Raw genomic sequence first — 71,763 nt, 5'->3', positions numbered from 1 at the left:
CTAACAGCACCTTGTTATGGTTCCCTCCGAAATCGAAACCGATACGCGATCGATCGAACATGATCCTCGCGGAGAGGTCACGGCAAATCGATCGCTCTTGGTGATGTTTCAATTTAAAAACATCAACCCTTGCCTTCTGGAGTTCCTTGCGTTCCTTTTCCTCAAAGCCAAAGCCGAAGGGTACGCTGCGTGGTGATTTGTAAAAACTTATCGACAGCATCGTTCATTATAATCAATTTCGATCATGCGGTGGTCGATCGACTTCTCTTTGGTCGTCTGGCAGCAGTTTTGGGTTCCTGAAAAGTTTGTGCCTCGTGCTGAGGAGCTGAGTGGTTGCCAGAATGGGGCCGGTAACAAATTATCGGTTGCCGCCGGAGAAAGGTCATCAATCATCGAGGGCGCAGTTCGTTGCATCGGGGGCATTGTTGACCGAACGTCGTTTGTCAGAAGTCGTGTTCATGGTCTTACACCACTATAGTACACAGTAGGAAGGGCTAGTATCTTGTCCATAACCCGATCCTTTTGTACGATCGATCTCCGCAAATTATAGGTATTTTCAATGACCGGTCCTAGACATGAAACACTCGTAGGATAACTCAAAAATAGTCTACAGTAAACATTATCTAACTAAGTGAAAGTTTCAATTCTCGTGCGCAAAATGTTTAACATAAAATTAGTGTAAGTAAAATTTCCCCTTACAAACAAAAATTCCTGTATAAACTTCATGAATCAAATCATTGCAGAACATCTCATCTCCACCACTCGAACATAAAGCCAAAGGATTGATTCGCATGGCTGGGAAGTTATTACATATAATAACACGGACGATGGCGGGCAACCACAAGGGCAACGTTGGGGGATTGACTCCGGCCATCCAACATCAATTTTCGCTACCCGCCCACCACCGGAATGACCCGCATTCACCCCGTTACCTCTCGTCGCAGCTGCAGTGCATCAGGGTGTTGACGCGCCAGTTGAACAGGCTGTACTTCGTCTCGAAGCCAAGTATCCAGAACGGGCAGGAGAGATCGTGCTGACGGCAGCACCGGTCCGCCTTCGAGTAGCCGCCCATCTCGACGTAGTTGCGAGCGCTCCAGCCTTTGCCGCACCATTTCGTACCGGGAACGCGCAGCATGTCGGACAGGTCGCGCCGTTGCCTGTTCGATGATGAGGTTTTGTATTCCGGGTTGGAAAGCGGGGAGGAAATAATTTAATTATCGATCGAAGTGTGCGACGGTATTTGGGCCATCCGAGTTCGAACAGTTTATCACGTGTTGATTGCGTCAAAGGGAGGAAGGGATAATGGGACCACTGGATAAGGAAATATGTCATTTATCGTTCGCCTCAGAGGCGCCGGAGAGGAAAGAAAAAGATGTTGGAATACCAGGAAGGATCAAATATATAAGAAAACAGGATCAGATCATCGTCGGGACTTAGATATCCTGCGGCCAACAGATGCACTGTTTGTCACTCCTTACGTTTCGGGAACAGAAAAGTGCTACAGTACAACTTTGTTTATCATCACGGTCACCACCACGACCATCACCACGGGGGCTTACCTGCGTCACTGAAGAGGATGAACCATATCTTTTTGAGGCGTACTCAGCACGGCGGAGATCCTCTAAACTGAAGTCGGCAGTCGGTATAAAATTATACCCTTCCTAAACTATTGGCAATTTTCACCACCCCTCAAATATCTCTCTTTATAGCTCCCTCGCTCTCGTTTGTTTGCCTCCTCCGGTGAAAGCTCACCTCCAGCAAGTGAAGCAGCAATCACCGGACGGCGATAGGAGGAAGGCCAGTGGCGCATCCAAACTTGCCTACCGGAACGCATCGCGTTGCCGTTGCAAAAAGGGGGAAACTCAAGACTAACCTCATATCGCAGCTACAGTGGCTGATCGTGAAGGGACGGAAATTGAACAGATTCCACTGAGTGGCCATGGGCGGTATCATGATCTTGCAGTGGTCGTGCTTCCGGCAGCACATGTCCGCGCGGGATGCGCCTCCTAGCTGGTGGTAGTGGGCGGCCGAATGTCCCTTGCCGCACCATTTCGTGTTCGGCGACAGGAACCAGTCGGCGATCGCACGCTTGTGCCTGTGGGCGGCCAACGCGGGTTCGCGAGAGTTGATTTACGGAGATAGTTGGGTAGTGGTTAGGTTTGGTCGCGAATGCGCACGCGGATAAGCGATTCAACGAGAGGCAAATCATTTAAGAAACATATGGAAAGAAACGAAAATAAAAATTCGAAAGTTAATAAACTGACCAAACGTTCGTAAGGGGGTTAACTTATCTAATGATTGATAAAAAAACTGAACAATTTTTATAAAATTAGGAAGCTATGTCGAAAGCTAACTAAGATAATAACCAAACAAACTTAGGGCATTCATGTTATTTCGTGGTAAAATTGGATACAGTTAGTACTAATTAGTAATGTGCAAGTAAACTATAGTATTTGAAATATTTGAATATTTCATCGATTACTAATTATAAGCATGCCGAAAACTAGGGCAGTTTAAATATTATTAGTGCTTTTCTGTTTAGTTTTCAATTAGATTTGTGTATGTAAATACAAGTTTATAAGTTAATCCAATAATAACTTTTCCTAAAGTAATATTAACCGTAACCATATTAATTCTAAAACTTTTTTCCAATTTCCAAATTCCAGAAATAATCTCCAGATCTAACTGTAGAAACAACAAACGATTGCCAACGAATGTTAGTCCGGAAGGAAAACAACCCATTCCGTTTGCCGATAAGGAAGCGTCCATCATAAGTCGACATGTTTTCACGATCACGGTGATTAATCGAACTTGGTGAGTCCAGTGGTGAGTTTATCTTCAAAAAGAAAAAAAAACCAAAATCCCAATCCACCTGACGATTCTCCGACATCTTTCATCACCTTAGTCTTCAGGGTTAACGAATTCCATACAATCGAAGGCAATCGAAGGTGGTTGCGGTGCGGAAAGAGAAAGGCTATATTCAAACCGCACCTCATCGGTCCCGAGACCGGTTTCCAGCCCTGTTTTTGGCGTGATTTATGGGAATGATGGCACTGACAACAGCGCACGCAATGTTCGTAGCGACGTCATATCCTGCTCGTCATCGACACATTCCGATGCCAAGATGAGGCCCCATGACGTAGCGCTAGGAGAGCGCAACAGCGGAGAGGGTGCAAAACAACAAAAGCGGGGAGTATCGCGCGATACGGTTCGCGGAATCAGTCGCACCCCCTCCCGCAAACTGTGTTGCAAACGGTGAGGGAGAAATGTAACAGTTGCCTGTTGGATCGTGTTGTAACATACATTTCCTTTTTACTCGGCTAGGCTTCGTCCCCCCTACCATGATTGGAGCGACCTTCCGTTCGCTAATGGTTTGTGCTCTGTCCATTCTCCGGTTGACCGGGAGCGACATAAACGACTGTTGCAACGATCCATCCGTCTCATTCCGGCAACCGGTGTGTGTTCCTTTCGCCGCCCGACTTCCGGTTAGTAAGGGGTTACGCGAGGTTAGAGTTCGTGCGCCAAAACGGGTGACTTGCGTGCGTGGTAAAGAAACGAACCGTTCGTGTTGGATTGTGAACTAGCTTTGAACGGGTGGGAATGCAAATTTTTCGCCTTCACAATGGTCACTATGGCATTGACCAAGCGCTGCCGAAAATGGTTTTGCTCGAAACCAGTCGGGTGAAGGTAAACAAGGCAAATTTTGGAAGTTCCCGAACACTAGCGTTTGTTTACGTTTTGCCAAAGATTGTTTTTGCTCGGTGATGGCGGTGGTGGTGATGATGACTGGGTCCGAAAAAAAAACGAGGTGTGCATGCTCGTAGGAAAGGAAGCCATGTGCTAACGTGGTCCGTTTGATGATACTGAAGTCCCGTGTACGGAGCATAAGGGAAGTGCAGGATGGAAATTGGTGGTTCTCTTGTTAGTTTGTGGGGTGCGGGGGTTGGTGATAAGGATGGTGATCTCTTCGAACTGGGCCGCTAAACATCACTCCAACCGTGGATAATTACCTCTGCAGCTTCTCGTTCGCTATCCGCTTGTGCTCGGGATCGGAACTGCGCAGTCCGGTTGCGATCTCCTTCAGCTGCATATGCCGCACGTCGCACCGTTGCTTGAGCTCGTGAAAATTCAGCTGCCCCTGCAGCTCCACCGGTATGTCTGCCCGGTCGTGCAGTGGAATGTAGGTGAGATTTCGCATGCCGAACACATCGTTACTGGCGGGCGACGCGACGCCGGCCGGGAACTCGTACACGTTGTACTGCAGCTCGTCCATTTCGGGCGTGACGACACCGTGCTCCATGTACTCCTGGAAGTCGTGATCGGACACGAGCGAGTGACGACCGGCGCCAGCGGGAAAGTTGTACGGCGAGGTAAAGTTTCGGGCCCGCCCCTGGGCGAACTCGGCGGTGAAGCGCGAACGGAACTGCAGGACCAGAGGTCGCTGCCGGACGTACTCGCAGTCCATCATATCGCCGTCGCTGTTGTAGATGATTTGCATCAGGTACTTGGGTGTTGCCATTTGCCAAAGACTCAGCGTTTTATTCGAACTGGGGGGAAGAGATAAGAGAAGTAAACAAAAGGCGTTTCGTTAGTCCAAAGTTGAGCTATCAGGTTCATTTTTATTGCGACATGGTTTCAAGCAATTGCATAAGCCGTGTTTCATGCTGATAACCCTAGCTTTATCTCATCACTTCGCGAAGGAACTAGAATAATCTGACTCAAACTGGAAATTCGCTAATCTGTCCAAACTCATGCGATGTGGATTCAGGAAAGTTCTTGCCAGAAATGCTACAAAGTTCATGCGTATTTCTTGATAAGGACCAAAATCACGGTCTCTTGCTTGTGACCTAATTTTACGTAGTAGTCTGAGATCATTTCAGCATTTCAGAAAATGAAAATATTATTCATTCTACAACAACCACAACATCCTCCGCCGATGGCTGTTGGTGGGTTTTGTATGCGCGTGTCCATCAAAGGGCGGTCGGGGGAAGAAAGATGCTTTCCAATTCATTCTCGAATGTCCAGCATAAATTCTGTCCGATCGGACCACGCACGCCCCGCTGGAGTGCCAACCTCATTAGGGCATCGTTTATGTCACTCGGTGATTTTTTCTTCCCGCCGCAAAGCGCGCATAGTGATCGGAATCCAATTAAAAACCCACGAATTCCTTCGTTAAAGAGCAAGCTCGGGTGAGCGTGAGCGTTGAGTGGCTTGGGCCAGGTAGGAAACATTTACAGCCATTCTCGGGAAGGGCTTCCCGTGTGCCGGGCTTTACGCTGATGAGCAGCCTAGGTCTTGCGTGTTTTATGGTGACCGCCCTCCAGCGCGCGGCTCTGATCGTGAAGGTAGTTCCTAGTTTCCCATTTTTTCCATAGCTTCTTTTCCGCCGGTGTCCTACACTCGACGTCTTGCTCAAGCGAAAACCCCAAAGAAGAGCGCACCAACGGGGACATTCACAATTTACAATCATCCGAGCATGTTGATGGCCAGCGAAAAAACATCACACAACACTCTATGGTTGTTTGCTGGCGGTTACAAAATCTCGTAAATCGAGTTGACCCAATCGTGCACAATTTTACAACTCTGTTTCGCTGCGGGAACAGAAACTACGAAAGCTGTTGGAAAACACACACACACACACACCAAACGTGACCATTGGTCGGTCCCCTTGGCTTCCTTCGAGTGGCGCAATCGATGAGGGTTAGAGATTTTCGTCAAGCAGTTTCTCGGTTGGTCACATTTTTTTTTGTTTTACCTTTTGATGTGCGTCGAGACGAGGAAAAATCAATTGGTTCATAACCTTTTTCGCACGATTTATTTGCTGACTCCCAAATTTCGTTGTAAGGAGTACTTGCTTTCACCATAATGCGTTTATGTTGACGAAGATTATTTTCCGGGAAGTATTTGATTCAATGTTTTCTTTTCATCTTTGGCATCAACGTTGTGACTGAATTTAACATATTTCGAAACTCCTGTTTTACTTTAAATAATAAAATCTTTGCTCACACATGTTTCTAGAACTCTGGGCCCATATTTATCTGTCACTTGTTACCTAATGTAGAAAAAAAGCTTTTATCGTCGACACCTTCGGAATGGGTACGGGGGACACAAATTTAAGGGTAGAATATTTTATATCCCTTCCTCAGAGGAGCGGTCACATGCCAGTTCCTAACGAGGATGCTAAAGTGACGAAATGTTTATTTGAATTCCAAAAAACCGCACTCAGAACTAGTGTGAATGGGTGTGTGCGTTCCCTTTCGGGTCGAATGCCCGGCTGGCTGGACCGATCCCGACTGAGCAAAGCGTCGGGGAACTTAAAGTAAAGCCGATTAGGTTGTCCCTTTTTACATTTTAGATGCTTAGACTCGCAGCGTTACCACCATGGTCGATCCTAGGACCGATGCCGAAGCTGCCGGGAGCTGGAGCCCAATATGGGACAGATTGAATCGGAGCCGAAATTCGCAAACCACCATCACCCTTCCAAGAGAGCGGCCAATGTCTTGCGGTTGGCGCGAACTCTTCCTTTTCGGATGATGAACTCGAAACCGAATTCCCAACAAAAAAAAGGATGTGACGCACTCGATTGCGGTCATGCAATCGCATTAAATTACCTTGAACTCGTTGAACCACGGGCGTCGTAGACGGTGGAGGAAATAGTACGGAAAGGAAAACGGTGTGTTTGGCAAAAAGGAATAAATATTGCAATCTATAGCAAAAAGTTATGCCAGTGGACGAAAAACAAAACCTTGTCGCTCCGATCGCATGTCTACACGCCGCGAGCACGTTCGTATATCGTTTTTTTTCTTGGATATCAAAAATGCAACAGGGTAATAGGGTCTTGAGCGATAGGGTTTTTTTTATCCTTCATTCAGTTAAATTATGCTTGCTCTACTAAAAATAGTTTCAAAGCATTTTTCCTCACTTCGTTAAACTTTGATCGCTAGTTATTTCCTCTTATTTTCCTACCTTTCTCATATTTAATTAAGGTTGAAATGGCTCATGTTACTGGAGCGCTTCTCATTCTTTCGAAAAAAAAATTCGGTATTAATCCATCTAAAAACCGCAAATGTTTTTGTCACTACATTCTAGTTTCGGAGAACTAGAAAAGCAACCCATTCGAAAAGGTTGGCTGAATTTTTGATTGATCATACCGACATTGCCATGTGAAAGAATTGAAAACTCAGTACATTAATGAATTTACGATGGTCTAGTTTCAAATTTCACGGAGCTCACGGTGGTTCATGCACATATGAACCGAGGTTGTATCGCAACCTTTAAATAAATGTACCGTTCCAAGAGAACGCATATATTTATGGGGCTTAAGAATCAATTTGTCGTCATTTTAATACATTTCAATGTAATCCCATTAGATCTAAGCTTAAGCCGATTTAAAGGTTTTACTTCCTATGTTATCGTTCCGATTTTATTGCGTTCTTATGATCTATAGAATTATACCATTCGGTTCTGATTCTCCAAATTCTCCATGAACCTACTCTATCTAGACATGCAATAGAATGCATTAGATCAAACTTACATAAAAAAGTATATCCAGAATTATTGAATGACTCGATAGTATTATTTTTAAGTATCGATGTCGTAAACAATCATTAATCCCCGGGAACAAGCTCCATTTAGATGCAGGCGCATCCATCGCAGCCAAGATGCACGCACCGTTTATTAGCATTTACGATCGAAAAAGATCTGAAGATCATTTGAAGTAGTTCCATCGGGTTCCCTCTGTTGAGTGGAGGAGACATCAAAGGCAGCGAAGCGAATGGAACCCGAACGCCGGGCCCCTGCTTGCTTCCGCCAATAATCATCAATAATAATCGTTCTAGAAAAACTGGCCCAACTGCTGCTAGCCCTTTTCCAGTGCCAAGGGAAATCAAAATAAACAGTCCAGTTGCCGTTTGCGCGCATTGAAGAACTTAAGGAGCCGGAGGATTGCATCTCTTCCAACGAAAGCGAATCTTAGCTCTGTTCTTGGTAGGGTATTTATTTGTCTACTGCACTACCGTGTCGGTTATTATTAGTGCGTACGCAGTTTCCCAAGAAGATATTAACCCTTTTCTGTTTAGGAATGTAACTGATCGATTTTAAACAATCACTTGTTGAATCCCTGTCGATTCCATCGCCATCATCACAATGTACCGTGTTTTAGGTGTCAAGTGTGTCCAAGCGAAGTAGAGCTCAGATTAATACTGGCTTTACTTATTTCTTCTGTAAACCCCCTCTGAAGAAAAACGTGTACAAAATCCCAACAAATCTGTACATAATTCACGAGCCGTGCGGTGGCGAGCAACCTGGGCCAAGACCCTAACGGAAGGCGATCCGTCCACCGTCGCGTGACTATTAATTAAAAGTGAAATGATACCACCGCCTGCTGCCCACAGATCTTTTGTCGGTTTTAAAGACCCCGTGTCTCAGCTTTGTTTGTCTTCTGGTTTAGCTCTTCAGTCATCCCTAACGATTCGCTCTTCGGTGAAAAGCGAGATTCAGTTTCAGCCAACTACCGTGGGCACAAATGGTTCCTCTATCGAATGGGCACAAATGGTTCCTAACCTCATTGACTGGGGACTGTTTGAATTCTTTTTTTTTTATTTTATTTTGTTCCTGTTTTATCTCAGAATGTTGTTTGAAGACAGACACAACTTTACGGCATGCCGCGGCCGGTTCGATCTTGAAATCGTTGCTTCTATCGGAACGGAATTTACAAACAACAGAAGCAGCCGGCGATGTGACTGCAGCAGACGGGACAATCTTTTCGGAGATGTGATGCTCTATCCACCGATCGCGATAGGTATCTGGACCGTTCGACAAACCCCCGAAGACGCGAGGTGAGAAGAAAGGTTCACCAGCGGGGCGAAGAAGTAAGCACAAGAAGATCGTCAATGTCGTCCAACCTGCTAGAGGAAAACGGTACGGCCATGAGGACGTATCTGACGTGAATTAAGTAATCGTCTCAACGGCACCGTTCCTACAAAGCACGTGGTGGAAAATTCATAAAAATTTACTGATCAAATTTATTGGATCATCCTCGCGGATAATTGTTTGTTCGGGTGGCAGGGGATACGGTCCGACTTAATGACTCCGACCAATCCGTAAGGCGGATTACGAAAGCCGAGAAGCCTGGAGGAAATGTCCGTCGGCAGCCGATCACTTTCTTATACCTTCATTTCTTTTTGTGCTCCATGTGTTCCATGCTTTTCTTGAATGTTCACCAATTCAACACGTAAGACGATACAGAGTCCAGTAGAATGGCTCGAGGAGGATCGTGTAGAACGACAATATAACGTCTTCAGACGATCGTTGCGACACCTTAAGAAAGTATATTTTAAACTACGACAAGTTTTCGTCATGTTTTCGAGTTTATCGACAAACGGTACCATTAGTTCTGTGGATCGTTATGCACAGCCGGTGTCAGGATATGATTGGAGTGTGTTCGAAATCCAAAAGGCCCGAACAGGTCAGTGTTGTCTCCTGCTCTACTTCTGAGCTCAGATGATTTAAAGTATGCCCAGTTAAATATTAAACGTCATTTAACCCCATTCCATGAGCTCATAAACTACATGAGGGAAGCAAAAGATGAGGTGTTTTCGCCGTTTCTTTGTAACATTTTTTTGGAAACTGGAATACCTTCATGGTACCTTATTTAACACTGTAACATCTCTTCCACGGGGTTGGGGTTTCCGCGACGGCGACGAAAAGTAATCGACTGCTATAAATTTGAACACCCACGCGCACGTGACATTGTCAAGCCGTTTAAGCGCTTGTCAAAACATCTGATCAACTGATCGTGTTCTGTTTTCTTTTGCTTTTTTTCTTTCTTTCTAGTCGCTGTTATGCATCGTTCTTCACGCGTCACGTGCTGATTCCCTTCCGTGGAAAAGGAGACACAACATAACCACCACCATCGCCGCCAGCGGTGAGCATAAATAAATTTTCCAACTGCTCGCTCGGCTGTCTGCACCAGGAGTTGCATATTTCGTCGATTCCGGTTTTATTTGACTGCCACTCCGCGCGCGCGCTGCCACATCTGCAACGACACATGTCGTGGAGATCGTGTTGCGCCGGTGACGTCCTCCGTTTCGGGCGAGGGAGCCTCGCGCTCGAAGAGGTGAAGAGGTTTTCCATGGTGTTGCTTTTTTTCTTTTTCAACATATTTTACCTTTCGACTTCATACTCAGCCGAACGGGGAACTGTAAAATTGGCGTGGGAATGCATCCATTTTCCTCGCCTTTGCGCCACCATGGGACCAGACCATCCAGGCTTCTTGACATCCTTAAAACCCCACGTGGCGGGAGCACACTCTTCCCCGGTTAAGAAGAAACATAAATGTTTGAACTCGTCCGTCGATGCGTAACCGGACTGCAGCCATGCAGGCCGCGTCGGACTTTCCTTTAGTTGGGACTCACCTTAGCGCCATACGCCTTTTCTCCGATCTCATCGGTAGGCAGAGACCGCCACCAAAAAAAATCGCTTTCCGCCCAAGCGTACTTTTTTTTTATTTCGACGGATTGCCAAAAACTCGACCCCTCGACGTGCCGGGGTCTATAATTAGGTATTCGAAAATGGTTGATGCCCCGAAACCGCCACGTTTTCATTCATTCCCCCCCACGGTCGCTTACCCAGGCAGCTTCTATTTACATTCCAACGCGCTGCCACGACGGTGGATGAGGTGGTCTTGATGCTTCGGGCGGGAGGGGAATACCGTGTAAGCGTTTTTTCATGGCTTGTTTGCATGGCAAATGGCAAAGAAATAAAAAGAACTCATCGTACATCGTACGATGTTTCGTGACGTCATGGAACCGCGTGGTCCGACATGCGCGCCGCTCTACCCAGGTGTCAGTTTCTTCTCGGCGTTTCCTGTGCGACGAAGACGGCAACCATCGGTAGCCAGCGAAGTGTCAGGGAAATACCTTCCCATGGTGGAAGGTGGCCTTTCGTAAGGGTTTTCCATAAGCTTAAGGAAACGGACGTCTGTGACGTTTCCTTTTGCTGGCTCGGATGAGTACCACGCGAAAAATGTTTACTTCTTCCGGCTATCGGTTCCCTTAGTTTCGCGTGGATTCATTTAAAGGAACTCTAGCTCTAAATCTATCTCTACAAACTTTACTTCAATTGAAATTAAAGTCCCTCTTATGATGCATTTGTAACCACTACCTTCAAAGAACTTCCCAATTATTTTCGGCAACACCAATCGTCTCCCAAAAGGCACAGGACGCTCCCGCATATAGCCAAAACTCACCGTAAGCCATACGCGCGTATAACACAAAACAACAGACTGTCCTCCCGCATCACAGAGGACAGCATGCTCCCTCCCTTCCTTTTATGCTCGAAAGCCGATGGTAGCAATTCCCAAGCGACAACTATCATTGCGAATTAGAATAAGTGTAAATCCGACTAATCTGTGTCCCATTTCAGGCCAGGGGTCGGGCGGAGTTCCCAGCCCTATCCGGGATAGAAAGTACCCTTCGCTTAACCGTCCCATCCCACACTATTCGAAACAACTTAACAAGTGATACACACGCTGTACGAAGGGAAACGGAAAGGAGAAGCACTTCGTATCAAATTGCAAACACACGGATACCTTCGCCGTCGTTTCGTTTTGGAAAAACTGTGAGGGTGGGCCGACTTCCGATCCGGTCGGGCCCTGCATAAACAAACGCTGCATGTTGCGCCTCGACCCGCCGTGTACGAAGATACTTACCATGATATTCGCATACAAAGTGCACCGTTGGCGAAAAAGGCAAAACCTTGACACACACCCGCGCGTGCTGCTCATTTCGCTAAAAGTCGCTCCGCGAACGGCGAGGGAGAAAAGTGTGTGAATATTGTTTCATTTTCCACTAGGGAGGAGTTGCCGCACTCTGGCAGAGTACTCGCGCGGAAGGTAATGAGGGTTCTCCTGCCAGTAGCAGGATCAAGACAGCATCCATTGCACCCGTTTGGACCAAATTGCTTTTAATGTTTTCATTATGCCTCTACTCTCTGGTGCCGCCATCCACGGCGCAGAAGGACTCCTGCTTGGTGGCCGGGACAGGAAAATCTGGTTCCTCGTACAACACAATAACCAACAGCAAGACCATCACCGTCATTATCTTTATCGCGTGATGTTCATTGCTGTTCACGTTAGTGAGCCATCACATTTCTCCCCGCCAACCGGTATCCCAAGGCCTGAAGGGTGAGACCGAGTGGGCCCCCTGGAGGAAACGGGCGACTGATGACAACAATGTGCATGTCGACTCCGTTTGTTAGACTGTGTTGTTGTTTTGACGGTCCTTCTTCCCTCTCTTCAACCCAAGGATCGCCCGAGTGTGAACGCGCCAAAGAGTAAAGATTTACTTAACTCTTGAACTCACTTGAAAGCGGTTGGAACTTCAGTGGGGCAAACAAAACCAACCCCTGCTTCAGGCGGCATTACTCGGTCGACTGCAAACCGGACTTTTCTGCTACCTGACCTGAAGAATGAGGAATCATCGGCTAACTTGCAGAAGATTTGACACGGACCTGACATTGGACCGGGTCAAGTATGTTGTTCTCGTACACTTACTTCCTTCGCGATTGTTGACTAGGGTAATAATGATGGTCAATCCTGGAGATGCTCATTGATATGCTAATATCTTCCTATTCCAGTCATTACAGGTATATTATTCTTTAGTTATTCTTCTTACTGATTTTTTATGATGGCTCTCATTTCCAGTTTCCCTACTTTTCCGGATTAATTGAGCCATCACATGCGAATAAGGTGCTCCATATGGGACACCGTGATTGCCGGGGCCAATCGAACGGGTCAATTAGTGTGGAACATCACCGCACCACCGTCTTAATAAATGATTCCCTGGGAACGTCCAGATCACGCTCGCTGAAGAATTCCCCGCCGATATCAGGTTCGCGTTTCAAGGTCTGGGAAGGACTAATCATAACGGCGGCGGGAGAGTCAAAGTTTCCCAAGATTGGCTCACGCATAAACCGTTTAGTGTTGCCAATCGTTCAACGACACCATGGAGGTATCCGCCCAAGGCACAAATGGCGCGAATAAAGCTCGATTGCCGTCAATAAAAGGGGGTCAAATGAAGTGACTCCCATTCGACCGACAGATTGTCTGTAACGCATAAATGCTGGCAAATCGATCGGACCCGAATTGTCCGAAGCGATTCTTTGGTTCACCAAATTCGCAAGAAACAGTTTTGGAAAATTGAATTAATAGATATTTCGTTGATTCCCCCAATTGGACGCTCTAAACTGCGACTAGACTTAGTTCCCACAAACCGCTTCCGTCTGTCAACGCAAATGATTTGCATCCGATTCTCGGTGGGAAAGCCTGTCAATCAACGCTATGGCCGATGCCTTGGAGTTGGTTTGGTCCTTTTGCTTCCCATTTCTCTAAAATCTTCTGCACAAGACGCAACGCATATCACGCCACTTTACCGAATCGACAACGCGCGCGTCTTCAACATTGACATTTAAAGTTGTCGCGAAACGCCAACCCGGTGTTAATTTTAGCATTTGGCCGGGACTAAAGAGTCTTTTTGGCTTGATATGCCGAGAAAGCTAACCAATTGGTTTTACGCGGCATAAGCGCCGGGACAGCCCGACAACCCCGACTTCTGTTGTAGCTGCACTACCGTGCACTTGGGACACGCTCGTGTGTAAACAAACAAATATTCTTTTTTCTGTGCGCAACACAAACATGCAGAATCCACTCACGCACGTCTCTCAAACCGTTGCTTCCGGGGGAGTGCTTCAGGGTGGGTGGAAGAATGTATTGCGGCACAACAAACTTGCAAAATTTTTGCCCGACAGCGCCCGAACATTTTGTAATAATTTTGCCACACCGCGCTCGTGTTTCCGTAGCCATCACCGTACCCCCATTATGCAATTGTCGTCTGTCGCCTGAAAGACTAACCGAGAACCGCGTGTTTCGACCTGCTCTGGCTGAGTGTGTTACTACTAGTACTTACTACCACACCCATCATTCGGTCGTGGGAAAGATCGTATGATCTATTTCTATCGTCACCCCCGATGGTTGGGTTTAAAAATAGGCAACAGATTCGCATTCGCGCACCGGTACCGGCCGAAATCGGATGTGGATACCGATTCCCATCCGATTCAAATATCTTCCGATCCCGTTGTAATGACGGTGTGACTAGGACTCGACTGGTAGATTGATAGATCGTATCAGTAGATGGCGCCACCGTATACGTTTGGACTTTTTAGGATCGTGCAAGTCCTCAATCCTTCGGTGGTAGTTGTTTTCATTACAGTGTATAAAACATCGTTCTACAACAATCTTTGGATTCGATGGGTGTACTCGTGCCCGAACACGTCTGTTACTTAATTGCGACAAAATGTCTGGCCACACTTGGCACGCGCTGATCTTAGACCGAATTTGTGAGGTTCTGTCATTCGATCTCTTGAGATGGTTACTTTGTTGATTACCCTTGAAATAAATACAATGATTGATCTTGCACTAGGACATAGCAGATCCATTTCTTCTGCGCACTACCTACGCTGAACTAGAATTCATTAGGTTGATCGTCTAGCTCCATGAATACGTCCCCAATCCGGAGGTCAAGGTGAGCAACGTTGCTACGACCATTGATCGGATGATACTCGCGAAGAACAGCTCGTGCCAGCGACTCGGGAGCCAATCAGAACCCAACCGCAAAACGGTATGCCAACCGGCTTGTTCCTAATCAGGTGATACTTATCAAGCCAAACCAGTTTCTGCGAAATTGTTTGTATTAAAACCCGAAATCGAACGACAAACCCTCACGCCACCGCGGATCGAATTCCGAAGCGCATCCAATTTCCAGCACGCTTCTTCGAGTCTTCTACCAGCGTGTTTCCCCTTTCCTAGGGTTCCCTTCGGCAAAGGTGAGCTTAACGCGCGCAACAAGCGACGTCATGATTACCCTTTCAAATATATGCCGATATCCACGATCCGATTTCGTTCTGTCGTTCTCCACATCCGCTCCAGTCTTCTTCTTTTGGCTTTCTTCCAGGCCTCGGTGGACACTTTTTTGGTTTACCAAAGGTATCTTCATAGAAGTGGAAAAATGTAATAAAAAAATATCACCATCTAGTACCTCTTATTTGACTGGTAAAGGCATAGTCTTTGCCAGGAAGAAGAAAAACTGCGCCTCGACCAAACTTAGCACTCATGTTCGGGAAACAAATTTGCACCTCCGGTCGCCGTTCACCCTCATACATATAATTGTTGCATGAACGCCACCTTATCATATGCCGGTCGGTCAATTAGACAAGATTTGCTAATTTCCTAAAAAGTCTCAAACAACTATGCAACCACACACACTCAGCTCCGTTAACTCGTGAGTGAAATCCGAAGGACATTCCATTTCTCAAGTGCGCTAACGACCGGAAAATGTGGCCAACGATTACGCTCGATTGAGAGAGACAGAAAGAGAGACTGGCAGCAGGATAAGGCCAAAAAACTCTATAACTTTAGAGTTAGCGGAAGTCACTCTGAGTGGCCCACCTGGGTGGAACCGACCATGGAACTGACCGTCCCACTATGCCGGAATGTGAAATATGGGGGAAATGTTTTGTCCTGTGATGACAACAATTAAGTACTTTAGCTGCTGCATTACCCTCCGCTAGAGGTGGAGACGACAGTTGTCCACTGAGTCAACCCACTTGAGAATGTCCACCTACTATGGACAGTTGAGGAGGAGTGCGGAGTATCTAAGTTTTTGCTCGGAAGGCCCAGGTGAACGACGTTGGTCTTAGCCCAACTCTTTATAATTCTCTACCCAATTTGGGACGAACGATTATCGACAACTGCCGATGCATCAAAAGTGTCCTCCGGATGCATCACACGGCAGGGATGGCCTTCAGTGGCACACCAAGACGAATAGGGCACTTTTTCGGCGGATCGATATTGGAAACTTACCTAGTGTCGGCGATGCTTGTCTCCTTGCCGATGATACCATTATAATGGAGGCGACGTTCCCGTTCACCATCGTTCAGGTAATCGATGAGCAGAAAATTTTCCATTTTTTCCCCCGCCGGTAGACCACCAATACCGCCACCGCCGCCACCATCGTCGCCTTCGTCGTCCCCACCAGCAACAATATCCCGATGCTGGTGATGTCGTTGCGGATGTTTGCGATGGTGATGTGGATGATGGGAACCACCGGAAGACGGATGCGTTAGCCACTCAATGCCTTCCGGTGCGCCGTTACCCTCCTGTAGCTGCTGTCCCCGGACGGCCAGCGTCACTGTCAGTGACAGCATCAACAGGACGGTCACAATACTAGACCCTAGTAGGGTCCATTCTTGCCGGCACCCCTTGCGGTGGACTTTCACTTTTGACATATTACTGGATGGTTGCCGCTGCTGCTGCTGCTTCAGATCCTGCTGTTGACCCTGCGCTGGTGCCATTCTGAAGGATAGCCTTATTTTGTTACCTGGCCGCACGCACATATACTACAGACTTTGCGTCGCACAAGGACACCGTCGCACACTGACGCGAACACCGGGATATCTGGAGAAGAAACACGAAACACATGGTTTAGTATTGGCTTTGGGATTGGGATTTTTCACTCTTATTTGCATTTTACAATTCTTTTTAATTCGATCCATTTTTTCATTCATTTTAGGTCTCAACTAGCAGCTTCGTTGGTTACAACAACAAAAATGGCCTTCAACACCGCTTGTACAACCAAGCATTGATATGCTGTATATTTTCTCCCGTACGAATCGCACATCGGCCACAAACCACACCAGCATCACGCTAATTGGGCGTAAAATTAGCCTCCCCCCATTGAAACCGTTGAGCAGAACTACTCTTCCCCACTGATCGCAGTGCATGTTTTCACCGTGTTCACGAATCCCAAAACGCCCAACAGCCAACGGTCTTTTCAGTTCTAGACGTTTCACACACGTTTTTCGCTGTGTCTGCTTTTTCGCACCACAATACAGCGATTATACAGCCCTGTAACTTACGTTGCGCTTGGATGGTGGAAGCTCTATCCTTCCAGAAGAAATGCTCAATCGGAACAAGCAGTGTTTGAATGACTGAACGCCGTCGCGCCTCGCCAAAGTGGTCAAAAAAGCGAACAACCGATTCCGAATAGCCTCGATCTCGAACCGATATCAGACCACCGGTAATAGATACGGTGGTGGATCGCACACCAGTTTGGTAACCTGCTGATGGTTGCTTCAGCCCGTTTTCGGTTTCTCCTATATTGGCGCTTGTGGCGTGCGCAGAAACGAGCGGCAGTATCACGAATAACAGGCCACTGGTCCGAAGGCAACAGTTTTATATGAGCGGGTATTTTCTGCCAACGGTCTTTCCGTTGAGCTACGCGCACCGCCATCACACCAACACAGCGCAGCGCAGGATCGGCGTGGCGTAGCGTGGCGCGAAACACAACCGCACCGCCACTGGCGACAAGGAGAGGGGTGGCCATCCCCACGACGATCGCCAAATGTGCCAAACAAGCAAATAGTCGGAGAGGGCGGCTACCGCGAAAGCAGCCCAGTCACCCGGTTCGAGACGAGCGGGAGAGAAAATACAAGCCTTGCGCGTAAAGACGATACGATGATGACGTTGCGTCGCTTCGCTTACAGGGTGGCGTCAAGTGGCCAATGGAGCGAATTCAACTCTTTGCTTGAGAGTTCGGAGGAAATCTTCAAAGTGTTGCGCTATCCGGGAAGCCGGTAAGTGATATCGTTTTGTGCGAAGACGTTCAGCAGGATTCGGTAGCACGTCGTACGTAATGTTTCGTCTAAGGACAAGTCGTATCGGAGTTCATTTTGACGTAGGGTTCCGTGTTGCAAAATCAACCGATCTGTTTACAGTTGTTTTGTCTAACGTTTTGTACAGAAGTAGTAAGAAACAAATTGCCTACTAGATCACATTACATGATAATGTTGACGTCCGTTTAATTATCATCATCCAACCTATCGACGTCAGTTTATCACAAATTCCGCTGAACAATCATTCACGCTTTAAAATGTGTCGCAAAAAAATGAATCATTAGACGATCTGCCGGTTAGTTGAACTTAATTACCATCGAACGCACAGTCATGCTATATTATTAATATGTTTTTTTTCCTTGTAGGTATAAACTTTGACAACATCGTAGCCACCCTGTAAAAGAGAGACTTAAGTCAGAAACCTTTTCGAACGCAAGTGTGCAAGAGATGCAGTGAAGAGTGGCGGACGGGAAGGGGGTATCGTCCGACATTCCGCCTTCCTTTTCGTTTTCAGTGCGCATGTAGCAGAACCCAGAAAAATCATACGATGCCCAACATTCAGTTCAATCCTGCGGTAGCGATGCCTAAGGTATAGCCCGAAAGGTGGATTGGCTGATTATTCGACACGCTAAAGTTACGTTATATAGCCTCGTAATGGATCTATGCCCGACAGTACGAAAGCGATTATTCGTCAAAAATTAGGAAACCACTGCATATTGCTAATCACGCGGGAGTGATAAGTCTGATTTTTGTATGCGCAATACGTGGTATCTTTTTTGCGCTAAAATATCTGTGTGTATACTACGTTACATTCTCAGAAGCATGTACCTAGTCCCGCTATCCCCGTTCCCATCATAGATGGTTTCCGAACCCTTCTACTTAAGTCTTATCAGGCTGAAAACTGTGAAAGGCTTGTCGGAACGATGCTATCAGTCACCTACATCATACGATCACATACTACATTCCTCCGAATTTTTTTCCACAATCGTATGGAACAAGCGGATATTAGCCGGTCCCATTGAGAAAATCGTCAGATAGCGAGCCTCCATTGCGCATGGTGCAACCCCTGCGCAACGTTTCGTGTGTAATAAGTATCCACCAGTGCTTATCACCGTCAACCGAAGGGTACATTGCACAGTACACACCTGTATCGTATCTTGATTATAAACGGTTGTGTTTACTTTTGCCCCCGATGGGGAGACCTCCACGTCCGGAGCTGACACGTTGCCCATTATAGTACTCGTTTCTGCTGCTTCAGAGCCATTGCGGACGCTGAAACTCGATCGCGTGATGATGATGACGACGGTAGAGTGCGCGGTGGGCCTGTGTGCGGACCATCGCCAATCGTACGATGTATGACGTCACGATTCGGTCTTACCTTCTCCGGCCATTCGCTATTCGTTCGTACTTGACCTACCGTGGCGCTCACGCGGTGGTATCTTTATAGCCAACTCACAACAACCTGTCGATGACGTGGTCTTTCGTCAGCCTACTGCGGGCTTGCGTGGAAGTAAGGTTGTTTTTTTCTCCTAGCGATGTATCCATTTTCCGTTCCATTCATACCTTGCCCGACGATCTGCAGTCAGCGACTAAACCCGGAGCGTGATCTCACGGAAGCGTTGCCATGAGCAACCCAAACAAACTTTCAAATCTGATGCCGGACGTATCTGTATGCTCTTTCAATCGTTATCCACATTTTATTTGAATTGGTAGTTAAAAACGATCATGCGATCGTGTGATCAAAACATTACCGCCGGCACAAACACCATCATGGATGGGCTTACAACGAATCGTACCTGTAGTTGACGTAACGGGAAATTACGAATCAATGTCCGATATCTCAAACGTACACATCGACGGAAAATAATGTTCGATCGTATCATCTGATCCTTCCGCGAATTCGATAAATCATCTTTACTCTGGCGAACAAAACTGTGGGTTGTAAAAATATCCAAACATCATACGATTTAGGATGGTGGGTGAATCATGACAGTTTGGTTGAATCAACGCGATGATGGGTGTTTTGTCAGCGTTATGACGAATCTTTTACCAGTGTATACCGTATCTTCCCACGAAAAGGATGGAGCAGGCAATTTGCCATAGTGGCCAGCTGAGTGTATTTATAACTAACCAACACTAACAGCTTCGTACCGAGGAAGGTGGCGTGATTCTGACGTGTATCGTGTTTTCCCCTTTCTCATGCCACAACACAATCAATCCCGCGAAGTCTCGTGCGACCTTGGCGGGGGTGTCTCGTGGTGCAGCCACGAGTTCCACAACCCGCGCACCCGCGATCGTGCTGCAGATGATTATTGTTTACAATTACACAGTCGTAATGGCCAACCGGTTTTGTGGCGCCTATCTATTACACCGGAGGTGATAGCGGGTGCGCGGTTTTTTTCTGCTACCTTATTGCGTATGTAGGATAAGTTGAATTGAGAATTTCAATGCGCAATGGAAAGCGTTTTGTTTCTTTTTTTTAACGCCAAAATGGTGCAGAAATTAAACAATCAATCAATTTAGATACTTTCTTAGCGATCTCAATTTAAATTCTATTCCTGTTTTGTAAGCTAAGTACTGTTGTAGAATTTGCTAGCGATGATTCATTTATAGCCACGTTGTTTTGAAACCATGAATCTACAACGAAAATAAACAACTTCGGGTTTTATGTCGTTGGGGGAGTTCCTGACACACGTGCTTGGTAGTGAACACGTCGTCTAAAAATTTAGAGTATAGATTATTTTGAGAATGATAAATGCATGCTATTGGAAAAATTGAGAACTTACTGAAATATCTAACGGCCACATGCTAATGTAAGTGTAAAATGCTAACCCCAAGGGACATACAGTTTGAAACTAATTTGGTCAAATTGTAAAGTAAACAGAAGATTCTGTTAACGTTCCACTCCTTGAATGAGTTGCAAAAAAATACTCCTCTTCTATGACAACGTCGCGAAAAACCTCACATGATCTAGATGAGATCAGGCCCCAGTCGCCATCGAATAGGAGTAGGGGAGGTGACGCCGCGCTTGATTGTATGATTGGCGTAATCATAGCACTGCACTGACCGCAAGGCTTCGGGGGGGTGTGTCTATCAAATAAGATGGCTGTATATGGTTGTACGGTAGCTACGCTAACGAACAGCATCATTCAATCGCGACGTGGATCTACCGTGATACACGCGCGTTCCATGATCGCCATTCGCCGATGGCGAAAATAAGCGGCATGTCATACTTTGACCCAATAGTAGCGTTGGGGAGGTGCTCAAATAACTCGACAGGCGTGCAGACTCTCTCGGGCGCCATTAATCGTCTGTGCCAATTATGACTCTATTAATTTTGCGCATTGAGCAAGATGTTTTTGAAGGTTGGACGGTTGAGCTTTGATGGCATGCACCGGCGTCGTAGGTGTTGCGTACTTAATTGCCCGCTCCCCGCGGTTCACATTTCCTACCCACAAACTATGGTCAGCTAAACGAACGCTTTCATACTTTCACGATCGCTGAAGCGGCCACCCGATGGTTGAGTGGGATCGATTGATAGGCACAATTAATGCAAATCCTTGGCCCACGTTCTGTCCGCCGCTTGCCTATATCAAAATGATTACTTCAAGCGGCTATTCAAATGGACTGTGACGGCAATTTTCATGCGTTTTCTTCCACTAGCCCTAAGAGCATAACTTTGCTGAAAAAAAAATCACAGCAGGCGCCATCGTCGGCATCTCTTCATTGCTATGACGCGTGAGCTCAAATGGACGGAAAATCAACAAATGAGTCTGGCGGTAAGATAATGTCACAGGGAAATATGATTTGCGTTTTTTAGTTGAATGTAAAAGAGTCGGAATATTTTCCTGCAAGCACACCGGGGCGCCGATGGCGAGGAATACCTCTTAAAAGAGTGTAGATACCTCCATTAGGATTGTTCACTAGACAAAACGATGTTCATTACATCTCTGATGCTAATAAACCCTTTAGTCAAACGCCGCTGTATGTTACCTTAACAAATTGCTATAATTATAATTGGCGACAAACGAATGGCGTCGGGGTTTTTGCGTAATCCCTTTGTAAATCCAATTGAAAAATTAAATTAATCAGTCGTAAGCTTTTTAAAGATTGTGTAATATTTCTTTACAATATTTACGCTCTCCAAAATAGGAAATTTACGCAGAAAACAGTTTATCTCACAAACGGTTTTTAATTGCCTACTCAATAAACCCTTTTAATATGTTATAATTAAATTAATTTTATAAATTATAAATAAAACAATTTTCAAACACATAGCTGATTTTTACGATAGTTTTTTTTTCCTTAAACTCAATTTTATTATACCACCTGTATTTCTCCGACACGAAATGTTTCAAGTTCACATTATCGTTCTTTAAAAATAGATATGTAATGTATGTTCTTTTAAAATGTTAATGTGTTTGGCCCTTTTAATCTCAATTCCATATCAGTTGGTTTTCCCAGTTTTTAAGCTCGTATTATTTCCCTTAGAAAAACAAGTATGAGTTTTATGCTGTTTGATTGCTTTTCAAACTGCTCAGCTACAATTTTGTATTTTCAGCTTGTTTAGTTGAAACATTAAAGAAGAGAAATAGCTCTTTTTTTATTATACGTTTTTTCCCTAATTTATATTATCAATTAGGTTTCTAAATCACCAATTTTTTCTTACATGTGAATATAAACCACTTGTTTCTAATCCATTTGCTCCCGATACAAATTTATAACAAAAACGATATATTTCACAAGTTTTTGACCTAAGAAAAATGCCTGCCCATTCACAAACCTATAAAAAAACATCTCGAACATTCTGTAACTTCGCAAGTGTGTTACAAATGCTTAACTCACTAACCTTTCTCAAGCACCTTGCAGTAACTTGATCCACTAAAGAGTCACAAGATCACGCACAATTATACACAACCCAAGTTTCTTCACACTTGGCACGCAATAGTGCACTGTTGTAAATTGCAACTTTAAACCACCGACCGACAGATAAGCATTTGTTTGGCACTAACAGAAAAAAAAACACTTTTCCTCGAGTGGAATTTTATCGGTTTCTTAGCAAATGAAAAATATCATCCAGCAAATATGCCACGGAAACACGTGCACTACGGGTTGCAATCAATAACACGTTAAAGAAGATTTGTTGTCACTGTTTCTTAAAATTGCGAAAGTTGTTCTAAAGCACAAACTACTTTCTGTTGAATCTATGCATTTAATGTTTGGTATTCACAATTTATGGTTTAAGTCATACATTTTAGAATTGTCGATGACGAATTTTACAGCGTAATGTTCATAAACTCGATCCTCGTGCAATATATTTACGAAGAGTGTTCATTCGATTAGATACGACTTCAATCTTTTTAATCCTTCCTCTGTTTATCATTTATTATACGGTTTCTTCGTAACTCAGCTGCGCTGAAAGTTTACTTTGCACCTCGTTAAGTTTATTTTCTTCAATTTCACACTAAATTATCGTTCTCTCCCTAATCGGATCCCGTGCAGCAGGGAATGCAGCGCACGGAATGGATTGAACTGTTGAGGAAACGGTTGTGGCGATCACCTCTTTCTGTGTGCAGAAATCACCAGCGCAAACCTGCTACCGCGACTAACGAATCGCAAAATCGATGAGCTACCTCTGCACCAGCCAGATTGAATTTATTATCTTTTCAATTAAATCAATCGCTTGATTGCATTATTTGCTTCGCACCACGAACTCAGCGGGGGATACACGTTTACGCGGAATTTTCGTCTTCAATTTCGTGCAATGACAACTTGCATTTTCTGCGGCATGCAATAAATTAAGTTTTTTCCGCTATCGTGGAATTCCGCTGTTAATCCTCTTAATTTCCCTCGGTGGGAAAGTTATGTCCCGAGACCGCTTAAACCGCACCGACCGATCACGCACCGAACCGAGTACGAAAGTCTTTTTCGTGCAAACAAATTATGGAAAACAATCACTTTTTCCAACTGCTATTTCAACTGGGTTTAGCCACAAAATTCGAATAGCACAAAGCGTTTGGGGGAAGCACGCACGCAACGATCCGAACCCAACGGTGGTCGAGGACAATCTGAACCGTTGTGCTGTGCTTCGCGCTTTGAGCCCTCCAGACGTCGCAACGGCGCATGGTCAGCGTATCTCCAGAACCGACCGCAGCGCGGGATTCGCTCGCTGCAACAACCCATTCGACTAGGCTCAGAGTCTAGAACAGGTTTGTTGACAGTTTTTGAAATCTCGAATTTTAAAATATTTTATGCAACGTATTTATTAATTTCGGGACACTTATTCCAACGAGTGAAAAAAAACTTGAAAAAAGGGAAGGGAATTATAATATTTCGTTAGCATTTTGTTAGCAAAACTGACAAAGATCATCAGTTTTAGTAAATATTGCATTTTTATGTGACGTGTAAATATGCCTGTGTTGAAAAATAAATTTTTAAATTACAAAAAATCACATGTCTTTGTAGAAACAATTTTTAAAACCGACAAAATACATTTTGCATTTCCACATTATTGATTTTTAACATTTACTGCTTGATTTTATATGATAAATTGCTGGTTGATTGATTTTTTAAATATTTCAATTGCACCAGAAACAAGCATGGTGTAATGACTCCCATTAATATTTCCCATAATCGAAAATAACTTGCAATGAAATTGGTAATGCTCCCAATTTAGGTATTTGTGACGCCAATTATAAATCCTATTTATTTTGATTCATATCCAACCAAATAATTCGCAATGTCCAGCAACATGTTGCGCAGGATAACAGAGAAAAGTTTTGGGGGTAAAACATTGCAAACATTTCACTACCAAAGAAAGTAACGTACCGATTTGCTCTAGAAACAAAAGCCACCGTTTACAACGCGTACACCTTCCTAGATCATCCCGATGAAGATCGATGGGCAGCATGCACTTTACCTGAGCGTAACGTTTCGATTATGATTTGATTGCTTCATAAACCTGCACCGACGATCGTCGCACTAGGACAGCGGCGCCTTGGGTTGCGATCGGACGTAAGCACGCCCGGAGAAGAAGTTATCGACCGTTCAAGTTATGCTCGACCGTAAAATAGTTAATTGGTTGTTAAAAGAATGTTGTGGCTCTCGGAGCACACGTAGAACGTTTGGGGCCGGGGTTGGCGGTGGGGTAGGTGATCTGGAATCGGCGGGAAGAGCCCTCGGAAACTGATGATCACTTCGGGATTAGTTTAGCGAGCAGTGACCATGTTCGCTCCGCTGTCAGCTAGATGTTGAGCATATTTATGGGAACCATCTTCATCCGATGGAACAGGGTACGCAAGACGGAAAGATTGGGTAATAAAAGCTTGTCGCCGCTCTCGATGTTATGTGCAACATTTAAAAACACCTCCGAGAGACGAAAACTATCCTACATCGAATGGAAGAGGAGATCAAAAAAAAACAGCACAACCTCAAACCGAATCGCTGCATTCTAAAAGGCAACGTAAGGGAAATTTTAAATTATTGACCAGACGTAGCGGCCAGCAACTAAAGTGTAGATGATTTTACTATTTTATAGCTGTTTTGGAAAACTGGAACATGGATTAGGGTGTATAAATATGTACCAAGTTGCTGGATATTGGACACGGCCGAGTTGAACAGCGGCCGGATTATAAAACAAACGAAACCGGGAACCTTCCTTGTCGAAGCGTTGAGATCGTTAAGAGAGTGTTGTGCAAAAGCTGACTTTATAGACGGAGACAATAAACATGCCAAGAGGAGGAGTAGGAACCAAGCAGATACTTTCCCTAAATCATCAATACATTCAAGAGTTGATTAGCTTTCTGTTACTACATTGTGTGACTGTTGGAAAACAGAGAGAAATTCATTAAGTTTATCTGCACTAATTCGCACAAATGTTAAGATAAGAGTAGAATAAGCACATGCTTTCTGATGAGTGTTAAGAATACAATTTACATTCAAACGTAAGTCGTATAGTTCGCCACACTACCTGAAGTTCTACCTTTTTCAGCTATTGAAAAATTGAATTAATAAGATATTATTATCAATAATAAATTAGGGGGGGTCCGCGACAGCCGAGCGGTCGCACCGGTTAGAAAATCGACCCATGAGCGCCAGGGCTCACCACCTCGTGGGTTCGAATCCCAACCTAGACCGGACCCTCCCCTGTACGAGAGGACTGACTATCCACGTACAACAGGGAAACAAGTATCGTAAGCCCTTAACGGGCAAGCATGACCAAGAGGTCGTTACGCCAAAAAGAAGAAAAAGAATAAATTAACAGAGAAATTTCAAAGTTTAGCAACCAAGAAAAATAACAGTGAAAATTTCAATAAGTCCCCGGCACGTAATAAGCATATTTACATAGAACAAATTTCTATCCTCCTTAAAATCGTTAATGAAATAGTTTCAGAAGCTATGCTAGCCAAATATAAAGCCAGGCTTTTTTATTTCATCTCATACTCCCATACCAATTCGTTTACAGTCTTCTTAATCGTTTTTATTTCAACTTGATCGTAACAAAAACATACTGTATGCAAACAGAGGTGCATAAGACAGTTTGTAAAAAACAAGTAAAGTCCAAACAAACCCCAGAGGAAGCAGCATAAAACAAAACACCTCGCTATGCAAACAAACCGCCAATTGGAAGACAGTTGACTCTTGGCTGGGTGGACAGGGCTGTTGAAATCTCAATTAGCCATGGAAAAGGAAAGTGAAGTGGACAACATGCGCGCGCATACACACACACGCGCGAACCATGGAGTTAGGGCGGGCCGCTTCGTTCCAGCTGTCCACGGGAAGCTGTAAAGTCGTCAAAGTAATTTAAGATGATTGTCCTCTCTTTAGCTCAAAAACGTTGACAGTGAGCTGTCGGGTGAGCAGGTTGTGACAGACCTGGACAGCAGCACCACGCGGTTTACACGGTAGCTAATTGATATGCATGCGAGCCCTTTTTTTCACGCACCTTCAGTCGCATTTATCAATTTGTCAGGTGCTTACGTTCCGCTGCACATGGTATGTCGATGCGTTCGGCAAACCCGCCGGTCGGGACAGTCTGTCACTCGTAATCAGACTCATTTGCGGGCAGGAAAAATCCTACGCGCGCATCCAATGGTCCTTGGTTAGTTATTAAGTCGGTTGTTTTCGCGCCTGTTTGTGTTTTTCAAATTTGAAAAAAAAACACGTGTCAGGTCCGTTTGTTGACTAATTGACATACTTCAATGCGCAATAAGGTAGACTGTTGGACTAGCGGGAGGAGTGTGGTATTTAACCTGCTTCGAGTGTGACTCGATGTGAATGCAGTACTTAAGCGCCAGCTCTACAGAGTGAAGTGCACAGAAATGGTTGGAAAAATATTCACCAACGAGATAAACCCACAGGGCAAGTGTAATCTGGAACAAAGTACAAATGTAGCGGACCATGCAACATTGCATCTTAAATTGATATGTAGCAGTGATCCTAGAAACGTGGTGCAACATCTACCGTAGTTCAAAGATTGCAGCGTGCACTTTCCATCCAGAATATTTATTTTTAATTAAGGATGCCTGAAATTAAGGAAATTAGGGGAAAACTAATATTAAGGGGGTACAGTTATGCTAACTACAACCAAATATTAGCATCTAAATATGATTATATTGGATTAAATGGATTTCACATATATTGAACAAACATTGAATAAAAGGTGTTTTTGGGTAATAAGATTAATACATCCAGACAACGGAAATAATTTTGTATTCATCAATATTGGGGTGGGTGTGGGTAATGATAATCTTCTACTTCTTCTAATTGGCGTAACGACCGTCTTCGGTCATGCCAACCCCATGAAGGGCTTACAAGACTTTTCCCTTTGAGTACGTGGATAGTCAAGTCCTCTCGTACAGGGAAGAAGGTTGGGTCGCTGTTGAGATTCGAACCCACGCCGTCTAGGTGGTGATCCCCGGCGTTCATGGGCCGATTCTAGTTCCGGCGCAACCGCTCGGCTGTCGCGGACTCTCGGATCGGGTAATGATAATAAATCTCGTTAAAGCGAGTTCTACAGTACTATGGTAAATTTCGTATAGGGTCAACCATTTTTCTCAACGGTTAGCTAGGGAAATCGCGGGTGCGCACTACAATCCGTGTGGTACGGTGTTTTTGTTTAAATGGAGTGCAAAATGCGCGGTTCTCCTGACGGATCTTTTAACAACCTCTCGTCCTTCCCATCAACAGATTCATAAACCGTTCTATAAAATGCTTTTTTATGACACAGCTCATAAAACGCCACAAAACTAAGGCTCGATTGTATTCGATTATGCACTATGCGTCCTTCGACGAAACGATCATTTCGCGAAAGACTACCAACTTGATAACTTCATTAAGTTTTCTTCAGACAAAAGGCAATAAAAGTCGCACGTAAACCGGTGTTCTCTGTTGATAAAAGAAAACTTTGAGAAGGTGATTTTACACACCACTTTGGCGGCGTAGATGTTGCTTTTATTATTATTCTTGGTATTCCTTCTTTTTTATATCGACCGCGATGTAAAGATTACTAAGTAGCTGCTGCCACGAATGGAGATGAACACAGTTCCAACAACCTCCATCTGCGTTGTTTTGCGTCGCTCAATTCGGAGGCAAAATAGTTGCATGCGTCACAGACATGTGATTTTGTCATTAAGTATAATTCCTGTTGTTACTACTGGCTCTCTTTTTTCGTATCCTCTTCAAACGGAACAGTCGATCAACATTGTCTCAATCACAGGTATTCCTCGAGATTACCGCTGGTGGTTGCTTACTTCGTTCGCCCCCCTCCAGCCGCGCCTTTAATCACGAACCGACGGTACCGCCTGCATGACGATCGATTCCTTGATCGGATCCGGATCGTCGCCCACCAGGTATGTTAGGATGCACGTTAGGTCGACCGGTTCGCCGGAAGGGTTAGCGAGCAGCAGCACCTGCGTTATTCCGTCGGCCGGTGGTCGGAAAGGTTTCGTGCCCGGAAGACTTGTGGCCGACGGGGGCAGCAGGCGTAGCTTGCACGGTTTTCGTACACTCGCATCAAACTGAAAGCTCGGAATCTCCGTGCGTCCCTGATTGATGGTCGAAATCACAATCACCGTCACGTCGGGCCGCGGATGGTCGGCGGCAAAGTTGAGCGTTATCTGCAACCCATCCTTATCGTCCAGCACGGTTCGGGACGGTTCTCTGCTCGGTAGAATGCTATCCAAATCGATCACAATATCGGCGAGCGCTTTGAATTCCTGTTTTACGACACTGCTTTCTCCCGCTTTCATCACTGGCGCAGTGGGAACGTTTTGCTCCTTTTCATCCACGGGTTGCACTTTGACCGGGGGTGCCGCAAGGATAGGATCGTCCTCCTCCGAGCCGATACCAGAAGAAGGTTCCAATCGGTCCGTTGAAACTGAAGATGTCTCTTCCGCTGTTACCGTTGGCCCAGAGAGAAGTGTCGCTTTCATACCGCTGATGATGGTATCTAGCTCTGGAATGGTTTTCTTGGATGTGCCACTAGCGCCAGTGTTTGTAGAACCGTTACGGATCGTAGCAGGAGGGGCTTTCTTTACATCATCTACTTGTACGGGCACTAAGTTTCGGTCAGGGATCTTCGAAGCTGTCCTTGCATTGCCGATGCTGCTCAGCAGGGAATGTATGTCCATCAAATTATCCTTAGCTACACTACCACTTTGACTCCCAATCGCATTATTCCCTGTCGCCGCAAACGGTAGTGATTGCGGCTGGAGAATACTTTGACTAGCCGGTCCTAGCACTCCTCCGGAGGCAATTCCGTTGCTGCCAGTAGATGCAAATATATCGCTGAGATCGTCATAGTTTGATCGCTCCGTTGTGCCTTCCATACTGGCACCACCGGCACGTTCCGTGGGGTCCGTACCCGAAACGTCGAACAGGGTATCTAGCGGATCCGGACCGACAATGTTCGGGCTGTACCTCATCGCCGTGGTGGATTCTGTACCACTGCCTCCTCTGACGGGTGGTGGTTGGTTCAGGACTTTCTCGCGGTATTTATCCAGCACAACCGTCAGTGCATCGTTGACTTCGAATATTTTCTCTGAAACAAACATAAAAAACAGCATACTTTGTTACATTCTGTCAGTGTATGTAATTATGAAGAAAACAATCAAGAAACGTAAATCGCAATCTTAAAATGTTTGCTTAAAAACCAGCTGTTATAGCTAAGAAAGGAAAACTTAAAATAGTTGCAAACAAAGGATGAAGTCAAATAATGTGTTCACATAAAACTACCTAATCAGCGTTATTCGATAAAAATATAAAATAGAAAGAGAGAATTAGAGAGAAACCGTGGTGGCACTACTAACCAAATTCACTAGCTAAACTCCAGAATTTGCCTACATTTTTGCATCCGTTCTCAAGTGACTGAACTGTGTGAGGAAGGAAGGAAGTTTGCGCGGGGATAAATGGGTGAAGTTGTGATGACGATGATGACCGCGACGGAGTTTGCGTTGTTTGTGGGGGGAATTAAGAATAGAGAAAACAGAGAGAACAACGATGTGTGTTAGCAAGACTCGAGCAAGAACAAAAACACAAGAACAGTCCGATTAGTTATAACAAATTGGTCGTGAAACTTTTTGTGTGGCTTCTTGTGTCAAAAAGGGGTAAGCCTGCCACCCCAACGACCGACCGCCCGACCTTTTCGAAAGACTTACCGAGCATCTCTTCACTGTGCTGCGTTTCTTCCGCCAGCCGCACGATGGTCGGATGGGCACTTTCGCACGACTCGTAGATCTCACTCAGTACGGCCAACCCATCGTCGGACGTTTCGCCCACCCGGTACTGGTCCAACATTTCGTCCAGCAGTTTCGTGTTTTCTGCCACCTTCTGCAGCTCGCCGAGTCGCCGGCTCTTCATCTGCGTACGGCGCTCCTCGTCCCGGTAGATGTTCTGTATGAGCAGATTTGCCTTCTCGAAATTCTCCGGCTTCCCGCTGCTGATCAGCTGGCGCAACTTTTGCTGCTCCTTGTCCAGCGCGGGTCCAGCACGATCGTCGAGTGTTCGGTGCGGCACGGTACTGCGCACGATCACGTTCTGCTGCGATCGGTGCTGGATGCCTTGCGTGGCCAGCAGATTATAGGCTTCCTGTATTTTATCGCAATCACACGGTTCGTACTTGTTGGTCCACGTGAAGAGAATATTTAGAATCTGTAAAGTTTGGGGTAAACATCGAATGTTCTATTACAACCAATAACCACTCTCGGAAGCGACAGAGCTATTAGATAACACTCACCCGGTCTGACACTTCGCGTGGTGTATGATCGCCGTTATATTTTTTTGACACCATCTTTATCAGCTCATTAAGAAACCGGAATTTATTGATTTCCGACCGAAACTCCCGTCCGAGCGATTCCATACATTCTTCGAGGGCCTAGCGGTATAAAGAACATTAGCGAAACCAAAAAAAAAATGCTGTAATCATCTACACAGATTGCATATTGCGGTTCGATAAGCAAATGCAACATTTACCTCCAGCGCCAGCAAAGATTCCTTCGTGTTGGTAGATTGAATACGGCTCACCAGTAGCTCTCGGGCGATGGACATCTTCGAAGGATCCTTCTTCAGCGCCATACAGAACAGATCGATAGCCGACACGTCCAAGTCGTGGTTGCTCGGGTTGACGGCTTTGCCTGGCAATAAATTGACAACACACAGATTGCAGTTTAGCCTTTTACCGTACGCACATATTGTGTCCATCATGCGAATGCTGCTCCAAACAATGTACTCACGCAAATACCCATCCAAAAGCGTTCGTGTGTCCATTACGAACGGTAGTGGCTCGTTACCAGCTGTGCGAAAGATGCTGCCGTCGAGGAAAAAAAAAGGCGTCTTATCGCCAACACTGTTATTTGAAGGAGGAGTTTTCCTTTTTGCTCCGCGAATTACTCCGTTCTGCTGTATTGTGATTTGCGACTGATTGATTGCGGTATCATTCCGTTTAGATACGGCATACGTGCGGTCGGAGCGTGTTGACGTACGTCTTTTCCTAGTACTTTTGCACATCAAGTCCCTTTTGTGCTGTACTCCGCTCATGGCACTAGTGACATACGGGCATTCCGTTTGAAGTGAACACAACCTAGTATAGACGCCTAGGTTACTGCGGAACTGTCAAAACCGGAAAATAGAAAACAAACAACCAAAGCAACCAATTTTACCAAGGGGCACGATTAGTAGGGTACTACCCTGCGACCGTTATTTTTTAAAATAATTTTTAAAACATGAATATATTTTTAAAGTTATCAAACAAAAACCCTACACTCGTCGTGCACACAAAATGCAATAAAGTATCAATTTGCCTGGAGATAAACCCAAAATACGTTATTTGTGTGAAACAAAAAGATTAAGGCATACGAAACGTGGTAAGGAGAATATTTCAGCACAAGAAGACAGATAACAAAACACAACTAAATAATCAATTTCTAAAGCTCTGCGAAGGAGGCGAGTCAGTTCTAAACATAATATTGGTTTATTTATGGACGAACCAATGTAGAAGTAATCAGTTTTATGCCTACCTTTTTCATTTTTAAACCTCATCGTACGGCTGCAGGCCATTTCCTTCCAGACCGACAAAAGGGATATGAAAATCAAAAAGCACTTAATTTTGCACCGCTATCGTATCGCATTGAAAAATCTTGTAATACATGCGCATCCCAGTCCGCTCAATTCCTCGAGTTCTGATCGGAGGACGTGCGCCTAGTACGCTTGACACATATGGGACCGTTAAAGTTTTGGCAAAGAATCGTTCAACAAACGTTTCGGAAGAGTCTTCTCAGTCCCGCCAGGGTTGGCCGCATTGTGTACGGATGGACATAAATTAGCTGCCGATTAGCATGATTATGACAAATTGACATTAAAAAGGACCCTTTGGGATGGCCACATTCTTTCCACTTTAGCCAAAGAAGAATTTTTGCCCTCGAGCCTGATGATGGCGACGATAAAGAAAAAAACCAAATGTATGCCCGGTTCGCAATGTGAGAAGTATTTTTTTAAATCAATTTCGACGAAAGCAGATGTCGGAGGGCTCTTCCTGGAATGGCATACAGACATGATAGGATCCCCTATGGGCAATAGATGAGGTAAAAGGTTGTAAAAATGTTGCTGACTTTTGAATTCATCGTTTGGGTTTAATTTTCGATCTAAGCCAAAGTTGAAGAAATTCAATGAAAAATCATTTCAAACTTTACTCAATTTTTAATGTTTTATGTTTTCCCTAAAAAGGTATCCAAAAATTATAACAAACAAAGGCCAATGAACGCTTATTGAAATTGTAATAAATTTCCAACCATAAGCAAAGCGGAACATGCAAAGCTTTTCTGCAATATTGCATTTGTCCTTTCTTTATCTTCTCCTTTCTTCCATCTGAAGATGATATACTGCTAAAGAAAGGCACAAAAATGCACTCCACGGGAGGTCGCGGATCGTTTCGTTTCAGCTTGGCATGCCCGGCACACCACAAGCCTGAGTGATGTTTTGCAAAATTAAAGAAACAAATAGCGAGAAACGATTTGTCAATTGTCCTGGTAAACAACGGCAATTATATACACCTGCACTTCGATCTGCGCGACACGGTGTACGATGTGTCGAGACGGAAGGAGTTCCCCGTCCATCGAGGACCATCGTGTGGTCAGTGACCACGCGCTGATAATTGACTCTAATTAAACGGTCAACAATTAAGCCACCCAAAAGGGACCACGATCGTGACCATTTGCGCACCCGGCGAAGGGTTTGAAGGTACTATTGAGTAGAAAACAGACAGGAGGTCTCACAAATGAAACTCTTTATTTTCTTAGAGCCTGTGAAAGGTGACCACCGTTTTTATCTGTAGGTTGTTGGTTTTGTTTGCCCCAACCAAAGTCTGCCAAAAGAGGAGAAACGGATTGCTACCGTAACCGGCTGATTTATGTGTTAGCAAAAATAAACCACTTGGGCGTTAAGGTGAGCCATCCTGTAAAAAAAACGAACTTCTTTAATTACCAACCGTGGAAGCCCAGAACGATGCTCCTTGATTGGGGCCCCCAGCATAACCGAGGACGATCGGATCGTACGATCCCGAGGCGAAGGGCCAATTGTTCCGTATCCACCAGTTAATAACATCAAGACAGGTTTTGTTGTCTCCTATTTCGGCACTCCGCACGTTTGGTGCGACTATGTTGATCCAGTTTACCATTTTATTTTATTTATTTTTTAGAATTTTATGTTCACTTCTTCGGTTTATTTTTGGAACCCTACAACACCGTACCACCCAGCACCCCCCGTGTCATATCTTTTTGGCAGGTTTTTAAATTATATCTCGGTCGGGTGCGTTGCGTTCTACATTCTAAAAGGAATCCAATTATTTGGTCTGCAAGAAAAAATGCCCCGCTTTCATGGACGAATCGGTTTCGTGGGTACTTGCAAGGCTCTTGTAGGCCAACGCAAGTTTCATACTCTGACGGCACCCAACGGTTTTGGTATCACCGCAAAGACCCTCCCGGGACTCCCGGAGTGTTCCCTGGGGATTGATCTTGGCGGTTTTGCATTTATGTGTGTGTGGGAAATGCACAAAAAAAAAACATCCACAACACCCTTAGGACGTGGCGTCGAAGTGCTACAAAACATACCCTAAGGGTCTCTGCGAGGGTGCCGAAAAAAGAAAAGCAGACACTAAAGAAATGCGTGAAAAAGCGAACTTGATTAAAAATGCATGATTTAGTGACCGGTTTGCAAAAAAAAAGGAAAGGAATAAATATGCTTGTGATACGCTTCGTTTTGGGCTCCCCGAAAAGAAGACATTTTACCGAAGGCGCTTTAATTAATATGTAACGATCGTAAAAATCACTTTACCTCACGAGACCGTGTTCCCTAGTGGAGTTTGAAGAAGTGCTTCCTTTTTTATGCATTGTTTTATTGCGATTGCTCATTTAAGAATATGGAAAAAAATTAACAGCAGTCAGTTTTAAAAAGTGTCTTCCACCAACTAAGCCCACGTTGCCCAGGTTTTCTTTGGTGGTGCAACTTCTACCAACATGATGTTTCGCAAGATGCAAATTGGTTAGTGGACCCTCTGCGCCGGATGACTTTATCACGATGAAGTGTCGAACGAAAATTAATGCTCCCTTTCGGATACGTAGGTGCCTGAAAGACTACGAACGCGACTGTGACATCTTTTTGTTTTTGGACATTCCATGTGGTTGTGCCAAAAATCGAATCATGTGCAACAGAGTTGTGTGATTAAGATTAGGAAAAGACACGAAAATCCAATTAGAGTGATTAGCGAACGGTATAACACAGTTTAAATGTAAAGTCATTCTTGATAGTTTGAAAACATATGAGCTGGCAGTAAACAGGTTTTGTTCATCGTTTCAGATAAGGCCTGAAGATTTTACTAGCTTTGAATATTGTAGTTTTTAAAGCGTGTATTAAATTAACATAATTTGACGTTGATTAATGTAAATTGATTTTCAAATAGTTTGACATACATCAAACAAGTTGCTTGTCGCTTCTGTTTTTATTATCCTAGCTAATTTTTGTTCTTTAGAAAAACCTAGTAAAACATTAAGAACTATGCATTTTGCTTGTTATAGATCATTTAAATATTTGTAGCTTTTCGATATCGTCTTGCATCAATTAACCATTTTGAATAGTTTTTTGGGGACCTAACTGACCGATCAAATGGAAACAAGATCATATTCAAACCCTTCATATTCTTCTAACCGACACTAGCGCCATCTATGTGGGAAAATCATTTTTAATCAATACCCGTTTTGAATCAGTCGTTGCCAAATATTTATTTATTTTGTTATTAGGTAGGATTTAAACGACAAATTTAGAAAACATCGTTCTTTTCATTGCTTTCATTGATATAATCAAGTAATGACTCAAATTTAGTAATAAGCATTATAATTGTTGCATGCACATTCATTAACCATTGGAACAATCGTTTTTAACAAGTGTGTATGTGTGTGAAAGAGTGTATGAGAGTTAGATGCGTGTGTGCGTGCGTCTCGTTGGCGTATGTGTTAGTGACCAATACATAAAACCAAAAAAAATTATTGTCAAACGACGAACCGGTAAAAACCGATACGGAAGGCTAATTTTTGTTCGAGTATAGGTCATCGAATCGGTAGTGCAAGGACTTTGAACCGGTATTGGAAAACACTATCGCACCACTACGTACACACTGTTTGAGCCATCACACCACTACATACACGCGTTGCAAGTATATAGAGAGAGAATGTTCTCTCACCAATCCAAGCAAACGGGAGAGAAAAAGTTTTGTACGTCCCAGATCGAGGAAAGCGAATCCGCTTCGGTAGTATTCGTAGTGAGCCAGTCAGAAAAGGTTGTGTGTGGTGGACGCTGTTTCTTCTTTTTAAGTGTTTCTTTGCTTCCTTCCGCTGGCAATATTGCCACCATTACCCCCTCAGCCTGCTTTGCACCGTCGCTGGTGGATTCCTTTCTACTACGACACGCTACTCGCTGCTGTGGTGTTGTGTGATTGCTAGTGTGGTGTGTGCGCACGCGAGTCGCTGGCTAGGGGTTTTTTTTTCTCTATCCTTTATCTAATACACGGCTAGTCGAATTTAAAGCGACCATTTTTTGCGTCGTTTGTGCATCCACTTCACACCTTCCGGTGCTAGGCTCACCTTCAGTGTCGTGTTGGGATGAAGCCACACACCAACGCCCACTGGTCATATGACGTTTGTGGCAAGTTGAAAAAGCACGAAAGAACAAGTTTTCCGATGGGAAAAATGCTTCGTCATTTACGGACGGAATGCGCTGGTCACTGGGCCATTGTGAGCCATCGTTTCGCCCTGCTGGAGTGCCTATTTTTCCACTCACGGCGCGGTACCGTGCGTGAAATTGGATTTCGCGCGGGAACCGCAATGCGAAGGATGTGTGTGCACTGTTTTGCTTGCTTGCGTTGGCCTTTGATAAAGTGCGTGCAGTCCAAAATAAAACCACCCTCTGCCTCCCCTTCCCTTGGGGTGCGGTCGTGTACCACACCACCACCGGAACGGGATATGTGTGTGAAAAGATAAGTTCTGTCGGTGGCGTGGTAGCGTCATTCGTCCCTTTCACGCGCGTATCCTTATGTGTGTTCCTAGTAGGCGGTGATCCGTGTTTTACTTAACATTCGCTAGATTCAACACACCCGCGAACTAATCTGGCGGATGCACCGAAAGACGCGTGACGTAGTTGTTCCTCTTGCCAGAAAGATGAAGCTCACGGAAAAGTCTAATGAGGTGGCGCCATGGTGGCAAACGACGGAAAGAGCCGGTTGGACAGTTGAAAGAAGAGATCCGCACTATACGGCGTCCGTCGCTTTGACATTTCGAGTCGCCCTCTATCGGCGAATTCGAGACCGTAAAATTGGTATGTCATCATCGCACTGCAACAGTGGCCCAAGTCATCCCCAGCAGCGTAGCAACGCTGCCAGCTATTGGAGTGTTGGTCAGTCCTCCAAGGCAAGCAAAAGGCAAAATTCTCCATCGCGGGGAAACGCGTCGACACGGCACACACTACTCCGGGGTGAGCAAAAAAAGCTATTCGCGTCGTTGGTGGCGTCCGTGTCGTAGCGTGGCAGTGAATTAAAACCCGCAATCACGCGAAGACCTTTGGTGTCGTGCGCACACACAGGCACGGCAAGAAACAAGCGAAAATATGCAGAAAGCATTGGGAAACAGATAATCGCCAGGCACGGGACGCGCGCGTTCGTCGGCGCTGTGTGTGGAAAACGTCAAAAATTGCGTACCGCGACTGTCAAGCAAAGAAAAAGCGCATCTCGTTCGTTCTAGCCAATGGTTCCTGTGTTTTATTCTTTTTAATGGTTCTATTCCGCAGTGACGTGTGCTTAGGGATGCGAAAACCCACTTCCGATCATCACAGCATCCTTTGCCGGTAGTTTGTTCTCCGCTTCCTTCAGTGTAGAACGAGATGTTTGCACATGCCGCTCTTCCCGACAGTCAAAAGAACGACAAGTTGGAACATAAAATGGCGGCATCCCAAAGCAATCGACGCTTCGATCTGCATTCATTGAAGTTTAGCACAATGTCAAGAAGTTAGTTTTTCCAGTGTTTGAAAATGGATGGAAAATTATTTTCGACAACTTTTCGCGCGCTTTTTTGTGCCTTGTAGGTAGATGTGTGCGAGAAGTGCGTACATGTATGGCACAACATCCAGTTCGACAAGTGCCGGACAATGTATCCTAGATCTCCAGAGGAAAGCCACGTGTGTGTTGGATTCTATTTTCTTACTTCCGTTTCCTCTATCTACAGAAAAGTAGGAAACTGTCAGCTACGGATAACAACTTGCGTTCACGGTTTTCTGATGCGCTCGAATGGACATACAGCATCAGCAACATTAAAGCAACACTATAGGCACAGCAACTAACATCATCATAAGCTCGTTACTCTCGGAAAATCCGTACCACCACCACACCTGTGCCGTATGATTACCGCGTTTTCATGTTCCGCTCGGCCGGCAGGCGCAGACCAACGTGATTTCTGTAATGTTCAGTCACACATGTCAGCCGGCCTCCCCTTGCCAGCATGGAGCTGCTCTCTTCCGCGGCCTACCACGCTCTACGATGCACGCACTGGTGTCTCTTATAAAAAATATACCAGAACAGCTAGAGCATATGGATTGGACGCGTGGCGTCTATGAATGTTGGTAGCAGCATACCCGCCAATATATGCATCGGTGTGTGGAATGGGCAGTGCGTTCCAATGTGGAGTTGCTACAACATGACTGCAAGTGTGGCGGGTGGCTATGTTTGAGTAATACGATGCGAAAAACAGATTCACCACGCAATTGCCTGTTGTGATGCGAATGTAAACAAATGCATCGAAGCAGGCGGCATCGTTGATGCCTCAAGATCGCTTTTGTTGTCGCAGTGAATTCTATGTTGGACAGGATTTAGGCTAATTTTAACACTGACGCATTTTTAATTAACTGCATTATACTAATTGTTTTTCTTTATCTTCTCACAGGTGCAGCTTTCTTGAATTTGGGTTATGCCGTTACCCGAAAGTGTATGCAAGTTCAGATCGCGGTGATTAAAGTGAATGAATTTAACTAGTTTTTTAAATTGACACAGGAAACTGTCGATAGTAGGGGCTTCTCCGGGAGAAAGGGCGCTGTGGGGTTTCCTTTTCTTGGCGGTTTTTACCGCCAACGATCGAGGCGCGTCGAGACTGTTGGAAGTAGTGAATCAGGTGTGTGAAAAAGTGCTTCACTAACCGTGTGCTGTACGTGCCGTACTAGTGGTATATCGTGTGAAGTGTTGTGCGGCTTGCCAGTGATATCATTCGGTGAACGAAGATTGCATCCGATAGCAGCTAAATTGCGGAAGATCGACTAACTGTAGGCAAACAGCGGCGGAAGAAATAACGAGAGCTTAAAAGCGGCTAAAATGTGTGCGGCACAGACGAATCCGCCGGCCAGCTTTAACTACACCACCTGGGGGTTCGCGGAAAATCCCCGCTCCGACTCGGTGGTGGAGATAAGCCCAAACATCAACTATACCGTCGCAGATGGATCGTCAGCGGTACGTTGTCTACTGTAGTCGGTTGGTCGTAGATTTTTCAGCCCGATTTTGAATTTCTTTCAATAACCAATTTAAAATTTATTGATAGAAAAATTTCTATCGATATGCCACTTATACAATTTTTAAATCAGTTTCGAGTTACAACAAACGGAGGATGAACTATCCACGTTCCCTGGGCCTTCGCAAGCTAACCTGGAGACATAGACCTCTTTGACGTCCGCACAATTCACGATGTCACAACGTTTTACGACCGGTGCGTTTGCACCAGTTCCTCCGTATCTGACCGCCCTGTTTAATCATTCTTATCCAATATTTATTCGAATTTACGTACAATCGCAAGCAACGCGCCCTGTGAAATTTGTTTGCTTTCCATTTGATGTTTGTTTACATCCAGTAGTTCGTGGTGCGAGCCAGGTGACAGCGTTGACAGCACACCAAAGTGATGTGAGCGGATGAAAACCGATAGGATACCATTACACCGATGCGTGTTTCCGGACGGTTAGTGTTAAGGACCTCTGTACGAGAGGACTGACTATCCACGTACACATAGGGTAAAAAGTCTCGTAAGCCCTTAACGGGGCCCAGTTATGACCAACAAGGTCGTTACGCCAAGAAGAAGAAGAAGAAGAAGTGTTCCGGCTGCTAAGGGCATATGTCCTCATTTTCTGTGATTATCCTTACTCGCTGTGTAAGTCACAGTTTTCCGCGACCATCCGGTAACCCTGCTTCTCGCTGACCTATTTCAGGACAACCACAGCTAACCGCACTGGTGCGCTATCAAAACGTTACTGACATGATTCTTAGATAATTCTACTTTTTATAAATAGTATTTACACTTGCAAAAGGGGGTCCGCGACAGCCGAGTGGTCGCACCGGTTAGAAAATCGGCCCATGAGCGCCGGGGCTCACCACCTCGACGGCGTGGGTTCGAATCCCATCTGAGACCGGACCCTCCCCTGTACGAGAGGACTGACTATTCACATACACATAGGGTAAAAAGTCTGGTAAACCCTTAACGGGGCAGGCATGCCCAAGAGGTCGTTACGCCAAGAAGAAGACTTGCAAAAGTAGTGTATCGAGGAATAAATACATTATTCAGAGAAGTTTCACGAAAGCACAGACAGTGTTTTGGTAAACTGATCCTGGATGAGATTGATGCCCCATATCTTCTAGAGGTAGTAGAACTGTAACACATGCTATAGGCAGTTTGGTATGTCCAAGAACAACCTCCAAGAGAACGTTTTATGGCCAGTTTGCTTCAATTTTGGTGATAACGCTAACACATTTAAGTTGCGGCTTACAATTAATTAGTTTTTCATAAGGACATTTTCTGTCCGTTGAGTGTTCTTTTCTTAACAAATATTCCCATTTATGTACCACCTTTGCGTCTCTGCCATAGTTGTTTGTTTTGATTGTTAACAGGCTTGTCATGTCCTTGTTTTTCTTGTAAGCATGTTGTGTGTACGAAATGTTTTTCGTATCCTGGAGTGTATGAAGTCGTCGGTGGATTCCAACAACACATTGCACCACCACACAAACGTCGCTAGGACATACGAGCAGGAGATAACAGACACTGGTACGACGTGCGGCACGGGTGCACGATGTGGACGGAAGGTCCTCCTGAGCCTACATAGGACACACTTTCGTTTTTGATGACATAGCCCATCGATATGGTGTGCGACTACTACAGTTCCTTTTTGCACACCGAGACACTGGAAGCACGTTCTCTCTCTTTCTCCGTCTCTCTGTTCTTTATCCTACGTACAACATCATTATTATTATTATGCTCTACCATACAGCAGTATCCCCATGCTCCTGGGTGGATGTTGCACGGGTGTCGATGGTGGTGGTGGTGGTGGTGGTGGTGGTAGGTTCAACATATACCTCTTGCCCACCACCTTGGGTGCCATTGTGTCCCATACCTTCAACAACGCCCCTCTCTAGTGTGTGCGAGAGTTTTCGTTTGTCGAGATGTGAGAGTGAAATGTGCGTGCTGCAATTTCTCCAACCCTTCCTCGCGCCCTGCCCCCACGGCTTGGTTTGAAGCATGTTTTTATGCTGTAGCATAACAGCACGAACAGACCTGGTCTGGTGTCCGTTTTTCCTACATACCACCGTGAAATAATCTATCCGTGTGTATCGAAGGCAAGGACCGGGAGTAGGAAGGAGCTGGGGAGTTTTAGTTGGTGTGCTTGCAGCATATTTCTACAGCATAACGCGAATGTGTATGCCCCTCAATGGTCCTGCCTTCATTCTGACGTTTGGAGTTTGTTTTCATCGGTGCGACACACACAATGCTAGGCACACGACGACGACGACGACGATGATGACGACGCGACGATGCTTGCTCTGATGCTCGTCAATGATGTGGACCACGTGAAAGATGCGTGCGGGAGTGTGCGTTGCCTTTCTGGCGGCGCACGGCGCCCGGTGTTTTCTTCTTCTTCGGTGTGGATGGGGTTTCTCATAGATAGATCCTCGCTAACACGGGGGGAAAAACCCATTGGTGTGAACCACTTGGCCTTCTTCTGCATGCCATACACCGCGCGCGCACCCTGTAGAATATTCGGAATTACTTGTACTATAATTCCTCTACCACTACCATCACCGCCGGCCACCAATTTCTCTCCCATACCATGCAACCCTATGAAACCTTCGGGTACGTGTGTAAATTTCATTTTCTTTCTCGTTTTTTTTCTGTTGTGCTGCTGTAGAGACCACATTGGTGGTATGGGGTGTTCGGTATGTGATCATGTTGTGTTGAAGATGACGTTGATGATGTGGTGTTTGAGTATCCGCCGGATCATATGTTTTCTATTTTCCTAGTATTCGTACGTAAAGTTTTATTCGGTTGTTTGTTTTGATTACCGTCGTTCATGTTTTACTATTTACACCACGCGCCAGTCGGGCCGAACGGGTTTGTTTCCGCCAGGAATTCGTGGAAATATTAATATTGCTATTTAATGCGATGGATTGAATAGACGTCTAGACTATTCATAAGGAATTCATTGTTATTGACATGTCTCGTAAACTTTCTCTACTTAATTGGCATCAATAAGTCCTGTACCTGTTTTCCTTTCATTTCTCCCTTCCTTTTGGCATTCTGGGCGCTTTCTGCTGACTTGAGAAATGCAATTAAACTTATGTCAATGTTTGTCGTACCAGAATTTGTTTCAGCGGTTTCCTTTTTTTACACGGCATCAATTGAGCAGCACACTTTAAATTCTTTCTAGCCAAAGCTTACTTGATCTATTTTTACACTTTTGCCATAAATGTTGGATTGATTTCAACGGTTCCTAGACTGAGTTTCTTCATGAACACTGTCTTTGGACAGGTAATCTTTAAAACCAGTTGTGATGGGAAATGATTCCTCTTTGCTCTCTGGGAAGCAGAACCGGAAAGGACCCGATCATCAACACACAGCAACAGCAGCAACAACATGAAAGTGGATGTTATCTGTGTGGTAGTATATGTCGTCCGTTTCGACACAGGGACAGGACACAGGGATGTTGCCGTTCCCTTTTCTCCTTCCTTCGTTTTACACTTATTCCCTCTCTTTCTTTCGTCGCTCTCCTCTTCGCTTATGCTGCCTCCTCACACACTTATGCTGTGTCCTTGTAGACTCATGCTTCATGCAAACATTAAATTCGAACATTTATTCTGTTTGTGTGGTTTTCCCTTCCTTTTTTTGTATACTTTTCTTTAATGCGTACATTGCCTATGCCTAGAGCTCGTACGCTTGTGTTGTATGAGCCTTTCGGTTTCTGGTGTGCAGGGTTTGGGAAAATTCCTTCATGCTACCCTGGCGCCATCGGCCGTTTTTGTGTGTGGATGTAGGTATGTGTGTAGGATATGGATAAAAACGACCGGAAAAACAAGGTGTACGTACGCGGGGGGTACAAGACCGCGTGTGTTGAAGCATGGCAAAGAACGGCATGTTTTAATACGGCTTGTTTCTCTGTCCTTTTGGGTGTGTATTGTGCAGCCCCGCCGTCGACCGTAGAGGCTTGTGTGTCTCTTCGCCGTTGGCACGCGGTGGTAGTTCTCACCGGTGTATGGGGAAGGGCATTCATGGACCACGGGGTGGTGTATACATGCGCGCACTTCAACTAAGAAGCCACTCGGACGACGACGACGACGACGACGGTGGCGGTACTTTGTGTGTGCGTATGTTAGCACACCATCTGACAATAATACGTAGAGTCCGACCGGCGCGTAAATCTCATGTTGCTCTTGCCGGTTGCGTTTTACCTTGAAACCTGCAAACACTACGACGCTCCGCATCGAGCCAACTACCATCCCGATGTATTGAGAAAGAAAAATCTGGCCGCCCAACATCCAACAAGTGTAGTGTTGGGACGCATCACCGTTGGTGGTGGTGTGCGGCGGTACGATGGTTTTCGAATGCCACACACAGGACGCGGGACGCTGCTGTTGCTCCTGCCGCCACTACGGGGCCGGGTGGTTTGCTGGGTTTGTCGTGGCCACTACCGATGCAACCCATACAACCCGTGTGTCGTTGTTTCTTCCGTACGGTCGGTGCCCCTTCGGTTTGGTTGGATAGGTGGTTCTTGCTGTTGTTGTTTGCCGCCAGCTGCCCAACGGATCGGATCGGTCGCTACTTACCCTCCTGTTTGAGCTAACTGCTACTGCTGCTACTCTGCTGCGATTTCGTTTGAAGTGCTTCGTTTTCCTGATCCATATCGCAAACGTTTTTATTCCTGTGCCCTGCCTTTGTTCTCTGCTGAGGTTATGACGGAGTGTACTGAAAGTTATCGAAATTCATGCCACGAGCTTCGGCCTCTGTACTCGTTTCCGCTGCGGTTGAGCGATAGCAAGTGTCAACTTCACGTCGAAATATCGAGAAGGAGGCACTGACGCGACTTAAAAACTTGCTCAATGTCACGGAGGTTAGCAGAGCAATAGGCAATGGTGGAAGCATCCCTACCAACAGCGAGAGCTGCTGCAGCCAGACCTGACCAGGATAGGCATCAATCATATATTGTGGCGAACTATAGAGGCCACGATCATATGAACGCGAGAGAACGAGCGGAACCGATGACAGAATGTTCAAGGAAGAGCAAGACCGAATGATGATGAATGATTGCATCACCAAACTGAAGCAGCTTTTTCCAACGTTGTGCGGATGGGCGTCACTGCTGAATTGAAAAGAATTGCTAACATCCGAAAAAGTGCACCAATTCTGGGTAAAGTGAAATGAAACGATGCGTCGCTGGACGAGATGATGGCAAAAATTAGATTTGTTCGATTATTACTGAACGCTAACGCGCTAGAGCCATAGTTGAACGGGTTATTGTGTCTTTAAGTTTTGAAAGCGTCACTTGAACTATTGTGAACGCGGTTCGGAAATGGATTTTGGAAGATACTCCAAAGATAAAGTATCTTTTCGTCAAACTTGTTTTCAGACAAGAGTGTAATTCAATTAATCCTCTTGCGTAATCAAAGAAAAGGTAACCAAACCCGCGTTCAGAGATGCCAAGCTTTTCGATTGGTGTGTGCGAATTTGGTCATTGGCGACGATGCATCAAATGTAATAGAACTTTAGTTCCCGCATTTATACATCATGAAATTCTACAAGAAATACGCGTTTCCTACACGGCTGTACCAGAAAAATCCAAGATGGCGCCCACCGTGTTGAAAAAGTCTCTCTTCGCCACCGTCATACAATAATTTGTGCGCATGTATGGGTTGTGTGAGAGCATGTACATAAAACTCGCGCTCACTAACACACTCGCAAGCTTTGCAAGCGCTTAGCGTTGTACATAACCACATCAGCAGCATATTTTCTCGATGCTCGTGTAGAGACGCAGTAAATTCGACGCGGGCTTGTTGGAGAAGAAACCTTAAACCAGTGGCCAATTTTGAACGCCAAGCGCGCATACTTTTTTGTGAATGTATTCTGCTTTTCTGCTTCATATGAAACGAGTGGCGCCTTTTTGGGGAGGGATAAAATGTGTTGGACGAAACAATAATCGTTATTTTTCAATTAGTAGAATCGTTGGCGTCGGTTCCTCTAATGAATTCATTGGTAGCAAACACAGCAACAGTCTTTTTAGCATTGGTTACCATACCATTGCTAAATGTCGCGCATCGCCTAAGACTTTCGATGGCTTTGCTTGATTGGGTCACGATTTTGATAGGTTGCACCAGACAAAAACTTCCACCGTATAATGCCAGCTTTTTCGACTTTTAGAAAGGGGAACCAAACAAGTTTGTACGTCGGATTTACATTCCTTTCGAAAATGATGAAAAATTAAACCTAGCTCGATGGTTTTTTGCGCTTTGCGAAAGCAAACATCCCGCAACGTTGCCGTTTGTGTGCTGCGAACACGAATTGCAGCTATCTCTTTCCTTCGCGTACTGCGCTGGCTATATGTTTCACTCTTCCGCCGTTGCTCACGCGCAGGGCGCATGATCGGACAGTGGGAGCGAGTTGAAACGATGTTTTACTCAGCTTGTCTTAGCGGGCTGTCCTTTTCGTTTCCGTTACAAAGGCCTCTTGGCTTCTTTTTACCTTTTTTAAATGCACTTTAGATGCATTTTCATTTTAAGCATTGCTTCATTTTAAGTATCATTTCCAACACGAATATCCAATATGGTTTTGTTTCCTTTCTTTAAAAAATTGAATCGAATTAACTAAATCCAAGGAAAAGTTGTTCGGAAATCGGCAAAAGAGAGGATCATGATGGGTATAAAATGTATGCTGCATTCAATTGTATATTTTTCCTTCGCCTTATAAACCACACTGTACATGATTAACAACATTGCAAAAAAAAATACTTATATTTGTAAAAAAAATCCTTTTGTTCAAACCGTTAAGAAATACAATTTATACATCATCAGTTGACAAACATTCTTGCTCTTGGCACTATCGCTATGGTTTGACCGCAACAACGAGAACATATTACGAATAAACACACTCGACATTTAAAATGAAATGTAAACAACATTTCCCGCCCACCGAACGAACGCACACATACTCACTTGCTATGCCTACTGAGCAGCTTGGCGTTTCTTTCTCTTCATGTGTCCAATTTGTTGCCGGTACGTTCATTAAATTATCTAACACCAGTTGGGTTTTCATAGTAGTGGAAACATCCATTCAGACTGATTGGAAAAATTAGGCGGGAAGCACAATTGGGACACAGTTTACCTCGCATAACATATTTGTACGTAGTTATATAAAATAAGTCAGACAATGGTAATATCAAAAATAGCTAATAGTACTTGAACGCCCCTTGTACAATTTTTACAAAAAATAATATTTGTTATAACATTCTTGAAAATATGTAAATAGTTGCGTAATTAATATCATGAAAAAACGGGTTTAAAATAAAAAATATGATAGATTACCATTTCTCGAACTTTTCTGAAAAAAAACCTACCGACATTCGACCTACCGGCGTCTTTCGTTCATCACGCGACTTTTCCATTCGTTGCAATATGCAATTTATTTTGCTCCCTACTGCAGTTACGTAACCGACGTACTTCGCTACATAAAATTCACCTTCCGTTTCATCCCGAGCCCCCCAGTGTTGCGGCAATGTAACGTGATCATGACAGGAGGAAACCTTGTTGGGAAAAACCCAAACCAAATGGTTTGTACTACGTGGTGGTTGCTTACTAACAAGCGTCTCCCCGAATGCTACGGCTACGATCCGCTGATGTACAGCTGCGGGAATCAGAGATTGCTATGATTGGCAACATTGCTACCCACGGTGAGGCTTTCCAACGGCCGACTGTGTGTACACCCCGTTCCAATGTAGCACAAATGAACCCATCCATGGAAACCACCATGGATGGTGTGCAAACCGGAGAACCGAACCTGTATCTGGGATCCGCTGGAGGAAGGTGTGAGCTTTTCATTTAGCGATGGTACGACGATGATAAGCGTGTACTGCAGATGAAAGTAGGCGAATCAGTTCCTGCGAATTCTTCCCACTAACAAACGGCTCTCGGCCGAACCGATGTAGACGAACTTACCATCCGTGCGGATTCCGTCCTGCAATCTGGAACCTACGGAGAACGAACGAATCGATTTCATTAGCAAACGTTGGATTAGTTTCACTACCGACCTTACTCATGCTGTTCATCAAATGATGGTTCGGTTATGCAAAACATCACTTTAAGTGACAGATAGGATTATGCATCATTCCCCAAAATCCCAATCCTTAACAGACTTGACTAGTAGTTCCATCATTTGGTTGGTGCGTCGATCCCGGATGTGTTATCGGTCCAAGTAGACCCGTCTCCGGATGGACCAAAACCGCGATTATTGCCACATATTGTTTATTTTCCATTTTGCTCTTATTCTTCCACTCCGAGGAGTTCATCTTCGATGGCTTGTTTCTGGACGGGAGGCCAAGCCGTCGGTTCAATATTTTGTTGCGGTAAAGGTGGTCTACGTGAAAAGAAAAACGTCCACCGCAGCAGCACCGGGGCAGCTTATGCTAATGGTTTCCATTAGCATGCACTCCGTTCCGCATAAACCAACAAACAGAACCACACAACCTTTGCTTTTGCTGCTCGGTTGCGGTTAGCAATGGAATGGAAATTCAATAAGGCTTCCCTGCTCCGGATTCTCATTGCTAGGAGCTTGTTGAAGGTTTATCTCGGGTGGGGATGTCTGGGTTTTTTTTTGACAATTGTATGGAATAAAATTTACTTTAGACATTTGTTTTGTTACAGTTATTAACTCAAGGGACTGACAATTCCATGGAACATCGTTGTAATTTATTTTTTGCTATCTCTACAACTTCGTAGGACCTCGGCTTTACGCTGGCTATCTTCAAAACGGTGTTTTCCCAATTTGTTAAATTGAATATCCTTTATTCAAAAGGGCAAATGCCAAATAAAATTGGCTTGCTATCTGAAGAAAGGATCCAAAGAGAAGATAGCGAATAAATCTTGAAAGGAGCTCTTATTGATAAATGGATAGCTTGTCGTAATATTTCTAAAAAGTATGTTGATACCCTGATCTTTAGTTTTGTTTGGGTATAAGCAAGTGAAATGCAAGTATTGTCAAAGTGTTTTGTTACTACATGTACTTTCAATGGTGTCTTGTTGGATTATTAATAAGACCATCATGACAGAGAAGAAATCCTCGTATACCAACCTTAAAGCAGGGAAGACCATGATGAATGGGTTTGGGAAAGGTATTTTCCAATTACCTTCATTAGTCCGAGCATATCTGAGCAACGGAATCGCATTCTTTTCGTACGTCAAGATCAAAATAAACATCAAAAAAGGGACCATGGTATATAGCACAAGACTATGTCAGAGCAGACAACCTTAATCGTCCGTCCGGCACTACCCGCTCGAATGTACCTTGGCTGTCGTTCGTTACGTTCATGTTCTCGTTTCATCCTTTCATCGTCCGGCAAGAGTGTGCTGGCTTTCTGTCGGCTTGCATTCCCGAAACGGCATACCATCGCTGGCTGCTGGCAGTTTTCCGACGTACTCTCCGTTCGTGCAGACGAACAACGCTATGCTCGATGGTAAATGTATCGTGCTTCAAAACGTGTTGGCAGGCCTGGCTTGTTGTGTGTGCGCGAACGCGGGCCACTACTCTACCACTCCGGCAGAAGAGTGCCTATGCTAGGATAAATATTTGCTTCCCCTCAGTTTCCTACAAATAAACACATAAAACACATCGCCGAACGAAGGTACGGTGGTATTCCGTACAGTCGGAAACTTACACAAACGCTCGAATGGAAACGGGCAGACGAATCCTTGACCGTGGCCTGGGGAAAGCAGTTTACTTCGGAACAGGTTGACGATAAAAGTGGCACCTTTGTCGTTCTTTTTTTTTTTGTGTGTCCTCTATAATGGTCTCGACTTTCTCGTTTGCCTCTAACGAGATGGAAACGATCAGTGCCATGTAATATTGTTTACAGGATTGGTTGTTATGAATTGTGTATTTTTGTGTTGCAAATGTATTTTCTTCTGAGAACCACTTTCATTTGAAAATGTCGTCATTTCTCCACGAATGCTCCTTATCATTTTTTTTGTCATCCAAGGAGATTCAAGACAGACCAAAAGATTGCAAAACATTCTTTTTTTGAAATGGTTCTGAAAACTCAATGCGTGATAATCATGCAGATTGAAAGAAAAATGATAGAAGCGTTAAAATACTAACCAAACGACCATGAACATTATTTTTTTATTCAACAACGTAAATTCTACAGTGGTACTAATCGTTAAAAGTACAAAATAAGTATCTACTGCTCATGTTTTCTAGCTATAATAAAGTATTATAAATATTCGTCAGCCCCGCACCGGTTATAAGCCAATTTGTTTCGGTGATCGATTGCTTATCCTTTCTCGTCTTCTGGAGCAGAAGATGTAGAACACGACCATTTTTTTTCACCGGAAACGCACCGTTTTAACAGGGGAAAAGGAACCAAACGACAACACGGATAAAGGATTTTGATTTTCATATATCAACATAAATCATTCGGTTGTTTGTTCGAGCCCTAACACCTTCTCGCTAGCCCGCTTCCTTATGACTTTTCGTTTTCGCTCCGTTACCAATGGAGCACAAGGCTTTTGCTTTAAAGGCAGAGCTTTTCGCTTGGTTGTATTCTCTTAGTTTCTGGTCTCCTTTTTTTCCTGGGTTTGGTTTTTGTTATTTCAAAGGGCCAAGAAGGATAATGTATACGAAGCTCCTCAGGCAGGCAATATTATGCATTCATGTCAAAAAGTTTTCGTGTGTTAGAGTTACTTACTTTTAAAATGGACATATCATTGGAATATGTTGTATGGGCTTTGGTTGTTTTTCCTTTTGTGATTTTATGTGCAATCAAAAAGTTACAAAATGTTTCTAAACACTGACTAATCTGTGAAGATATAAAGTTTTGATTAAAATTAATTGCTCAATTTAATATTCATGCAATTTCAATGAAAAACTTGCCACTTTTACTGCCTGCCTAGTAATAATCATGGCTTCTTTCAGTTTTGCTTATTTTTACCAATTTGAAGCATACAATTTATGCTCTCAATGCCTTTTTCCATCGAAAATCGTTTCGATAGCTGCAGTTCTATTTTAAAAGTCTGAAAAGGATGGTTTTAACTTTTTGCCATCAACATTGTGGTAAATCTCATTTTCGTTTCGTTTTTTTTTTCTAATTGACATTGTCAGGTAAAATGTGCAGCATCATGAAATTCCTCAATAAGCAGTGTACATACATTCTCTTGCATCGAATATCAGGCATCACGAGGGTGAAAACGAAGCGTTATGCTTCGGTTGGATTACACATCGGAAGAATGCCGTACGGAATCAGAATAGAGCCAAAGAAACGTGGAAACTGCAATATTTTGGCCGTAGTTTTACGACGCAACGAACAAGTCATGCTGTAGCAGCATTACATTTGTGAACGGAGATTTCCTTCCTTTTTTGCAAGCACATCTCAGCCTTTTTATCCAAACGGATATTTCGTCCACTTTGTGCTTCTATTTTTAAGGTTTTGAATGGACAAGAAAGAAATGTATCTGTTATATAAACAATCAGATGCTCTTCATTTAATCAGTAATAAATGTATATTCAGTCTCACCTACATTTTTGCTTCGTTTTTGCACGAATCTCACACACTGATGTACAACACTTTTTCATGTTCTCGTGGGAATTAAAATCTGGAATGTACCCAACGTAACTTACAAATCGTAAATGATTTGCGTTAAATGAGCAATTTTTCGGTTGGTTAATTTCCAAGGATAAATAACAATACCTGAATAGTAGACTAAAGTTTGCTCTTGCTCATGGTACTGTAGTAAACATTTGAACCTTCATACATACCACATACTACAGAGCCAGCATCCCGTTGAGAGGATTTGTATTTATGATACCCTGTCCCGCTTGTGGGGAGGGGTGTGTGGGGCAGGGGGTCGGATTCGATGCGTACACACGTGTGTGTTGAAAGCCGAGGGGTGGTGGTGCGTGAGTATAGAGCATAGTGGGGTGGTGCACCTTTTTGGCGGCATCGTCGTCGGGGTGGTGGTTCACCCTTAATGCCGGGGGGTACTGCGTATTGGTGGTGTCGCACGGCTATTATCCGGTGCGTCAGGATTTGTGTCGTCGCTGGCGCTTGGCTTGATTGGGTTTGGTGGCCGGGAGAAGCGAGGCTGACCGGTTGTGGGGCTTTGTTTACTAACAAATCGCACAGACAGAGCGTGAAAAACAGGACGAACACATGTTTGACAGACGTTTGTTTGAATTTGCGATTTTTATTATATTTTTATATTTATTGAGCGATGGTGTTAGTGGTTGTTGATCAGCTGGATAGTGGCCGTGTAACTTCAAAAACGAACCAAAATAAATGTGTAGAGTACAACAACAAATAAATTTAATCCATTTTCAATAAATGCTTTGTCATTTGTGCTTAGTATTTGTTTATCTTCAAATTTACTGTTTTGATTCTAAGTGCTTATTGTTTTCTCTTCTATTCATGTTTTGAAGGTTCCTGTTTTCTTTTTTGTTTTATCACATTCAGGACCTAATCATCCAAGCTTAGCAAGTCCGTGTGTGCATGTGTGTGTATAAGCTCCCTTTTCGTCCTTCTCCAATATATACGAACTAGCGACTGTTGTTACCAAATTGCACGCAATTTAATATCATAATGTGCACGGTTTGGTAAAGTGAGTGAGAAGGAAGCATTTTTAAAGGGATGTATTGTGCTGCAATATCCTTTAATGTTGTCGGGGTTGATGCGTTGGTAGTGGTAGTGGCATTGAATTTCGACGAACCATTCACCACGATTTTGTGCCGGTTTCGTTGGTGTGCATACACTTTTCGACATGGTATATTCCGCTCGTTGTGTGTGCGATCGGCTCGCTGTGTCCTTTTTTTTTAGAACCCTTTGATCTCATAATAGCATCAAAAGCGAAATGCAAATGTTAAGTATGTCCAGTTTTTTTTATTTGGCCTTGAAATGCATCAACAATCGGGCACAACACTGTGGTCTATAAGTTGATATTAATTCTGAATTTATAGTAGCTAAGGTTTGATTGATTAGATTTGCAAAATTGCAAGTTTCCCTGCCGGTATCAATTACAGAGATTGATTAGAGTAAGACGTGTAAAAACACGTGGCAAGTGTGCATATGCGTGTGCTGCAGCATCGGAATGCACCTTCTCGCCAGCCCAAGTCAAGTGCTTATGCACCGGTTCATCGAAATTATGCGTATGATTTCATACTTACCACCGCAACACTATATGCTAGACAGCGATGTATTTTTGGTGTGCTCATGAGCAGGAGGGTGTGATTGGGGGGATGGTATGTGTACCAGGGTGGCTGCCAACATTTGAGGTGAGCTGGTGGTGGTAGTGGTGGTTACTATGGTTGTCGGCGGTGGCGCCCCTGGGAACCAAACAAGCGAAGTGTATATAAAAGAACTATAAAAAAAAAACTTCCACACACAACAGATTTGTGCACTTGAACTTGACATTGAAGTTTAAGGTTGTGTGATATTCTGCCTTTCGTTATTTGTTTTTTTTTTGCTGTTCTTCGGAGAGCGAGATCGACGTGTGTTGATTGCGATTTCGGTGGCATTTACGGTGTGGCATCGCATTTTATCGATCCACTTCTTTTATTTATGTATATGCGTCATCGTAAAGGATGCTGCCTTATGGCTGAATGTGTTGCTTTAGTTCCATGTCTTAAGGTTAATAAGCAGCCCAAGCAAAAGAGACAGATTGAGGCCTAATTATCCTTGAAATGTTATTGGTTAGTTTCGGTTGAAGTTTTGATTTTTTATAAACTACGTTTATTTTTGGGCATTTTGTTGTGGATTGTTCTTTAAATTGACGTCAATATACCTCGACGTTTACTTTTATAATAAACTTATTAGGAATGTTCCTTTGATGTGTTTTATCTATCTGGTTTTTAACTTTTGTTCCAACTTGCAGAAGTTTTTTGTTAACGCTATTCACTTTTCTCTGATAAATATTCTACATCATACTCCTTTTTGGCTCCAACTCCTCCGGTATGTTTCGTAATTATGATGCACCAATGATGATTAAATTTGTCGTAATATTTGGCCTCTTTCCAACCTTAAATGTTCCTCTTGGAAAAGGAACGCCGAAGCCACTTACGTACGTTGAATTTACCGACGACTGTCTGGCGGTGCCTTGTGTCCCCGTGTTGAATTAAAAATAAATAAATTCAATTGATTGAACTTACACTCCGCCTAATTGATGTCGATATTCCCCGGGCCAGCATGGTCGGGAAAATTTATACCAGGACGATGATGCTGTACTTGACCACCGAAGGAAATACACATCGTCGTCGTTGGGCACAGAAGTGGCGAGCCATATTCTTTGCGATAAAGGTCTTTCTGGTCGTGCTTCTGGGCGACTCTTGTGTTGTAAGAGATGAATTAATCTGTCACCAAACCACGCCGTTTGCATTCGATTCGATCGAGATGTTTTGGCCTGGCGATCAAGACAAATTTAATATTCTCCTGTCATCGGAAGCGGTGTTGCTTCCTAACGCGATGTGAGAAGAAGCTTCATGGTGTGAAAACTGATAATTGCAACGAAGGACATCGGCATTTGTTGAAGCGTTTTGAGGACGCCATGTTTGACACGACCTCAACTGTTTCTTCGATTTGAATTAGTCAAATATCAAATATCATATTTGCAGGGTGGCCACTCAACCGGGAAAACCGGGAATCAGCCTTGAATTTAATTTTACCGGGAAAAAACCGGGAAAACCGGGAATTTCGCCGAAAAAACCGGGAACTTTCGGATGTGATCTGATCGATTTCTATGATTGCAAAATAATTTCCGCTTTGGATAGAATTTCGGTCGCGGTGTGGTCGTTAATATTCGTATGGAAATAATTATGTATGTTTCATTCTATTTGTCAGCAATGGTTTGATATGGATAAAGTGTTTTTTTTACCTTTAACTGCTAACCACTCTCTGGCTGGTGTATCGGTTGCATTGGTATGGGATCTTATTGCATTGCGGCATTCGCTAGACGAGTGTACTGGTCAGTTTTTAATCTTGGTGAAATGTAGGTCATTTGAGTTGTTGGTGTGTTTGCTTGAAATTTTGATAACGTGAATCATTTGTATTGACGTGTTTATGAAAGTATCTTTCGATAGAAATATTAGAAGATGTACAACAGGTATGCTACATCTCCCTTCTTTTGTTGAATATGTTATGATTGAGAAAATTCTATGAGCAAAAGAAAAACATTATTCATTTCTATTTTTGAGCCTTTTTAAAATTTAATTTGTTTTTTTATGTCAATAATGAAGTTGTTCTACAACATTTTTATATACATTTTCTTCTTCTATATACGCTCAAGAAATGTGTGTTGTTGCAATATAAGTTCAGTTTACGATTCTGTATAATCCCAACCCGTATATGTTGTCCTTGTTTTCCTTCAATTTTTCAAGGGTTTTTGTTTTTGAAAATTTCAAAGTTATTTTCTTAAAGTATTCCTTCCTTAGAAACCATAGAGACATACTAGGTGAGGCTATCATTTTGGGGCGCAGTGTATGTTTTCCTTTTTTTCCTTCAGTTTTTCAAAAGTTTTTGTTTTTGAAAATTTTGTTATTTCCTTAAAGTATTCTTTAACACATACATTGACCGGCAGGAAAAAGTGCCCACTTCGAATTTTGTAGATTTTCGCTCAATATTTTTTTCTCAATCCAACTAAATATACTGCAAGTATTTTTCGTATATTGATTTACATATTTCATATAAGATCCACTAATGAGTAAGCGAAAACAAACATATTTTGATTTTGAGAAAAAAATAATAAAAAAAAATTTCTAAAAAAACCGTGACAAGAAAAAGTGCCTACTTAAGTTATTCATTATTATACATAAAAATAAGAAATAATAAATGCATTTTGATATTTTATGTGTTCTCTTTTAGCTTTTAGAACCTGCTGAAGGCGCTTTGGCATGCTTTCTACAAGGATTTTTAGTTTTTGGGGACTTTATTCTTCTCAAGCGCGCATTAGAGCTTCAAAATTGTCGTTTTTATTCGATACATCAGTTTTGTCCACCCTGGCATCGAGAACTGCTCACAAATTCTTAATCTCCGGGCTCTGAGGAGGCCATTTCAACAGTTTTGTCCGACAAGACGGGAAGAAAGACTTCGTCTTCTTGGCAGTATGTCGAACTTGGCCCCGCCGGGCTGCGTGGAACTTGCCCCCGTCGGGAGAACGAACTTCTCTTCAAGGCCCGTCAGGATCAGTGAAATCTCCAGATTTTGTTGCAGGATGTTTATGTTTATGTTGTAATCTGCAGTTTTAACACCGTTAATGTTCCCAAGGCTCCCCACTCCAGTGGACGAAAAACAACACCAGACCACCATATTGCCTCCTTCATGGCATACTGTGCCCTGGATGTGGCGAACCTGCAGCATTGCCTTCTTCGATCTGCGCTGTATACGTTCATGCCATCTTCGATTGAAAAGTTCAAATTTTGATTGGTTAGGCCACAGAACCGTTTTCCAGTACTCTAGAGGCATAGCAGCATGTTCCTCAGCGAGCTTAAGATGCTTGGCCTTATTGGTCATGCTCGTATAAAGAAGCCTCCTAGCAAGTCTGCTCTGTAACCCGTATGCAACAAGCCGACGACGGATAGTTCTTTCGAAAACTGATGAGTGAAGTGTTTCCATGACCTCTCTGACAGTTACTTTTGGATTTTTTTGATCTCACGAATGCTCTTAGTGTCCATGCGGGGCGATCCGCCTACGTTTAAAATTTCATTGTGATTTTTCCTACCGCTGCCTTGTGGATTTCGTGCTTTGAATGAATTACTTCAATGTAAATGAGTGTCATAAAACATATTTTATGCAAGGTAATTTCTTGTAACACTCAAATTAATGAGATACCAAAACCTGATATTAATAAATTGTATATCTACAACTAAATATGAATTAAACACGTGATCATACATGTATAAATATCAGAAATGGTGCTAACAAACCTAAAAAATATTAAAACGCAATAAATTGGTTAGCCCTCAATGGAAAAGTTTATGCAAAGCTCTAATTTTAAAAGTGGGCACTTTTTCTTGTCACTGGTTTTTTAGATACTTTTTTTTATTATTTTTTTCTCAAAATCAAAATATGTTTGTTTTCGCTTACTCATTAGTGGATCGTATATGAAATATGTAAATCAATATACGAAAAATACTTGCAGTATATTTAGTTGGATTGAGAAAAAAATATTGAGCGAAATTCTACAAAATTCGAAGTGGGCACTTTTTCCTGCCGGTCACTGTAACTTACATGCAGTTGTAAACTACCTTAGAAGCCATAAAGACATATAACAGATAAGTTTATCTACTATGAGCAATCGAAATGTAGTGAACCTGCATAAACTAGAAAAAACCGGGAAAAGCTGAGAAAAAACCTGGAAAAACCGGGAAAAAACCGGGAATTTGAAATCATAATCTGAGTGGACACCCTGTATTTGAGTAATTGATACGGAAAAGTGATCTTTAAATGTTCACAAAAGTGATTTTTGTTTGTTGTATGAAATTCGAAACATCGTCTCTCATTTGAAGATTTTTTTCCTATAGTTTTTTATACTATTTCCTTTTGATTGTGATTGAAAACAAGCGGGGAGTTTTTGTCGACACCATACAATTTTGCCGCCAACGAAAAAAAAACGACGGAACGCTTTCGCGGAAACCTTTGAGGCACACTACAGAGGTTGCAAAAACCTCTTGGCCATACCAAGGCAGAGGCCCACAACGTCTACGTCTTCGCCGGTGCCAGGCAAATAAACGGTTCCATTGTAATCGCGCAGTTGGTGGAGGATGTTGCCGCCATAAAGCGAAAGAAATGGATGGATGAAGCACGAACGGCTCATTTTCATCCCTGTTAGTCTTGACGTAACAGCTCCCTTCTCCTCCTGCAGTCGTGACTTTGAGCCGGGGTCACTTTAGGTTCGTGATTTGTCTGTCGAGAAACACAGTGTCGATCTCCGGCACTATTAATCTCCATCAACGGGTTTCAAATGCTACTTTGTGGCCGAATGGGGAGTGGAATTGGCAGGGTTTTTTATGGAGTGTAGCGAAAATAAATTTGCTTCTGAAAAAAATACTCTCGTTTATCGAATGCATTTTGTTTGCATTGGAATATCATGTTGACTTGACACATTTTGTTATAAAGTTTTAATATGGAACTGCACTCTATAAATTATGAATGTTCAATAACAAAGCAATAATCTTGTTAAAATTATCAAGAACACAGTATATGGCCAAACTCTTGTCAAAGTGCACAAGTAGAAACCGAACAGTGTTTGAATTCTTAGCCACAGAGGAGATCATAATGAAATCTCCCTCTGTTACTGCCTCATCTTAAAACAACACATGCCGGCCATGTGTTTCTGCGAAAGGCTTAACTGGAACTTCTTTCAACGATGGGATGGGAGCATCATTCAACCTCAACTTTTTTATGAGTTGATGGAAGAAACGGAGCATAAAGAAAGATACTCAACCAGTCACGCAACCAGACCAGAGAGGGGCAACGCTTTGATGCATCATATTTTGGCGTGCATATTTTTCATGCTAAAAGAAGGAAAAGACGGATGGATCGCTGCACGTCGCATCACTTTGCATCTTTAAGTTGTCTGGAAGGATTTGTTGGCGCATGTGCTTTTTTTCTAAACTTGCTTCATGTTATTTAATCTTTAATAAAACAGTAAGTTGTAGGGTTTGTTCGAAGAAAGTGACGGGACCTTTTCATTTATTAATCCTTGTATGGAATTCATTCATTAGACGGTTTTGCCGAGACCCATTTGTCGTTTAGTTTAGTGTTACCCGCATCTACACGAATGCATTGCAATCCCACTGATAAGGGGTTCAGTTTGTTCGAACCTCGCATCTAATTTGTATGCTTCGTAGCTAAAGATATCGACATAAACGAAGCGAAGTGTTGTGAAGCACATTATGGATGCACCGGATGGTGGACAAACCCCCATGACTTGTTGTTTGTCATTGAATATTCAAAACGTGAGCATTGCATAGTATTACTTTGGACTTCTTATCAGCGCCGTTGGTTGTCCAAAGTATGCCATTCTCCGTCGGTTTCATGGCAAAGATATGTAAATTCGGTTGCTAAAGTTTTAACAACACAAAATTCGACTATGTCCCGCCAAAAAGGTATCTCTCATCTTCTTTTGAATTCTGTCATCATTTAACGGACACATACCACACCCCTATAAATGTGTTTGCCCTTATACGACTGCTTTTGTTAGATGAGGTAAAGCAAAGAGGGGCAGCATACATATGTTTCAGCATATACAGATACCTCAGCGGCTTGTGAACACACATGTTACGGCACATGTATGTATGCTGTGTGTGTGTGTATGTTAGGCTCGCAAGGGATACAATACCTATCTGTGTTTCTTGTTTGTTTAAAATGAGAAAACCTTCAGCCGCACGTAGGACAGACAACTAACCGTTACTGTAAGTGGTGGTTTCAAGTAGTGCGGGGTTTGTGTAGGTTAGTCAAGTAAATTTCCATTCCACTGCAGTACACTTTTGTTTGGGGTGCACAATCATTCGATTTGATGGTGCAAGTGAATCAAACGGGTGTTGTTTATGTTTACCTGTTGACAACAATGCTCGTCGTCTGCATCAAATGCATAACAGCCCGTTAAACCTAGGCAGAAGTGTGTGGCTGTTTGTTAGGTGATAAGAAACCTTATACGAAGGAGTTCTTGTTTGCTGAGGGAATTGAACTGTTTAGTATTCTGTATTGTGTAGATCTTCTTATCGACTTGACTGTTGTTAAGTTATTAAAACATTGTTACAAAATCGTAATTTTATGTAGGGTTTTGATAAATATATTTGTATGCTTCACATGTGCTTCACTTGTTTTTATTTATCACATAAACTCATCAATTTGAACATAATATTTTCAGGGATATAGTGTATTGATACACTTATCATTTTGTTTTATTGTCAAATGATATATGACTAACCATGTAAAATCATAGTTTCTTTATTGCAAGTAAAAGAAAGCCATTCTTCAATGGGAATGAGAGGGAGATTTTACAAAAATAATTAACGGTGTGTCGGTTTTAAAAAAATGTATTCTTTGAACCATACATTGAAACGGTGCAATTTGTTTTGACAAATGTCGTTAGTTGATGTTGTTTTCAAGTTCTTTTTTAAAATAACTCTGTGAAGCAACAAACGACGGTTTAAATCTGGATTATATCTTATCGACAACCTTTGCCATTTTGGTTAATGTAGGGATGGAAAACCCGTACAACGTTAGAGGTTATAGAAGTTTTATCATAAAATAGTACATCATACACGCACGACGGTCAACGCTTGTTGTTTTGTAAATTATCATCCTCCTTCCGTATCGCACTTTGATAGTTGACAGTTGTTTATGGTCAACAAATCAAACTGGAGTAGCGACTACTCCGAAAATGGCTGCAACAATTTCTTATAAAAGTATTCAAAACTATTCGCATCACAAAGTTCGAACCATCTGTTTGTTTTCTGTGTTCGGAGGAAACGCAGCAACCGGTGTCCGTGGGCCGATGCTGCCATGGAAAATGTATGCGTAATGTTTTCCCGCCAAACGCACTCACTCTCGCACACTCTTTATCGCTGTTCTCTACATCGCCGCCTACTTTGTTGTCGGTGGTGGGTTGATTGGTAACGCCGGCTACTACCGTGTACACGAAACCAACAACAGCCACCATCCGTAGCCGGGAAAAGCGATCACGGGTGGAAGGTTTTCCCAGCCTTGGGTTTTTGCGTATTGGTGATGCTCCCACGGCACGACGCTCGTGGTGGTGAAGGGGAAACCGGTAACCTTCGGGTGTAGTGTGGGTCGCCGTAGGCCGGGAGGAAAATGCGAATAAGAGAGAAAAATACACTGATGGGGATGCGATAGTGGAGGTGGGAGAAGGTCGCTCTAGGTGCCAGGGATGGGGGCGTGCGAATATGGCGATGGAAATGTATTGGAAAAGCCTCTGAATCCCCTCTGCACCATCCCCGTTCCACCAACCGATCGGGGTGGAAATTCTGTCGTTAGCTTTTGTGTGTTTGTTTGCATGACGATGTGTGTGTGTGTGTGTGCGAATTTTCACTCCATCAAGGTCTTTTCCATGTCTGCCTTCAAGTGTACTACCCATTCTATGTGTAGTGTGATTTCCAACCGTGTGCGTTTGTTTCGATCCATGGTCAGTACAGCAAACATTCTCCACGCTCTCCGTCACATTATTTTTCAATAAAATTACACTACCATACGCAAAGAATGCATCGGAAAATCTCCTTGATATCTTATTTTGTGTATGTATTTTGAGAACTTACTATGTCACCCTGCACAAGTATAAGCTGGCGACGTTTTTGTTTTTGTTTGCAAACAAGATGCATGCTCCTTTGAAAATAATTGGTTTCTCATAAATAATACGTCATCATCTGGTGTGATTAAACTTAGTAATAATTACTCTATCAGTTAATCTCTGTGGTAAAGCACCATTTCTAATCCAGTCCGTCCGAGGTTCAAATCCCACTGTAACGTTAAAAATAGTTGTCGATGCTTTTCTTTGAAATAGTAATCCCTTCCAAGAAAATGTATAATGCATTCAAAATATAGTTAGCAAACAATTCAAGGGTCTTCTGACTGAGAATAAAATATCTTTTTACAACATTTATTTTTAGTTAAGTTTAATTTATTAGAATAGGATGACTATTTCTTTCAGTAAAAAGTAGTAATAAACATATTTCCATCCGGGAAATTTTCACATTCATACGTTATAGAAAGTTTGTCAACAAATAGTCTTCTTTTCTCTTAATATTTAAGCATAATATGTTTATACCATAGTCTGAACATTCTTATTTTCCTACACCCTTCTTCCTTGGCAATACTACTTCTCACGATTAGCACAAATTTTCCTAGTACTTCTTGTCAATTTCAAATTTACCATGTAGCTGTATTGTCATGATCCTCTTCTCACGGGATGAACCAAAAGTCCGTCCTTTGTTGCAGATTGAAATATGAGATTTTCGGATAGCAGGGATTCAAATTAATGGGATTTAATAAAACGAAAGGATACGAATTTTCCCTCCCAAACTTGTCTGTCAGTTTTGGTGGTGTGCAGTTATTGAGTTCATTGAATTGCAGACGAACAGAACCTCTATCCTTTCGTGTTTGGTCGTTTTCCCAGTTTGTGGTCGCGTTGCCATTTCAAGCATACCAAACAACATAATGGACCGTCGTCTGGATACTACCTGTGCTTGATGATCATGTTTAGGGGGATACACATTTTCATTCCATACACAATAAAGCGTCCTTTTCAAACGTTCACAATGGCTCAATGTATTTCTATGGCTCATGATAATGTTTTTCAAATGAAATGTGTACAGCTCATCTCCTTAAAAGTTTATCGGATAAAGTGGATTTCGCTTCATTTTCCCAAGGTTCTATTTTGGATTATTTGGTAATTGGTGGTGGATTAAAATGGTATGAAGTACGGCAAAAGACGACTTTGAATTTATCTGTGTTTGAAGGGTTGTCCCTTTTGAACCAACAGTTATTCCTCTTTACTCCCCTACGATGCTGGAAGAAATTATTAGGATTACGGGACCCATCATTTTGACGGAAAACTTACAATTCTTGTTATCATTTCCGTGAAAAGTTTAAACAAAACTTACAGTAATGAATTATTGTTACGTAAGGATTTGTATTGTGAAAGTTATACTAAGTATGCATAAATTTTGTTTTCTTTGAGTCAATTAATAAAAATTGAAGTTAGAAACGTCCGTAAACCAAGTGTGTTAAACCGAAAACATTATTTCTGTTAATATAAAGATTCCGTTTACATTTCTTATAGATATATGAACACTGAAAAACACAGTTAAATATTGTGTTTCCAAATTGTTTTGCTACATTAACTTGACTAAACGTTAAATTAAGTTCTTCAACACTTGATTTTCTAACGCTTTTTGTATTGTGGATAACTTTTTTCTGAAAATGCAAATATGTTACACTTGCTTTCACAGAGTTAGGATTTTATCCTTTCAAATGAAAAAATCCTTTTGTTTCACTGTTTTTATTCGGTGTTCTAAAGAGATCGAAGCCTCTGCTGATAGTAGTTTTGAAAACAATTGCCTGAGGGTTCTCCTCTATGCGCTTAATAAAACATCTACTAGTGAAACTAAAACATGCCAAGTTCTATACGCAAATGTATTGATAGCGCATATAAGATATAAACAGCTAAGCTTCCTTGAAGAGTTTACAAGGCACGTCTTCACGCTTATTCTTAACGAGATGTGTGGTGTAAGAAAAAGTCTATCACCCCCACTGGTATATGTTGCCACGGCTGAAGAAAACCTGGTGGGGGGATTGTTTTGCCATCGATATGGGCGCAGATAAAACGCTAATGGCGTGTTGGTGGGCGCACGTGGTCGCGGCACACGACGACGCGTGTGTTTAACGAGAGGTGTTAGCGCGGTAGAACCATCTCACCGTCGATTCATAAAATCCGTGTTGGTTTAATCCCGAGAGAAATGCGACTATCGACCACAATACTTCTATCGACGCTAGGTCGAGGGCACACCCCCCACCCTGGGGTGGTTGTATGTTATGTTGCATTGCGTCTCCTCACCGGTATGGTATGTGTTGGTGGAATGCTGATTCCGTAGGCCTTTCCCGTTCCTCATCCTCACTAACCGGTTCTTTGCACGGTTTGCCTTGGGTTTACTGCGTACGGAAGAAAAACATCTTGTTTTTACAATCAAAGTTAGTGTTACCTGCTCGTCATGTTTTTGTATCGTCGTGTGGGATTTTAAAGCGGACGGTTGACGTATGTGTGGAGTCGAGGTTTATAAGCAACTTAAGTCTAGTACGGTGTGGCACAGCTGATCGATCTCGAGCCAATCTGAAACCATTCAATCAAGGCTTTTTGACCAAACATGTCACTTCTTAATTAAACATGTCACTATTTTGTTTCATAATGCTTAAAACGAGAAAAAAATGTAAGAAACATTCATAAATTGAATCAAGTATCTGATATCCTTATAATTATTGTTAAAGTATATAAAGGTAGGATATTTTTCTGTAAGAAGGGATCCGTAGTGGAATGCGTTCGTGGAGAACCAGTTTTAGTATTGGGTACCAACCGAACTGATTTCCTCCGTTTTGCGTAAGTTTTCCTTCGAAACGCCTTCGGGGTCCGTATCTGATCCTTTTGTGCTTCCTTGGTGTGTGAGATTCCTTTCCTCGGAGTAAACGACCGAATCCCATTCAGAGATTGTGACCTACATAAACATCGCAATCGGGTGGAAGTGTAGTGGGGTGTTCCGCAGGATGTTGGCAGCCGGGGACACACATACACGGAATCGATTGCGTGTGCCCCGACCGTCCCACGGACACAAGCAGAAAATCATGTTTTGAGGGCGCTTGTTGCTCTCGACCTCCTCGGGGTGACGATGTATGTGCGCTCGCGTGTGTATGCGTGCGTGCGTGTAGATGTATGTGTGCGCAACAAGGATCAGCTGATTTTGACATTTTGCTTTGGAGTTCACCTTTCCAGCGGCAAAGCAAGGCGGAAGGAGAAAACTGTTCTGGCGTGGTAGTCAAAACAAAGCCGAATGAACCGAAGGATAGCTTAAGCATTAACCAAATACATGTAAGCTCGTTTTCCCGAGCAAAATATTGTTTATGCAAAAGGGGATATTTAAAACACGATGAATGAACTATTACGAGAAAACAATTCGTCTAATATGATTCGGCAACAACAGTTAAGAAAATGACAAAAACAGTGGAATTCAATAAACAATGTCGTCTTTTTTCCTTCCTTATCCTTTAACAGATGCCATATTTGCACCTACCGGATGGTGCCAGCATCATCGTGCAGAAGGACGCAAAGGGAACGATCCCGCACACCAACAAAACCGTCCGCCGGATGATCGTCCTTCCGCACGATGGATCCACCGTGCAGCAAGGAACCCAGAGGTAAACGCGTAAAAATCCTTCGACGAAAGACCAGCACACTCCCCCTTCGATTGAAAATAACAACAATTTTTTCTCGTGTTACAGGATAATCACTACCAGCGGAACGACGGCAACGGTCTCCACTGGCCACACGAAGAAACAGAACGAAGTCATAAGTAAGCTCGTTAAAAGTTTGTTCTTTCTATTAGTAATCCGTACACCGTTGGTTTTGTTTTGGGTTAATCTGTAGACCATTAGCGGTGATGGTAGAAGGGATTGGTGAACAATAAGGGACAGTAGCTCTATTTTTGTAGAAAAAATAATTTTTAGCATTGCATTTTTTGCACAACTTCTTTCAAGTATGCATTATTCGTAATGAAATATGAATGATATTTCCTTGGATTCGTATGTTCATTTTGTTGAGGATTTGGGGCCGAAAGGAGGGATGCTTATAGCATATCGATTAATATTTTGATCGAACGAATGGAAAACTCTTGCGTTATAAGTATCTCTTTAAACTCATTGCACTCGAATCTAACAAAGGAAGATAATTGTATTAGAGAAAAAACTAAATTTACTATAATGTTACTAATATTTTTATAGAGATGTTTTCATAACAAAAATCGGCGATAGTTTACGATAAGTTTTGAATACAATAGCAATTTATATCCGGATGAATCCAACCCTTATTTAGCGATGGGTATTCTATGTGATTCTACGAAGGCCTTGCTGTGTAGAAAGGCTAGAAATTAATGCAACCCTTTTATGTCGCCACTCTTCTGAATTTATAGAACTGTGCTACTCCACCCTGACGTACTAGTAATCAACTCATCCGTCAAGTCTCCATCGAACATACCGTGGTCTCATGGCCGTGCTGAAATACGATCGATTGACAAACGATTCACCCGGCCAACGTTGCCTTCAGTTCGCTACCCCTTGCTCGCCTTCCAGTTTTGTTGCAACGTTAGCACGAATCACTTGGCTAGTTGGGCCCTTTCCATTGGGTTGGTAATCTTATCTCTTGCCGCCACCACTTGCCTGCCTGCCTTCCTTCCGTTGCCAATCGATGAATCGTTCGTGTGAAATAAAAATAAAAAATGGTTGACAAATATTCATCAATTTTTTATCATCTTGCAAAGACGATGGGGGGAACCGAATGGATCAGGTTGCACTAGGAAACTGATCGATATTGGAATGTGGATTTTTCCATTTCCGAGCATAAATTGGCTTTTCGTGCACCGAAGTGTTGTATTGTGTAGGGAATAACTGGGTTGTCGATATCGATTGTTTGTATATGCGTTTTAATATGTAACCAATTTATAGTTCTAAGTAGTAGTATTTATTTTTATCACTAATGTGGTGTTTTGGTTTTGTTTCTTTCTTTTATCTTATTACAAAAATCCTTCCTTCCACCTAATGCACCTTAATTCGGGTGTGCTTTCCTAACAATGTCCTGTATAAACATTTCCATTTGCACGACGGTGGCTGCGCGGTACTTGCCTACCCTTCTCCAACACGTCATTCGTACCACAATGTTCACCCTTAAGACCAATCCAATTCCACTCTAGCGAATGGCATCATTGACTCGAAGACGAAAACCATCCTCACGGCGGCGGGCACGGGCGGTGCATTTATGTCCCCGCTGGGACCGATCCAGCTGACAGCCGAGGAATGCAACGACATATTGATGAAGCGGGCAGCGGCAGCGGTCGCAGCCAACAATCAACATGCCATCACCAACAGCACCGATGGTCATCACACATGTAAGCAAATCGTGTAATTTGCCTCCCCGTTTGAGCCTGTTTCTCGGGTCGAGTTTTTAGAATTTTCAGCAACTGTTCGGTGAAATTGTAATGCCAAAATTAACGCTTGTTACCGTTTTTTTCACCCCGTCTAGCCATTGCCGTGCAGGTGCAGAAAGTCATCCAGGGCCTGGAGGATGGTGATGATTCACAGGCGGCAACCTCAAACCACCAGCTGAAGATAGAACCGACGCTAAGCATTTCACCGAAGCTCGAAGCCGTAGAGATTGATTATGTGAGTAGGGGCATTGTGAGGCCCATCCCGGAATGTGGAAGTTGAATGGTGATACATTAAACCCTTATTTCCCCAATTCGACACACAGAACGATTACGTCCAGGCAGAGGCGGCCACACCGACCCCGAACGTGGTCCCGAAGGAGCGTCCGTACTCGTGCGATCAGTGCGGCAAGTCGTTCCTGCTGAAGCACCATCTGACCACCCATGCGCGTGTCCATACAGGTACGGGTGTTGAGTGGGCGTTTACTGGTTTGAGTCTTCATTAAATCACTGTTCCATTCGTGCCCCGCTAGGTGAACGGCCTCACGTGTGCGTCCACTGCGGCAAGGACTTTGCCCACAAGCACTGTCTCAATACGCACTTGCTGCTGCACTCGACCGAGCGACCGTACCAGTGCCAGGAGTGCAAGAAAAGCTTCACCCTGAAGCACCACCTGCTGACGCACTCGCGGGTTCATTCGCGCGAACGTCCGTTCGTGTGCCAGGAGTGTGGCCGATCGTTCCCGCTGAAGCGCCACCTGGTGACGCACAGCAAGTTCCACGCCGGCGAGCGGCCGTACGTTTGCGAGGACTGCGGTGAAAGCTTCGCCCAGAAGGAGCACCTGGTGATGCATTCGCGGTTCCACGGATCGCTCAATCCGTTCGTGTGCCAGGACTGCGGGGCTACGTTCCCGCGCAAGTTCCAGCTGGTCAACCATGGCAAGCTGCACGGACGCATACCGCACTCGTGTACGCTCTGCGGCAAGGAGTTCCTGCAGAAGCGCACCCTAGCGGCGCACATGAGGTAGGTTCAGAGTTACAAGTGGAAAAGATGTACACAAGACAGAAAAATAAATACAATGCGTGGGTAGGGTGCATGACTAATTTTTTCTGTAAATTTGAACCAATTGATTCAAATGCAGATTACGTGTAAAAACTAAAACACTACCGCACATAGTGCACATGATGTTGTATTTTTAATTAATCATCTCATATCATCTTTCCAATTTCAACCCGTCCACAGGATTCATACCGGCGATCAACCTTTTCCGTGTATCGCCTGCGGTGAAGGATTCCGTACCAAGTCGGAGCTGAGTGCACACAATCGTCTCACGCACAGTGGCACCAATGCGAACTCGTCTTCGAACGCGACCATCATCACAACCAACACGGTCGTTACGTCCAACGCGCAGCAGCAGCAACAGCAGCAACAGCAACAGCAGCAGCAGCAACAACAACAGCAGCAGGCCCAGGGCCAACAGCAGCACATCGAGGTGCAGCAGATCCAACACCACCAGGGTCAGCAGCAGGTGCAGGAAGTGGCTAATGGCAACATCATTACGACGATTGCCGCCACCGGCCAGGGTTCACCCGAGACTTCCCCGAGGCCCCAATATGCATGTCGCGAGTGTGGCAGCGCCTTCAATAGCCGCGAAGCATTGGCCCTTCACCTACGCCTGCACACCGGCGATAAGAGCCTGATGACAGACCTGTGCGCCCTTACCGCCGCCATCCCGGGCCATCTCTTCCCGGCCGTCAATCAAGGTAGGGGAGAGGGATGTTGCATGATGGAGAAACGGGACGATGGTGTGCTTGTGTTTTGTGTGTCGGGAATTGAGTTTTGGACACAATGATGTGTTTTATTCACTTACTAACATGACGATGGCAGCATTTGCTTTTCATTTGAAAACAAATTTCACCAAAACTACTCCCATAACAACTGAAATTGTATATAACAAAATAATACAGAAAACACTCTGTATAACTTTACTCAAATCCTTAGATTCACTACCCCAATTACCTCCAAATCTGCTGTTTCATTCACATGTTTTTTCTTGCTAACTTTAACCATATTTTTTATGTTTTGGTTTTATACTCACATGTACACATTTTATTTTTGTTTTCTATCTTTTTTCTTTCTCTTTTTCATGATTATTGACCACTCTTCTACTACTTCTACACTACTACCACCACACCCTCCACACCGCCTCTACCACAACCAAATACATTTTTCCACAATTAACTACCAACAACAAACACATATTTCACATGCTCGTTTTACTACATTATTGTGTCGGTTGTTCATAAACGGACACTTTCGTTTACTGCAAACTAAACTCACAAACCGGGAATGGTTTTTTGGCTTTTGTTTTAATGTTGCTACATCCAACAATACTGGTTAATTTTGCTCACGGTTCATTTCTTCTAACACTGTTCGATGCTTGCTCGTTGTTTGTGTGTTTGCTTGAAAACAAAACGACAAAATCAATTAATCCGCTTGTTGTTTGGTAAAAAATTAACAAATACTTTATTGATCGACAAATGAATTTTGTACAAATGAACGGTCATTTGCGCGCAAAAGAATATTCGCTGGTTGGAAGTCCGGCAAACGGTGGTCCGACGACTCTCATGACGACAAGTCCCGTAATACAGAGCAATCCTCCCTTTCCAGTACAAATAATCACCTCCTCCGGGCAGGTCGTCCAGCAGACGATCCAACCGCAAAGCCCTCCCCAGCAGCAGCAGCAACAACAGCACCACCAACAGCAGCAGATTCAACAGCAGCAGCAACAACAGCAGCAGCTCCAGCAGCAAACACAAGTGGTTCAGCAGCACCAGACGCAAACCGTCGTCCAGCAGCAAAATCAGCAACAGCAGCAGCAGCAGCAAATGCAACAGCAGCAGCAGCAGCAACAGCAACAGCAGCAACACCAGCAGACAGTTGTCGTGGGACAGACGAAACCAAAGTCGCACTACTGCACCCACTGCGGCAAGGGTTTTGCAGCCAAGCACGGTCTGCTGCTGCACAACCGACGCCACCCGAACGGTGGTTGCACCGTGCGGACACACGTGTGCGAGTGCGGTAAGGCGTTCTTCCAGAAGAACCACCTGATGCTGCACCAGCGTCAGCATTTGGAGCAGAAGCCATCGGTCGGTGGAGCTGGGGCTGCGGCAGCCAATGCTCAGCAGCAGGGTCAGGCTAGCCAGCAGCAACAGCAGGCGGCCGCCGGTCAGCAGCAACTCGTTGTAGTAAGTTCTTTGCGATCACAGGGCTCGACAGGTTAACTTACCGATCAACCTTCTATTTCGTGTTGCAGATTCAACAACCAAACCAGGAAGCATTGGTACAGCAGCAGCAACAGCAGCAAGCCCATCAGGCCGCCCAGCAGCAGCATCAACTGCAGCAGCAGGCCCAGCAACAGCAGCAGCAACAGCAAGCCGTCGCTGTGCAGCAGCAGCAGCAGCAGAATCAACAGAACAATCAGCACGGCATGCGCAACCTGGTGATCGCGAATCAGCCCGTGCAGGTATCTTATGTAAAGTTACTTTAATGTTTCACTACACGAGTGTGTTTTGTGTGCGTGGAAATACAGCTACAGTAGATGGATTGGTCGTAAGATCAAAGTAAAATTTATTGGAGCTTTTTGAGTGTAGTAAAACAAACCAAGAAGACGATTGAGCAAAATAATGCTTGTTTGGGATGTTAATCCGTCGTGCTAGGTATCAGCTTGCCAGGAAGAGAGGGGCTATTTGAAATAATGATGGTTTCTTTGGTCAAATCCATCAACTATGGTTCCTGCTACTTTCGTTTGAAGAAAACTTTGATGTGACTAAATTTACGTGTCAAGTTCATCTTGATTGCGAATCGTTTTTTATATCGGTCTGGGAGGCAAATTTAAAATAATGGATCGTTAGTGACCATGTTAGCACCTCATCATAAATGCTCTGAATGTCTTGGGAAATTGATTTTGAAGATAATTTGTATGTGCTTTCACGATAGTGCCATTCAGCGAGGTTCGCCATCTATTTCATTCGTTTGTCGTTAGAAATGTGGTTGATGTGAATTCCTCCATTTTCATTGTATCTTATTTCCTTGAAAGTATCATGCATGCCTAATAAATGCAGGAATCATTTTCAATTTTTATGTGCAAACAAAACTAGAATGTTATCCTGCATGCCAAACTGTTTGGAGTGATACATCCTTCCCTTACGGTCGAGCGTTCGAGCAATTGATACCAATGTGTTTTCCTTTTTCCCTCTCTCCCTCTCTTCCCCGATTCCTCTTCGGTCAGGTGCAGGTGCTAGAGGGTAACACGACCCAGGTGATCAAGTACGAGATCATCCACGACACCTCGCGGCAGTCGAACGTCGAGTGAGAAGAGGCGATGCTCCGTATAACCAAACCGGATGGTACGGAGGAAATGAAGAAAGTCTTCATACTGAAGAACGAGATGGGATGAAACTTGCTTCACGGTGGCGGCCCCGCTGCTGCTGGTGGCGTTGGTGTGGCCGCACCCGGCGCTGTTAGCTATTCCGCCACCAACACCACCACCTCCTCCTCCTCTTCTTCCACGCCGGCCGTGCTGGACGTGGGTGCGGGAAATGGCCCTGCGAATGGAAATGGAGAAGGAGGTGCACCTCCTAACAACAACAATAACAATCTGCAGCATCATCATCATCAGCAGCAGCATCACCGCAGAGATGGTAGCAGTTCCGGCGGTAATGGAAGAGGAGGTGTTGGAGGTGGTGAAGGAGAGGGGCATTATTTGATAGCACACAGTGGGCAACAACAAGAACAACAACAACAACAGCACCATCAACAACAGCAACACCATCAAGCAGCAGCATCTGGTTCGGTTGTAGGGATAATCGCAGAGACAAGCGAGGACGATAAGAGCACCATCATAATTAACCACCACCAACAGCACCAACCTTCTCATCAAACATCTCTGCACCATCATCACCAACAGCAGCAGCACCAACAGCATCACCATAATCAGCATCATTACCAGAAGCAACATCACCATCGGCAACAGCAGCAGCAGCAGCAGGAGCAAGTTGTGGTGACAACACCGGCTAGCATGATGTCTCCGAGCGATCATCATAATTACGCTGCCACGGTCTCCGACACACGGCACGTCACGACGAGCACTAGTACGGCGTACCACAACAGCTATCACCACCATGGCGGTGCGATCGTGAGCGGCCATGGCACCGCCACCGTACAACAACAGCAGCCATCACAACATCTCCAAGGTGCATCTGGCGGTGGTGTTGTAACAACGGGAATAATTAAACATGAAAAACTGTAAAAGTGGACATACAGAAAACAAGGTTGGTGGCTTAGGTGTCTGGTGGCCAAACGAACCAGTATGTTGTGAAGCAAGCAAATAAGATTGGTGTGATTTGAATGTGGTACCGTTTAGGACACGTGACCTCAAGTATGTGGAAGGGGTACAACGTATGCAGCGTTTTATGCATATGTTATAGATGTAGATGTAATAAGAAAGCAAGTCCTGTTGGCTAGGAGCAAAGGGTAGAAAGGTGGTCAAACTAGAGCCACTATCTTTTAGAAACTTTTGAAAAAAATTTTTAACCTATGCTTTTACCAGGATAGAATTCTAACTCTTACTCTTTGGTTTATCCACAACGGTTCATATTTTTTTCCTCCCCCTCTGCCTTTTCAATCCATTTATCTTGAACGGAATTACCTTAAGCATGAAATTATTAATATGAAAATCTACCTTATCATGAACCTGCGT

General features: G+C 43.9%; 4 protein-coding genes across 7 annotated transcripts in view; 2 read left to right on the top strand and 2 right to left on the bottom strand.

Annotated features, from left to right (window-relative positions):
* LOC131265500 (uncharacterized) overlaps positions 1 to 16,407 on the bottom strand; it is a 23,494-nt gene extending 7,087 nt beyond the window's left edge. The window contains exons 1-4 of the mRNA XM_058267776.1: positions 15,917 to 16,407; positions 4,011 to 4,547; positions 1,874 to 2,095; positions 933 to 1,157 (exon numbers count right to left, since the gene is read on the bottom strand). Coding sequence (XP_058123759.1) covers positions 933 to 1,157; positions 1,874 to 2,095; positions 4,011 to 4,547; positions 15,917 to 16,407 — 1,475 coding nt within the window. The remainder of the gene's footprint in view (positions 1 to 932; positions 1,158 to 1,873; positions 2,096 to 4,010; positions 4,548 to 15,916) is intronic.
* An 11,743-nt stretch (positions 16,408 to 28,150) lies between these two features.
* Positions 28,151 to 31,619, bottom strand: LOC131271537 (ADP-ribosylation factor-binding protein GGA3). Its single transcript, XM_058272997.1, has 5 exons — positions 31,458 to 31,619; positions 31,198 to 31,358; positions 30,962 to 31,099; positions 30,384 to 30,876; positions 28,151 to 29,767 (listed from the first exon to the last, which is right to left on the bottom strand). Exons 1-5 carry the CDS (start codon positions 31,489 to 31,491, stop codon positions 28,506 to 28,508), a joined length of 2,088 nt encoding a protein of 695 aa, XP_058128980.1. The 5' UTR covers positions 31,492 to 31,619; the 3' UTR covers positions 28,151 to 28,505.
* Positions 31,620 to 37,125: 5,506 nt separating this feature from the next.
* Positions 37,126 to 70,600, top strand: LOC131271535 (zinc finger protein 420). 4 transcript variants are annotated; one of them, XM_058272993.1, is made up of 12 exons: positions 37,126 to 37,239; positions 38,700 to 39,256; positions 64,082 to 64,224; positions 64,309 to 64,379; positions 65,751 to 65,966; positions 66,101 to 66,240; positions 66,329 to 66,464; positions 66,536 to 67,025; positions 67,245 to 67,765; positions 68,583 to 69,250; positions 69,319 to 69,528; positions 70,294 to 70,600. In XM_058272993.1, exons 2-12 carry the CDS (start codon positions 39,122 to 39,124, stop codon positions 70,375 to 70,377), a joined length of 2,814 nt encoding a protein of 937 aa, XP_058128976.1. In that variant the 5' UTR covers positions 37,126 to 37,239; positions 38,700 to 39,121; the 3' UTR covers positions 70,378 to 70,600. The 4 variants fall into 4 exon arrangements, with proteins under 4 accessions (XP_058128976.1, XP_058128975.1, XP_058128974.1 ...); XM_058272992.1 differs by lacking the exon at positions 37,126 to 37,239 and adding an exon at positions 37,272 to 37,511; XM_058272991.1 differs by lacking the exon at positions 37,126 to 37,239 and adding an exon at positions 37,272 to 37,608.
* A 3-nt stretch (positions 70,601 to 70,603) lies between these two features.
* On the top strand, positions 70,604 to 71,313 carry LOC131265490 (G-box-binding factor-like). The gene is made up of 2 exons (XM_058267764.1): positions 70,604 to 70,633; positions 70,684 to 71,313. The coding sequence occupies exons 1-2, from the start codon at positions 70,604 to 70,606 to the stop codon at positions 71,311 to 71,313; spliced, it is 660 nt and encodes a 219-aa protein (XP_058123747.1).
* Positions 71,314 to 71,763: the final 450 nt, after the last annotated feature.

This window comes from Anopheles coustani, chromosome 3 (genome assembly GCF_943734705.1).
Source record: "Anopheles coustani chromosome 3, idAnoCousDA_361_x.2, whole genome shotgun sequence".
Lineage (NCBI taxonomy): Eukaryota > Metazoa > Arthropoda > Insecta > Diptera > Culicidae > Anopheles > Anopheles coustani.
Note: the sequence above shows the minus strand (reverse complement) of the source record. Positions and strands in the feature narration are given on the sequence as shown.

Excerpts from the sequence above, each read along its gene's own strand:
- LOC131271537 (XM_058272997.1), bottom strand. The coding sequence starts at position 31,491 with ATGGACACACGAACGCTTTTGGATGGGTATTTGC. Across the intron at positions 31,100-31,197 it reads AATCTTTGCTGGCGCTGGAG|GCCCTCGAAGAATGTATGGA; the intron begins GTAAATGTTGCA and ends TTATACCGCTAG. Across the intron at positions 29,768-30,383 it reads GCACAGTGAAGAGATGCTCG|AGAAAATATTCGAAGTCAAC; the intron begins GTAAGTCTTTCG and ends TGTTTGTTTCAG.
- LOC131271535 (XM_058272993.1), top strand. The coding sequence starts at position 39,122 with ATGTGTGCGGCACAGACGAATCCGCCGGCCAGCTTTAACTACACCACC. Across the intron at positions 65,967-66,100 it reads CACCGATGGTCATCACACAT|CCATTGCCGTGCAGGTGCAG; the intron begins GTAAGCAAATCG and ends CACCCCGTCTAG. Across the intron at positions 69,529-70,293 it reads TCGCGAATCAGCCCGTGCAG|GTGCAGGTGCTAGAGGGTAA; the intron begins GTATCTTATGTA and ends CTCTTCGGTCAG.
- LOC131265490 (XM_058267764.1), top strand. The coding sequence starts at position 70,604 with ATGGCCCTGCGAATGGAAATGGAGAAGGAG. Across the intron at positions 70,634-70,683 it reads GAATGGAAATGGAGAAGGAG|CAGCAGCATCACCGCAGAGA; the intron begins GTGCACCTCCTA and ends CATCATCATCAG.